At 36.9% G+C, this 72,089-nt stretch overlaps 2 protein-coding genes and 1 long non-coding RNA gene across 7 annotated transcripts; 2 read left to right on the top strand and 1 right to left on the bottom strand.

The window, feature by feature from the left end:
• Positions 1-21,817: 21,817 nt before the first annotated feature.
• On the top strand, positions 21,818-23,679 carry LOC130940555 (uncharacterized). The gene is made up of 2 exons (XR_009070334.1): positions 21,818-22,042; positions 23,375-23,679. It is a non-coding gene; the product is annotated as an uncharacterized LOC130940555 (long non-coding RNA).
• A 1,105-nt stretch (positions 23,680-24,784) lies between these two features.
• LOC130940774 (pentatricopeptide repeat-containing protein At1g79080, chloroplastic) lies at positions 24,785-28,256 on the bottom strand. Of its 2 annotated transcripts, XM_057869012.1 has the most exons (3): positions 28,215-28,255; positions 27,414-27,607; positions 24,786-27,126 (listed from the first exon to the last, which is right to left on the bottom strand). In XM_057869012.1, exon 3 carries the CDS (start codon positions 26,912-26,914, stop codon positions 25,451-25,453), a length of 1,464 nt encoding a protein of 487 aa, XP_057724995.1. In that variant the 5' UTR covers positions 26,915-27,126; positions 27,414-27,607; positions 28,215-28,255; the 3' UTR covers positions 24,786-25,450. The 2 variants fall into 2 exon arrangements, with proteins under 2 accessions (XP_057724994.1, XP_057724995.1); XM_057869011.1 differs by having other exon boundaries at positions 24,785-27,607; positions 28,215-28,256.
• A 1-nt stretch (position 28,257) lies between these two features.
• On the top strand, positions 28,258-35,305 carry LOC130940773 (BTB/POZ domain-containing protein At1g04390). 4 transcript variants are annotated; one of them, XM_057869007.1, is made up of 9 exons: positions 28,258-28,536; positions 28,806-28,944; positions 29,180-29,687; positions 29,786-29,916; positions 30,002-30,444; positions 30,569-31,699; positions 32,046-32,198; positions 33,204-34,041; positions 34,871-35,305. In XM_057869007.1, the coding sequence occupies exons 1-8, from the start codon at positions 28,430-28,432 to the stop codon at positions 33,646-33,648; spliced, it is 3,057 nt and encodes a 1,018-aa protein (XP_057724990.1). In that variant the 5' UTR covers positions 28,258-28,429; the 3' UTR covers positions 33,649-34,041; positions 34,871-35,305. The 4 variants fall into 4 exon arrangements, with proteins under 4 accessions (XP_057724990.1, XP_057724991.1, XP_057724992.1 ...); XM_057869008.1 differs by lacking the exon at positions 34,871-35,305 and having other exon boundaries at positions 30,569-31,704; positions 33,204-33,488; XM_057869009.1 differs by lacking the exons at positions 33,204-34,041; positions 34,871-35,305 and adding an exon at positions 32,602-33,183 and having other exon boundaries at positions 30,569-31,704.
• Positions 35,306-72,089: the final 36,784 nt, after the last annotated feature.

The following is a 72,089-nucleotide window of genomic DNA, read 5'->3' as shown; positions in this document are numbered from 1 at the left end:
TTTCCCTTGAGGCTCCATGCTCTCCTCTTCACTACAAGCTTTAGTTGATCCTTCACAATCCTCAAGAGGAATGTCTTGATCGGATGAGCGAAGTAGAATCAAGCGGTTCATCGCTTCGGCTATGGTAGCCATGAAGTGCCCTTGTGTCCTTTGGAATCCTTCTTGCTCTTGTAGAAAATCTTGAAGGACTTGATGGTCTTGGGCTAATGGTGGGAAAGCTTTACATTGGGGTGAAGAAAGAGGAGGTTCATAGTTTGGGAGGAAGGTTGTATATGTGGGAGGTAGTTCATGTTGATGAGTATCTTGAGGTGGTATATACGGATGTGGTTGTTGGTAGTAGTGGTGTGGTGTTTGAAAATGTGGTGGTTGAGGATTATGTTGGAGGTATGGGTCATAGGCATATGGTGGTGAAGGTGCATGATCAAAGTGAAATCCACCATATCCTTGGGTTGGGTATGTATATTGGGAAGGGTTTTGTTCATTATAGTATAGAGGAGGTTGCTCCTTCCAAAATAGATGCTCCAATCGCATGATGCAATACAAAATTGAGGTTATCAAGCCCTACAAAATGATCACAACCAAATTCCAAACCAAGAGGGTGATAACTCATAGAGAAAATTGAAAATAAAAGCTAAAGACATCAATTAACAAAAGAAGCAAAAATCCTAATTAATAGAAAAAAAACAAGCAAACAACCGAAAAAGTATCTATTCACACTATAAACATATTTACAACAACCAAAATATAGGACTCATGACGCTAGCTCCCCGGCAACGGCACCAAAATTTGACAGAATGGCCTAGAGCGGGTTAGAAATTTTCACAAAATAGATTCTCGTTGCTAGTATAGTTCCAAACCCAACAATTGACCATCAATCAAATTTAAATTCAAAGATGTCACAATCAATGCAAAATTAACCGAGAGTATTTAGACTATCGAGTCGTTCTCCCTAGGAACTAGTGACAACAAGTGCATACAATTTTGAACATAGCGCACCAAGAGGAAGGCTCAGCGAGGATCAGCGTTCAAAGAAGTGAACCGGTACGTTCACAATATCCACCTTTTTTGTGGATTGTCAAGCCAAGAAAGGAAGGCTCGCAGCAAGCAAACCAAGGTGGCGTTCAAAAGTTCCAACGCCACGTTCACTCTTGGCAACGTTTTCGTGCCTCTCAACCAAAGGTAGCTGGGCTCAAAGCAAACCAAGGAGGTAGCGTTCAAAGAAGTGAACGCTATGTTCACTATCCTTACCTTTTCGTGCCTCTCAATCAAGGAAACCAAGGGTGCGCATCAAAGCTCAAGGGTAGCGTTCAAACAAGTGAACGCTAAGTTCACTTTTGTGAACTTTATCGTGCCCTTAGCCAAGGAAGAAAGGGCGTGCATCAAAGAGAAAGAGGTAGCGTTGATAGAGTGAACGCTACGTTCACTAATGTAACGCTAGTGGATGCCCACATACGCACCAAAATTTGGCTCACACCAAGGTTCGAAGAGGGAACCAAGGTAGCGCGCAACAAAAGAAGCAGCGCTCACAAAAGCCAATGCCAAGGTTCAAAGGGGCAGCGCCCAAGGGAGCACTAGACACGCATCAAGACATCAAGGTGCATGCCATGACACGGGCGAGGCGCCAAGGCTAGTGAACGCAACGTTCACTCATGCAACGGAGCGCTCCACTGGAGCATGCCCCAACCCATTTTTCAAACAAGTGCCTCCTGACCCATGCAATCAAATGCCATCTTGGATCCACTTCTTCACCAATTTGAAAAGCCCATTCCAAGCTTTGAAGACCAAAATAGAAAGTGTATAAATAGGAGTTAATTTGATTTGTAAAGGACCTTTTAGCTCATTTTTAGTTTTTTTTAATTTTTCATTCTGAATTTGGGAATTGAGATTTAGATCTAGTTTTCTTTTTGTTTGTTCTTGCTTCTACAACTTCTACTTTCTGTTTTGGGTTTCTGAATTCAAATTGAAGAACTCTATTGAATTTCTTGATCTAAGAATCATCTTTGCTTTCCTTTCATTTAGTTCTGAGAATTGGAGAATTGGATCAAGATCTTCTCTGCTGTTTCCATTTTCATTTCTTCTGCAATTTCTTTCTTGTTTGGTCAAGGGAGTGATTGAGAGCTAGATCTGCTTTCTAATCACATTGCTCTTCTTCGATCTTCAATTTCTCTTTTAGAATTTCATAATTGAGCTAAGTTTTCTTGCTGTTTATTTCTTCAAACAATTTTCCATTTCTGTTTGGCTACTGAGCTGAATCTCTTCATCTCATAGCTCTCTGATTTACTTTAACTTGCATTTCCTTGTTCAATTCTGAATTCCAACACCCAAACCCTTTTATTCTTCAAGCAATTTACATTTCTCAGCAATTCAGATTCAGCACTTTATATTTTTTGCACTTTAAGTTTCTGCAATTTACTTTTCTTGCAATTTAAGTTTCAATTCTTTTACTTTCTTGCACTTCAAGTTTCTACAATTTTACTTCTTCTGCACTTTAGTTTTCATCCAATTTACATTCTGCACTTTAGTTTACTTGCAATTTCACTTCTGTTGATCAAAATCACTCAAATCATCAACTATTTGCTTAACTAAATTCATCACCTAACTAAAATTGCTCAATCCATCAATCTCTGTAAGATCGACCTCACTCTTGTGAGTTATTACTACTTGATGCAACCCGGTACACTTACCGGCGAGTTTGTGTGGAATCGTTTTTCCCTCATCAACACTTGCCAGTTAGTTTGTGGGTTATAAATTCCGCACCAATACTATGGCCGCTCCTAGAAGAATTACTCTCAAAGAGGCGGGAGCTCCGGATTTTACTCTTCAACCATTTCAAGCGAATCATCCAAACTTGAATGCTGATTTTGAGCTAAAGACCTCACTGATTAATCTACTTCCTAACTTCTATGGTCTACCCACTCAAGATCCTATCAAGCACCTTAGAGACTTTCAAACGACTTGTTCAACTGCTAGGCGGTATAGTGCGGATGAGGTTGCTATCTGGTTATATGCCTTCCCATTTTCTCTTGAGAGAAGGGCAAAGAAGTGGATCTACACTCAATTCGAGAATGTTATCACTAATTGGAATTTGCTGAGAAGGGAATTTTTGGACAAGTTATTTCCACCGGAGGTCACGGATAGATTATGGAAGGAAATCTCTTGCGTCATTGAAGGTGAATCAGAAACTCTCTATGAGTATTGGGAATAGTTTAGGAAGCTCCTTGATTCGTATCCCCATCACATGATTGACAAGTTGGTGTTAATTAGTTACTTTTCCCAAGGCATGAAGCCTCAAGATAAGATCCTTTTGGATGCTTCGAGTAGTGGCTCTTTGACAAAGTACAAGACGGCAGCGGAAGCCTGGCAACTTATCACCGATTTAACCGAGTCTACTCAACATGCGAGGCATAGGAATAATCATCCCAAGGCTATTGCAGAAGTTTCCTCCAGTACTGAGTTCTCCCTCACCAAGACTTTGAGAGAGATGACCAATATCCTCAAGCAACTCCAACTCAATCAACATCAACCTCCACCTCCTCCACAACAACAATGTCAACGGTTAGTCCCTCAGAGAGTATGTGGGATTTGTGCTTGCTATTCTCACTATACCGATGAATGTCCACAACTCCAAGAGGACAACACTTTGGTAGCTACCAATGCTTATTACAACCGTCCAAATCAAGGGTACTATCAACAAGGCGGTAACTATAATAAAGGTGGTAACTACAACCAAGTTTGGCAAGATAATCCTAATCAAGGATTGAGAGACAACTACAACCAAGGAGGAAGAAACAATGGTGGAAACCAAAGGTGGAACCATAACTACCAACCAAACCGGTATCAACAAAACCCACCTTACCAACAACAAAACAAAGGTCAAAGATATCAACCACCTCACCAAAGGCAAGCTCAAGCACCTCAACTCAACCAACCACAAGTCCTCCAAATTACCTACCTTCCATATTCTTCCAACCAAGATGAAACCCTTTGCACTATTCTTCAAGGGCAAAAAGAATTTCAAAATATATTTACCTCTAGCCTCACTGGTCTCACCTCTACTCTCTAAGCTCTTATATCCCGTATGGACCCATCTTCTACCTCCAATAGTCAACCTTCAAGCTCTAGTGCACTTTCCTCTCAACCCTTACTTAACCCCAAAGGTAGAATCAATGCTATCACCTTGAAGTCCAACACTGCATTGCAAAAGAGGAGTCCCGAGGAGCCAAGCTCAAGAGAAGCCACTCAAGATGACGATGTTATTGAGGTAAAAGATGTTGAAGATGAGGATGAGGTACAAGAGGCGGTTGAAGAAGAAGTGACTCAACCGAAGGATGGAGTTTCTAAGGAAGAAAGTGTTTTGAAAGATGCTATTCCATTTCCTTTTCCATACCTAGCTAGGAGGACTAAAAAGCAAGTGGAGCTAGACCCCAAGATGTAGATATCTTCAAAAAGGTCGAGGTAACTATTCCTTTTTTTATGCTATTCGCCAAGTACTTAAGTATGCTAAGTTTCTAAAGGATTTGTGCTTGAATAAGAAAAAGATTCATGATATAGAAACTACTCCTTTGAGTAGCTCAATTTTTGCTTTGATGGGTACTATACCGGAGAAATGTGGTGATCCTGGTCCTTGTCTAGTTACTTGCACTATAGGTGGTATACAATTTGTTGATTTCATGTGTGACCTAGGTGCCTGTGTTAGCATTATGTCGTTATCTGTTTATGATGTATTGAAGCTTCCACCATTGAAAAGGTCGGCATTCCATTTTGTTTTGGCAGATAAAAGCATAATCTCGGTGGTTAGCATTACGGAAGACGTCTTAGTGAGCATTAGGTGGTTGACTTTTCCAATTGATTTCTACATTCTTGAGATGCCCCCTAATGACTCTGGAAGACCATCATCTATCTTGCTTGGGAGGCCATTCTTGAAAACCTCTCAGTTTAAGTTGGATGCTTTTTTCGGGCACCTACTCCTTTGAAATTGATGGAAGAGCAGTGAGTTTCAACCTTGATGAGGCTATGAAGCACCCACCGAAAGAACATTCTATATTCTGGTGTATATGATTGATGATATTGTGGCCGAAGTCCACAGGGATACAGTTGATGAGAAAAACATGGTTCAAGGTGCAAGTGTGGGGAAATCCCCTGAATATGATGAAGACACCTTGCCACCTCCAATACTACCGGATAATCAAGTGTCAAGCCATGAGCTACATATGGAGTTGAAGCCCCTTCCACCTCACCTTAAGTATGCTTATCTTGAAGACAATCAAAAGCTCCCAGTGATCATTGCAAAGGAGCTTACTTCCCAATAAGAGGAGCGATTACTTAATGTATTGCGAAGAAACAAAAAAGATATTGGGTGGAGTTTGGCGGACATAGTTGGTATAAGCCCTCAAGTTTGTGAGCATTGCATTTTTTTAGAGGAGGGAGCCAAGCCTATCCGTCAACCTCAAAGGCGTTCAAACCCCACAATCCTAGAAGTTGTGAAGAAAGAGGTGACCCGACTATTAGAAGCCGATATTATCTATCCAATCTCGGATAGTGAGTGGGTTAGCCTGGTACAAGTGGTTCCAAAGAAGTCCGGTGTCAAGTAGTCAAGAATGAGAATGGGGAACTCATGGCTGATGAGCGGATAATTTATACGCTTTTTGGCATTGTTTTTAGGTAGTTTTTAGTAGGATCTAGCTACTTTTAGGGATGTTTTCATTAGTTTTTATGTAAAATTCACATTTTTGGACTTTACTATGAGTTTGTGTGTTTTTCTGTGATTTCAGGTATTTTCTGGCTGAAATTGAGGGACTTGAGCAAAACTCTGATAAAAGGCTGACAAAGGACTGTTGATGCTGTTGGAATCTGACCTCCCTGCACTCGAAATAGAATTTCTAGAGCTATAGAACTCCAAATGGCGCTCTCTCAACGGCGTTGGAAAGTAGACATCCAGAGCTTTTCAGAAATATATAATAGTCTATACTTTATTTGAGATTAGATGACATAAACTGGCACTCAACGCCAGTTCTATGCTGCATTCTGGAGTCAAACGCCAGAAACACGTCACGAACCAGAGTTGAACGTCCAAAACACGTTACAACTTGGCATTCAACTCCAAGAGAAGCCTCAGCTCGTGAATAGATCAAGCTCAGCCCAAGCACACACCAAGTGGGCCCCGAAAGTGGATTTATGCATCAATTACTTACTTCTGTAAACCCTAGTAGCTAGTCTAGTATAAATATGGTTTTTTACTAGTGTATTAGTCGTCTTTTGACTGTTTAGTCTTTTGACCACATTTTTTGGTCCTTTTCCTATTATTCGAAGTTCATATCATCTTTTGGGGGCTGGCCATTCGGCCATGCCTGGACCTTCATCACTTATATATTTTCAACGGTGGAGTTTCTACACACCATAGATTAAGGGTGTGGAGCTCTACTGTACCTCAAGTTTTAATGCAATACTACTATTCTCTATTCAATTCGATTTATTCCTATACTAAGATACCATTTGTACTTCAACCTGATGGATGTGATGATCCGTGACACTCATCATCTTTCATCCCTATGAACACGTGCCTGACAACCACTTCCGTTCTACAAGCGAGAGCTAGGATGCGTATCTCTTGGATTCCTGATACACGACGCATGGTTGCCCCTCGCCTGACAACCGAGCCTTCCATTCCGTGAGATCAGAGTCTTCGTGGTATAAGCTAGAATTGATGGCGGCATTCATGAGAATCCGGAAAGTCTAAACCTTGTCTGTGGTATTCCGAGTAGGATTCTGGGATTGAATGACTGTGACGAGCTTCAAACTCGCGATTGTTGGGCGTGATGACAAATGCAAAAGAATCAATGGATTCTATTCCGACATGATCGAGAACCGACAGATGATTAGCCGTGCCGTGACAGAGCATTTGGACCTTTTTCACTGAGAGAATGGGATGTAGCCATTGACAACAGTGATGCCCTACATACAGCTTGCCATAGAAAGGAGTAAGAAGGATTGGATGAAAGCAGTAGGAAAGCAGAGATTCAGAAAGGACACAGCATCTCCATACACTTATCTGAAATTCCCACCATTGAATTACATGAGTAACTCTATCTTTACTTTCTGTTTATTTATTATTTTTATTCGAAAACCCATAACCATTTATTATCCGCCTGACTGAGATTTACAAGATGACCATAGCTTGCTTCATACCAACAATCTCTGTGGGATCGACCCTTACTCACGTAAGGTATTACTTGGACGACCCAGTACACTTGCTGGTTAGTTGTGTGGAGTTGTGACAAAGTGTGATTCATGTTTGAGAGTACCAAGTCTTTGGAGCCATTGTTGATGATCACAATTTCGTCCACCAAAGAGCCAGGGCTCAACCCAAGGGCATCTCAGCACAGGAGCTTATTATGAAAGCTCAAGTGTGGGCACAGATCATGTCCCACTATATCTTGCCGAGCACTCATGGGCCCACTATCACTGCAGACATGGCTATTCTTGTTTGGTGCATCCTCACAGAGAAACCTCTCAATTTTTCATGACTCATCCGACAAGCCAAGGGCCGACTGTAAATAGTTGGCAACCTACCTTTTCCTGCATTGGTAACGGACTTGGTGTCTGCGGCGGGAGTTTCCTATCAGGCTGGGCATGTGAAGATCATGATTCCTAGGGACGACGAATTTATCCCAAATGAAAAATATATTAGGCCTCTAGCGTCAGCCGTGAGCTAGAATGAAGACCCGTCTTTCGAAACTCCATCATCCTCCACTCCACCATCATCGACACCACATGCCCCACCACAATCCGCACACCAGTTGTTACTTGAGCTCCTTGAGAAGGTAGACCAGCAAGGCCAGAGGATTGAGCAGATTGAGCGCCGCTATAACTACTTAAAGGAACTCATTCGTTGTATTCACCCACCTCCGGAGGAGCCCGACACTCCGGACTCCACTTCAGATCACAGCATGAAAAGCAATCACGAGCCGGATAGTGAAAGTGATGATTCTAACCCCATGCTGCTCATCATTGATGGCATAGAGGACCGTGCCAAGCTTTAAGTGTGGGGAGTGATGAGTGGAAATTTTATACGCTTTTTGGCATCATTTTCAAATAGTTTTAATGTGTTTTGTTTAGTTTTTATAGGTTTAGTGTTAAATTCATATTTTTAAATTCTGCTATAAGTTTTTGTGTTTTTTGGCAATTTCAGGTAAATTCTGGCTGAAATTGAGGAGCTGGAGCAGAAGCCTGATTCAGAGACAGAGAAAGCACTGCAGATGCTGTCCAAATCTGACCTGCCTGCATTCGGAAGAGCTTTTTTGGAGCTACACAAGTCCAAATAGAGATCTCTCAACGGATATAGAAAGCTGACTTCTAGATCTTTCCAGAAATATATAATAGTCTATACTTTGCTTCGGATTAGAAGTTCCAAAACTGGCGTCCAACGCCAGCCTCTTGCCCCATTCCAGGCATCCAGCGCCCAAAGAGTAGAGATCAATGTAGAAACGCCCAAAGAGGACTCTCTGGCTGGCGTTCCATGCCCAAGGAGCCTCATAGCATGTGGATCTCATCAAAGATCAGCCCAAACACTCACTAAATGGGCCCCAGAAGTGGATTTTAGCACTAAATAGACTATTTTACCCTTACTAGTCATCTGTTTAGTATTTAAAGTGTATTTTTACATAATTAGGAGACAACAGAGACCTCTTTATGCTATTTTCATTTTTCATTGTATTTTTACTTTCAGTATGAGTTTTTAAACCTCCTAGGTTGAGGGGAGAAGCCCTGTTGAGTCCTATGAATTAATAAATGTATCACTGTTTCTTCTTCGATCAGTGTTTGACTTACTTCTATGATGTATATCTGATCTTCATCGTGGTGAATAGGATGATCTGACAAATTAACAACCCTCTTTTCTCTCAACACCAATATTTTAATTTTCTTTTGTTAGATAGGATAATTTGCATGTGTAGTTAGTTACTTGCATTTAGGTACTACTTGGTAGAAGTGGTGAATTCTTTGTCTAAAAAACTGTTTTAGGGTATTTCACTAATTTAAATTAAAATTTTTGATGAACTTGCCTGAAGAAATTTAATTTGGAACATGGTATTAGAGCTCGAACACACAAACCTAATGAGCTTTTGAACCTATTTGATTGGTTGCATCTTATCAACCAATGGTTTGTTTTGGTGTGTGTTGTTCTCTCTAAAATTGTGATCTTTATCTTGCTTGATTCTATATTTCCATTGTTTGATGTATGCATGCACTTATGTGATTGAGGTCTTTGTTTCACTATAGCTCACATACCCATATGGCCTCACCCTTTCATCACCCTTTGCAACCCAATGTTGAGCCTATTTTATCCCATCCGTTTTTTATTTTAGCACGTCACTAACTCTAAGCAAAAAATAATAAATGTCCCTAATTTGAATCCTTAGTTAGCTTAGACTAGTAAAAGTGTACATGAATTAAGTGTGGGGAATTTGGGTTTGGAAAATACTTGGTTTGGGAATTGGCTATTTTATATTCTTATATGAAAATGTGAAAATAGTTTCAGCACTTGTTCATGCACCCAACACTTTGATCATATGCATTAACTCATTTTGTGTGTGTGTGTATATATATATATATATTCTACCATATATGCATATCAATAAAAAAAGAGAAAAAAAGAAAAAAAAGAAAAAAGAAAAAAATGAGAAAAAGAAAGAAATAGAAAGGGGACAAAATGCCCCAAAGTAAATAATGATATCAATGCATATGATTTGTATTCAAAAAAATATTAAGGTGCATGAATTTGTGTAATGATAGTCAATAGGTAGATAGGTTTTGTATTGTAATTACATGGAGTACCTTAGGTTAGGTGGGAAGTTTATGTTAATCAAGGATTCAGATTTTAGTTCACTTAATCAAGGTTATTTTTCTATTTTGTTTATCATGTGTTTTGTTTTTGCTCACCAAGTGTTTGAGAAAATGTCATCCATGATCATGGAGTAGATTTCCTTGCTTAGTTTGGGGTTGAGTAATTGGAGCCACTTAAATTGTTATATTCGAGTGTGGATTGGTAATTGAATATTGCTATTCAGTTGGAAACCCACCAACTCTAGTTCTTCTCTATGAAGTGACTAGGACTTGTGAGTTAAAGTTAATTGTTTCACTTGACTTTCCTTCACTTGTTAGAGAATAACTAAGTGAGATCAATGAGCTTTTACCATCACACTTGGGAAAAACAATGAGGATAGAAATTCCGATTCTCACCCTAACCAATACTTTTTATATTGATTAATTACCAACTCTTGCTAGTTAACTGTTGCTCTAATTTTCTAGTTATTTATTTTTCTTGTTCTCAACTTCAAAAATCTCCAGAAAAATCAAAACCAATAATTTGCTTCTTGTGTTAACTCCTAGGGAAACGACTCGGGATTCTATTCCCGGTTATGGAATTTAATTGTGACACACTTTTTAACTCTGATTAGCGAAAATCTCGTCGGTTAAGACTATACTTGCGACTTTGATTTGGAAAAATATTTTTGGTAATCTTAACCGACATTTATCCGCTATTCATTCCCATCCTATGTTGAGGCTTTCAAGTATTGTAAGCCATTTGTTTCTGTCGATGGCATGCATTTGTATGGTAGATACGGTAGTGTGTTGTTTATTGCAGTGGCACAAGATGGCAAAAGCAATATCCTTCCTATTCCTTTTACAATTGTGGAGTCCTAGAGTACGGAGTCATGGTCCTTCTTTCTGACTAATCTGAGACGACATGTCACCCTACAGGACAGCCTGTTGATTATTTCTGATAAGTCCTAGGCGATCAATGCTGTAATGAAGGGACGATGATAGTGGATGGCAACCTCTTAGGACGTTTCATGCTTATTGTGTTAAACACATGACCGCAAACTTCATGTCTCGTTTCAAGTCTGTTGAGGACAAGCGATACCTCATAAATGCTGCTTATAATCCAAGCAATGATGGGTATGAGTGGTACATGGATGCCTCGAGAAGTTTGTCGCGAGGGATGGTGGACTGGGATGGTAGATTCAACAAAGAAATATGGCTACAAAACTGCGACGGTGGTCGCTGGTTTAGTCACATGACAACAAATCTCTCAAAGTGCATTAATACAGTGCCAAAGAGTACACAGTACTTGTCGATTTCTGCCATTATACGCATCATGTACGAGAGACTACAGAAGTTGTTCGTCATGAAGGGCAGGGAGGCACAGGCATAGCTAGCGGCTAGAAATCACTTCTCTCTAAGGTTGATGGTAGCTATTGAAAAGAACAGAGAGGACATCCCAAAGATGTGTGTTATCCATTGTAACAGACGGGTTTTAGTATTTGTCGTTTTGGAGTTAGAGTCGTTCGAGGGTTGGTTGCAAAGTTCATTCCGTGTTCGGCTAACGGCGGGTACGTGTGGCTATGGACTTTTCCAATCTCTCCACTACCCATGTTGACATGCGCTTACTACTTGTGCCACCACAAGCATCGAGTGGGCTCCATCTGTTCATCCGGTGTACATGTAAGAGGTTGTGTTCAAGGTATACGAGTAGGCTCCATCTGCTTCATCCTAACCCACTCATGCACAGGAAGGCAACCAGAAGACCTGTCTGTACTAGGTTCCAGAATGACATGGATAAGGTCGAGTGCCAGGAGAAGAGGTGTGGTCTATGCAGGCAAGTTGGGCATACTAGAAGAGGTTGTCCCAACCAACCCACGGATGAAACTTAGAGGGTGATTTCCGTTTACTATGCTAGTAGTAGCCGAGTTGTTTAGTGTTATTCTAGTTGTATTAAAAACTATGCGTTAAATGTTTAATGAGCGGATAATTTATACGCTTTTTGGCATTGTTTTTAGGTAGTTTTTAGTAAGCTCAAGCTACTTTTAGGGATGTTTTCATTAGTTTTTATGTTAATTTCACATTTCTGGACTTTGCTATGAGTTTGTGTGTTTTTCTGTAATTTCAGGTAATTTCTGGCTGAAATTGAGGGACTTGAGCAAAACTCTGAAAAAGGCTGACAAAAGGACTGCTGATTTTGTTGGAATCTGACCTCCCTGCACTCAAAATGGATTTTCTGGAGCTACAGAACTTCAAATGGCGCGCTCTCAACAGCGTTGGAAAGTAGACATCCAGAGCTTTCCAGCAATATATAATAGTTCATACTTCATTCGGGAATTGACGACGTAAAGTGGCGCTCAACGCCAAGTACATGCTGCTGTCTGGAGTTAAACGCCAGAAACACGTCACGACCCGGAGTTGAACGCCAGAAACACGCTATAACTCGGCGTTCAACTCCAAAGGAAGCCTCAGCTCGTGGATAGATCAAGCTCAGCCCAAGTATACACCAAGTGGGCCCCGGAAGTGGATTTATGCATCAATTACTTACTCATGTAAACCCTAGTAGCTAGTTTAGTATAAATAGAACATTTTACTATTGTATTCAGTGTCTTTTGACCACGTTTCATCTTTGGTCTCAGTTTTGTATTATTCTTCATCTTAGGAGGCCATTGATCACGTTTTGGGGGCTGGCCATTCGGCCATGCCTGAACCTTTCACTTATGTATTTTCAACGGTGGAGTTTCTACACACCATAGATTAAGGGTGTGGAGCTCTGATGTACCTCAAGTTTCAATACAATTACTATTATTTCCTATTCAATTCTCTTTTATTCTTATTCCAAGATATACGTTGCACTTCAACTTGATGAATGTGATGATCCGTAACACTCATCATCATTCTCACCTATGAACGCGCGTGACTGACAACCACTTCCGTTCTACCTTAGGCCGAGCGCATATCTCTTAGATTCCCCAACAGAATCTTCGTGGTATAAGCTAGATAGATGGCAGCATTCATGGGGATCCGGAAAGTCTAACCTTGTCTGTGGTATTCCGAGTAGGATTCTGGGAATCCGGAAAGTCTAACCTTGTCTGTGGTATTCCGAGTAAGATTCTGGTATTGAATGACTGTGACGAGCTTCAAACTCCTGAAGGCTGGGCGTTAGTGACAGACGCAAAAGAATCAAGGGATTCTATTCCAACCTGATTGAGAACCGACAGATGATTAGCCGTGCTGTGACAGAGCATAGGACCATTTTCACTGAGAGGATGGGTTGTAGCCATTGACAACGGTGATGCCCTACATACAACTTGCCATGGAAAGGAGTAAGAAGGATTGGATGAATGTAATAAGAAAGTAGAGATTCAAGAGGAGCACATCATCTCCATACGCCTATCTGAAATTCCCACTATTGATTTACATAAGTATTTCTATCCTATTTTATTTTCTGTTTATTATTAATTTTCAAACCTATCATAAATCAATTTAATCTGCTTGACTGAGATTTATAAGGTGACCATAGCTTGCTTCATACCAACAATCTTTGTGGGATCAACCCTTACTCACGCAAGGTATTACTTGGATGACCCAATACACTTGCTGGTTAAGTTGAACGGAGTTGTGATCACACGTGCCATTACCAGGGATTATTAAGATCCCAATTCATCACACCATGATCTCTTTGGGGTATTTTTGATAGAGCCATTAAATAAATCTCATGCAAATACAAAGAGAATGAATCACAATTTCGTCCACCAATGTTCTAACGTGTGTGAATGCTTTATGTAATAGTTGAAGATTGTGTTCTCTATTAGCTATTTTACAGTGTATTTTATCATTATATTCTGTGTTTACATTGCACTTTCTGGAATGTATTATCGAAATATCACTTATACAAAAAGTTCATATAAAATACTAGGTAAAATAAAGTTAAGATAAAGTACATAAGATATTCATACAAAATACAAAATACTCGTACAAAATATCAAAACATCATGAAACGTGAAGTACATAAAATACTAGGTAAGATAAAGTTAATAACATGATAATTTACATAATAAATAATAATACATCATCGGTGCTGGCAGTCCTGGTAGTGGAGCCGATGCCTAGTGCCACATCGCGGAGGCTGTGCCTAGCACTGAGGTCAGCTAGGCTGGGGGTCTGCATGAGGCTGGGCCTACGCAGAAGGATCCTGTTGCTGCTATGGAGGTGGTGGTGGAGGTAGGATATAGGAACCTCCCGAGTAAGAAACGGGGGCATATTGATGCATCTGAGGCTGAGGGAGTGGAGCATACGGTGGTGTTTGCTGTGGAAGGGATGACGTGAGCAAGAGACCGTAGTCTACTGACAGCGGAGTTGCATACTGGGCACCTGGTCGCACCCCTGATCCATATGACAAGGCAGCATCTGGTGATATGTGTGGAACCCAGGCTGAGGTATACATCAAAGCCAAGGAGTGATGAACTTGTCTGATGCTCTTCTCCCTGCCAGTGAATGCATCCTTGAATCCTATCTCTTTAACCATCTGCTCCCTATGATAGCTGCTGGATGGCCCGACATCATGCTAGCCAGGTAGTGAAGTGTCCTACACAGCCCGATGCTGCTGGGCACCTGAACCAAATGGATGATGTAATGGGGGAGGTGGAGGTGGTGGTGGGGGTAAATCGTCGCTGACAGCTGGATGTCACCGTGCTCATGTCGGTCAAACTCAGCTTCCTCATTGGACACGACATCCAACTGCTCTCGGCAAGGCCTGACCCTATCCCTCCTAGCCATTGCGGCAGCTACCCGCTCTCTAGCGCCCCTCTCCTTCCTAGCAGGCTGCCAAGTTTCCTCCCAAACCTCCCTGGCACGCCGACGCCGATCGGGGATGTCCCCGGGAAGGTGAAGAATGCCCCTCGGCTGGCTGGCAGTAAGCTGGACGTCAGCAGGTAAATCGAACAGCCTGGGATCATCAAGTACATCCTGGCCTAATAGTTGCCTAACCTGGCAAGCACCCCGGTACCAATCCTAATACTCCTGGGTCGGCCTGTAGTCGAAGCATGGCTGAATGGAGATCCTGCGGCCCTTTGCAAATCGTGCCTTCCAATCGTCATACCAATCCACAAGTCTGTTAGGCCACCAGACATCCTCGCCTCGTCCTGTGGATGTCAAGAACTTGTCAATATTGACCGGGGTCTCCGACACCGGCTGCTCTCCATTGAACTAGCACTTCACCGGGTCAACCTGATGAAACTCGACAATGTTGAATCAGACGAGGGGGACAACCGACATCCATATCCCCATCTGCCTCATCGATAAACCATGGCAGACACATAGCCTGCAGGACTAGGTCATCGTACGACGTCCACACAAACTGAAACGACAATTGTGAAATGATCATCAATGATACATGCTAAATTAAAGGATAAATAGTTCATGAAACTACCAGGGAGTAAAATCTTAGTGCTAACCTCATCCATCCATAACTGATCTTGCGATAGATACCATTGGAGGACGCTCGTCTCGTGCTGGTCCTGCTCTGCTGCATCAACCCTATCAACCTGTCGACGGTTACAAGAATAACACGAATTCAATTTACGAAATGTCATGATGAGTTACAAATTCAAAACACAAGCAAGACATAAACAATAGTTACCTCGCTGCCATAGGATACATAGAAACATGTGGGTCATGTAAACACCACTGTGAAAATCTCTGGTATATCCAAGATATTAACAGTAGAGTGCAGCTAGGTATGTCTGTCGTGCCTCGATGTGATGCAGAGCACATTGAATGGTATGTCCATGCAAGCACCGCCGAACCCAAGACAGCCCACGGCACTTCTCAAAGTCCGCAAGCAGTAGCAGCCACTAGAGATAGACTAGATTGTTCGACTTATCTGTCATCAGGTAACCCCCAATTAGTAACAAGATGTAATACCTCGCATACTGTCAGAGTGTCTTTGGATCATCTGTCTCAGGCATATAGTGGATGTAAGCTTCAACAAGAAAGACTCCTTCCTCTGCGCCCCTTGCTGCGCAACCACCGGAGGCCTGGCACCGAGCAGTCGCTCTACTAGCTCTGATGTCTCGGTGTCGTATCATCTGTAGAAATCATGAAAGCTCCCCCACTGGCTCTCTGTGTGCGTAGCCCGAGGTTGTATACAACGTTTTGCAGGGTGATAGTGGCCTCACCCCCTGGCAGGTGAAACGTGTAGGTTTTCGGACGCCAGCATTCCACGAATGCTATAATAAGTGAGTTGTCAAAGACAAAGTCCCTGAAAGGCACTATGTCGCCAAAGTTAGGCTCCCTCAAATACGGGACGATGGCGTCCGGTGGTGGAAGCGTGTGACTCACTCGCCGAGGAAGAAGTAAGCGAGACCTTTGGCAAAAAATAAATGATCACGATAAGAAAACTTTTGTATACGTGCATGGACATAACAAACTGAGTTAACTATTATATACATTTATTTATCAAAAATTTACACATATGTAGTAACTGAATTTATGTCAATAAAACTTTTTACGCTAATATTTACTAAGTTAATTAATAAATATTTTCTCAATACGTTACTTAAAATAAAAACATTCACTAAAATAATTAATAATCTAATTATCAAACTTTTACTTAATAATTTAATTTAGGTAAATACAAAATTACATAATTGTTTACTTAACTTAAAAAAAAAATTTTACTTGGATAGTTAATAACAAAATTAATAACTTAAGAAACATATAACCAATGAACTAAGATCAACGGTTGAAAAATATCTACCCAACTATTTAATATCTAAATTAATAATTATGTAGTTAAAAAACTTAATTACAAAAAATGAGAACCACATTCCTAGAATTATACCCTATCAGAGATCTATTGCTAACGATACAAATTGTATTATAGTTCTTGGCAAATATCCTAACCATGACTATACATATATGGGATAATATAAACATCAAGATAACAAAACTAACCACAAAGTTGGCTGCCTCGGCGTAGTGCCATGTTGCGTTCAGCCTATTGATATCCAGATCACGAGCATCTGTGTGCGCCATATTCGTCTTACTCAATAATATGGTTAGAAAAGGATAGAAGAGGGGAGAAAGTGGTGGAAAGATTGGAAATGGGGACCAGAACCTCGATGTAAACGATATCTATATATAGGCGTTACGGATAAAATATATTCTCTAACAATATATTTTTATAATGCATCTTACAATATATAATTTATTTACATAAACTTTATTTTAATGTTATATATGTTATCGACCTTATAATAATATTTCTGAATCCGTCTTGATAACAATAATGATAACAATATCAATAATATTTATAATAACATTATAATTAATATTATGTATATTATTATTATTATTATTATTATATTAAAATTAATTTTTGAATTGTTGTAAAATAAATAAATAAGAAAGATATAATAAATATAAAATAAAAAAGTGTAAATAGAAGACTCTAGTATTAATATTCACTAATATAATTATCTCACTATAATAATAGAAGTAACTTATCTATTCATTAGTTTATATATATTGCAACTTAAGAACTTAAAGAGAGAAATAGAGAAATGTATATGAAAGGAGGAAGAGTATTTTATTGTTGTGCGTTTGTTTCATATTGATGCTTCCTCTATTTATACACACAAATGGTCATCACTTTTCAACTTTCATTAAATTCATTCTCTTTTGAGAATGGACATCCACGTGTGTAGTGATCCTTATCACAACACTCCCCCTTGGATGTCCATTTAGGATTATGTCTCGTTAAAATCTTACTAAAGAAAAATCCAATGGGAAAAAACTTTAGTGAAGGAAAAAGAGTACAATATCCTTTGTGATGGGGACTGCTTCATTAAAAACCTTGTCAAGAAAAATCCAATAGAAAAAAAATCTGACCAAGAAAAAAAGAGTACAGCCTCCCCCTCTTGTCGACATCATTTAACATCTCGAAATTGGCGCATCCCAATCTGATGTACCAATTTTTTAAAGGAGGATTTTGAGAGTGACTTTGTAAATAAATCTGTCAGATTATCACTTGAGTGGATCTGTTGGACATCGATTGTCCCTTGATTTTGAAGATCACGAGTGAAGAATAATTTGGGAAAAATATGTTTTGTTCTATAACCTTTGATGTATCCACCCTTAAGTTGAGCAATGTATGCTGTATTATCTTCAAATAGGACAGTTGGAGCTATCTTATGATCAATCAGTCCACATGATGATAGAATATATTGGATCAAACTCTTGAGCTAAAAACACTCGCGACTAGCTTCATGTATCGCTAGTATTTCAGTATGATTAGAGGATGTTGCTGCAATCGTCTGTCTTGTGGACCTCCATGATATAGCTATATTACCATATGTGAACAAGTATCCTGTTTGAGATCTCTCTTTATGTGGATCAGACAAGTATCCAACATCTACATAGCCAACTAATTGTGACTTGGATCCATATGGATAAAATAATCCCATATCAACCGTTCCATGAAGATATCAAAACATTAGTTTGATTCCATTCTAATGTCTTCTGGTTGGAGAGGAATTATACCTTGCTAGTAAATTCACATCAAATGATATATTGGGCCGTGTATTATTAGCAAGATACGTTATCGCTCCAATGGAACTAAGATATGGTACTTCAGGACCAAGGATATCCTTCATTTTCTTCTTTAGGACAGAATTGATCCTTTTCCACATCCAAAAACCTTACGATCATTGGGGTACTTAACGGATGTGACTTATACATATAAAATCTCTTCAAAATATTTTCTGTGTATATTGTTTGATGAATAAATATCCCATTTTTTTGTATGCTCGATCTGCAGGTCGAGACAAAACTTAGTCTTTCCAAGATCTTTCATCTCAAACTCTTCTTTTAGAGTTTTATAATTGTTGGAATCTCTTCAGGGGTTCCAATGATATTTAAATCATCAACGTACACAGCAATTATAATGAATCCAGATGCAGATTTCTTTATAAAAACACATGGGCAGATATCATCATTCTTAAATCCGTTTTTAGCCAGATACTCAGTAAGACGATTATACCACATTCGTTTAAATTGCTTTAGACCATATAAAGATCTTTGCAATTTAACTGAGTATAATCCCTGCGAATATTCATTGGATGGTTTAGACATCTTTAGTCATTCAAGGACTTTCATATATATATATATATATATATATATATATATATATATATATATATATATACGATCTAATAAGCCGTATAAGTAGGCTGTTATCACATCCATTATTGCATCTACTACAGGGGAATATGCTTCTTCATAATCTATATGAGGCCTTTGTAAAAAACCTTGTGCCACAAGTCGAGCTTTGTAGCGTACAACTTCATTTTTCTCATTTCGTTTTCTCACAAATACCCATTAGTATCTAACAGGTTTTATATCTTCTGGTGTACGGACTACAGGTCCAAAAACTTCACGTTTTGCAAGTGAGTCTAGCTCAACTTTCATAGCTTCTTCCCATTTCGGCCAATCATTTCTTTGTAGACATTTTTCGACTGATCTTGCCTCAAGATTCTTACTTTCATGCATGATATTTAATGCACATTATATGTAAATATTTCATTGACAATTATCTTATTTCGGTCCTATTTTTCTCCTGTAAAGGCACAATTTATCGAGATCTCGTCATTTTTACAATCTTCTGGTTCTTTAGTGAATGTTAATGGGAGTTTTCAATAATTCTCCGCATCATGGTTTTTCCGGATGACCTAATCGATCATGCCAAGTTATGAATTCATTTGGGCTAGTAAACTTCTGGTTTACAATAGCATGTGATTCAATTGCACTAATTCTAGTATAATACAATCCAAATGAAAGTGAGGGTAACTTTTCTAATATAAACTTTTTATTTGAATAATGAGTTGTGATACATAAGTACTCATGATTTTTCTCATTCATTGTTTCAATATAATATCCATTTCGGCGAATATCTTTAAAACTCAATAAGTTCCTTAAAGATTTAGTAGATAATAGTGTATTATTTATTATGAGTTTTGTTCCTCCGGGAAACAAAATTATAGATCTTCCGGAGCCTTCTATGACATTACCTGAGCCAATAATAGTATTAGCATATTCTTCTTTTGACACAAGATGGGTAAAATATATATATCACTTTTGAGAATAGTGTGCGAACTTGCACTATCCACAAGACATACATCTTCATTATATATCCTCAATATATATCCTTGCCATTTTCTTCAAAGATAAATAATAATAAAATGAGTAGTAATACATGCACAGTCAAATTAAATTCTTGATTGGAATTATTTTTCTAAGAAACACTGTACATAAAAATAATGTCATATACTAAAATTTTATTATTATTATTATTATTATTATTATTATTATTATTATTATTATTATTATTATTATTTTTAAAACTTGACACATTTAACGATTTCAAAATTTTTAAACATAAACATTAATATTTCATTATTTATATACATCATATTTAAAACTTAAATATATAGAAAATAAAACTTAACAATAAGTTTCTTACATTATTTATTTACATGAATACTTAACAATCTTACATATTAAATTATTCCATCATTGATTAAATGACCAATATTTCCTTCTCAATATTCTCAAAGAAATCAGATATATCATAATGAGTGGTGGAATTTTCAGCATCATTTGAAACAAAATTTGTTTCTTTTCCTTTGTCATCCTTTTTCAAAGATGCTTGATAAAGATCGACTAGGTGCCTTGGGGTACGACAGGTACGCGACTAATAGCCCTTTCCACCACAACGGAAATACTTATCCTCTATTGATTTATTTTGCCCAGAGTTTCTTTCTTTATCCCACTTCTGGTGAGATCCTTTCTTATGAACATAATTCTTTTTCCTTCCATAATTTTTCTTATTACTAAAACCTTACCATTTACCTCTTTTGGGGTAATGATTTGCCGTATTTGCTTCAGGAAATGGGGCGGCACCAACTGGGCGCGCTTCATGATTTTTTAAGAGCAACTCATTGTTACATTCAGCAACAAGAAGGCAAGAAATTAGCTCAGAATATTTTTTTAAATCCTTTTTCTCGATACGGTTGCTGTCGGAGCACATTTGAGGCATGGAAGGTTGAGAAAGTTTTTTCCAACATATCATTATCAGTTATATTTTTCCCACATAATTTCATTCGTGAGATGATTTGAAACATTGCTGAATTATATTCATTTATGGATTTAGAATCTTGTGGACGCAAGTGCGTCTATTCATATTGATTTGAGGAAGTATCACCGTCTTTTGATGATTATACCTTCAAGGTTTTTCCACAGATCTGCAGGATCTTTTAATATGAGATATTCATTTTTCAATCATTCGTCAAGATGACGGCGAAGGAAAATCATGGCTTTTGCTTTATCCTTCTGGGATATATTATTTTTAGCCTTAATGGTATCTCTAAGATCTATTGAATCAAGATGGATTTTAACATCTAGTATTCATAATAAATAGTTATTTCCAGATATATTAAGAGCATTAAATTCAAGATGAGAGAGTTTCGATATAATGAAAATTTGTTACCTGAGTCTTACTAAAATTTGATTAGAGTCTCGTGTTGATAACGTGTTATAAAATAAATAAATAAAAAAGATATAATAAATATAAAATAAAAAAATATAAATAAAAGACTCTAGTATTAATATTCACTAATATAATTATCTCACTATAATAATAGAAATAACTTATTTATTCATTAATATTATATATATTGCAACTTAAGAACTTAAAAAAAATAAAAAATTACAAAAAAAATATTTTATTATTACTATACATTTATTTCAAATTGATACTTTCTTTATTTATATATACAAATGATCATTAGTTTTCAACTTTCATTAAATTCATCTTTTTTTAAGAATTAACATCCACGTACGTGATGATTCTTATCACAACATGAATAACATTTATCTGCGTAAAACTATTTATCAATCCATATTAAAATTAATTTCTGAATTTTATCCCCGAAAAAAAAAAAAAGGATAAAGTCTAAACTCTAAAGTCTCAATCCAATTTATTGTCAACCCAAATTACGGAGTGGCCCATACGAGTATTAGGGTTCCGCATTTCACGAAAGGCAGCCCTATAAATTCGACAAACGAGGGTTTTACATCATTACCATCAGGTTTCTGAACCTGTGAAATCCGCCATTGTTCCTGGAAAACGTGAGAACCTTCGTCAGCCAACATGAGAGCTAAGGTAAAACCTTTCTTTCGATTTCAGTTTTGGAGTTTTGATGGATTTTGTGTAATTTTTTTCCCGAAAAAATTGTTTGTATTTAGTGTTTTTAACTCTTTCAGTTTTAGTTTGGTTAAAGGATCGGAGGTCGATTGGGATTTTAAAATCTTGTAAAAAAGTTATTATCTTTGTTAATGGATGAGTTACAGATGAACTCGTTATGAAACCTGGAATGATAATACGATGTTTGCTTTATTTAGTTGTTTGTTTTTGATCTGGAAAAGTAAATTATATCCTTTTTTTTTCTTGTTTATGGGTATTATATTTCGATTTTTTTTCTTTATAAATCATTGCTTTTCGGAATTGATTCTTGAACACAATATTCGTGTATTATGAACTTTATTTATTCTTGAAGTGTCATTGTCATCTGATTTGTTTTAAAAGATTTATCTAGACCTGCCAGACAAATTTGAGAAAAAATTTCTTTTGAGAAAATATGTGGAAAACCAATGCGTTAATTTAGAATTTTCGTAGATGTGATTGAACGTTGTTCACTTTGAGATGCCAGTGGAGGTGTTTGATTTTTATTGGTTATGTTAGCATTAACTCCTGTTGGTTATGGTTAGGCATTTAGGCTTGATTTTTAGGTTCTGTACTGTGCTTGTAATGTGCTAGCATGCTGATTATTGTTTCAGTTTTTGACTGTCTTCAAGCTGAAAATGGATGTGATTTCTTAACATGCATTAAAAGATATATTTTTGTATCTTTAGTAAACACCCAAATTGGTCCCAACAAATTTTTATTATTCTAGAAGTCCTTGAGATGGATTGGTCCCGTTAAGAGGACTAAATTATCCTTTAATGATATTTTTCGAGACCTACTTGTCTTGTAAGAAAATTTGTTAGGAACTTATTTGTCTATCACGTATGTTAAAAATATTATTGAAAGTGATGGAAGGACCAATCTTTCGTATCTGGAATTTGTTGGGACCAATTTTGGTGTTCACTCTTTGTATCGCACTTGTGTGAAATTCGAAATTTTCATTGTAAATAATTGAGATAATTTAAGGTATATTCTTATTTGTTCTCTGATGCCAACTTGCTGGTAGTCTCTATTTGTTTTGCACTTGATTGAATTGTCATTGTGGAGCGTTTTGTTAACTGTTAAGTAAATTGAGCTGCATTAATGTTATTGTTGAGCTTAATGATTGGCATGTAACTTAAGAGTACAGAAAATTGGGCCTGTTGCCAAGGCTAAAGATGAAACCTGATAACTATTATTATCATGTGTCCTTACTCCTTAGTTTGTGTTTTTGCATTTCTTGTAGTCTAACAAAATGTTTTTATTCACCAGTGGAAGAAGAAGCGCATGAGGAGATTGAAGAGGAAGCGCCGAAAGATGAGACAGAGATCTAAGTAGAGGCTTGTATTCCGAATGAGACTAGCTTCTTCCACCTGATGTAAGACTGGCCTCTGGTCTTCTAAGGCTGTTATGCATAGGGGAAGGGGGTTCTCTCTAGACTTTTAGTTTAGCAGTATTGAAATTAAAGACTTATTATGAGTGTGTTTAGCTGTAATTCTGACAGTTTTTGGTATTAAAACATGTACTGAGAACTTGTTTTTCTATATTTATTGGTATCTGAATGACTTATATTAGTATTTCTATTTCTCTAAGTTGCATGAAGATCTATTTATTTTCTTCTTTGTGCTAGGCTTGGTATTTTTTTGCCATCATTTTCATTTTGAACATAAGGATGGAAGCTGCAACTGCCACCATGCTTATTGCAAGCCTCCTGAAGCTTCAACCTGCTGCGCCACACTGGTGCCTGCAGGCTCACCTCTATTGTCAATCATTTTTTTACCCCCTCCTTTTACATCTTCAATTCTCATGGCTGTTTCCCAATTCTACCTGTCCATTTTTTTTACATTCTCATGGTTGGTTGAATAGGGATAGTGAAAAAGAAGAAAGATGTGGATGTTATTTGTGGAGTTCTATAATTAAGCTTTTCAATATTGAAGTCAAGCTCAACGAAAATGCTAGACTTGGGAGGGGTAACGATCTGACAAGCAATAGTGGTGCCATGGTGTCACTGAAAAGAGGGATGAAAAGTGGAAGATAACACGTGCCGTGGTCTTGCACAAGTGAACATGAAAACAAACACATATGAGCAAAGATGCTTTAAGTGATGTTTTATTGAAATTTTGGCTGAAAAACCTAATGAGAACTTGCTAGCTTCTCTATTTTTAGGTTTAACAGTGTTGGTGTATATCCAATGGGATGGAAAATTTTGTTCTCATTTATCTCCTTCCTCACCAAGTGTTTCGAGCATCAAGGAATAGGATCTTTGGTTGAAAACATTTTAACGATAGACGAATCTGTTGAAATTTCATCATAAGATCTACAATTATAGATTTGTTTGTGTGCATAATGCATAAAACAACAATTTCCTTGAAGTAAACCACCGTAATTGCTGAAGACAGTTGTTAAGGATATTCATATAATACAAGAATCTAATCTCTTTTAGCTTCTCTCTCCCATTAGCGTGTATTTAGTCATGGTACTTGCAATTTGCAACCATGCATTTGCATACGCACAAGTGAGACTAAAGTATTACGAGGATAATTAGGAGGGTAATGTTATGAAGAGTAATGTTTTGGTGAAGAGAAGATTATTTTCTTTAGTAAACAAAAAATCACTAAAAAAAATTATCATGTGTATTACACGTTTGTAAAAATCTTCATTCTTTGCCCAATTCAACTCTTCACCAAAAAAATTCCCTAATTAGGAAGGTTGTAGTATCTACCTAATCATGTTTTTAGGTTTATGTTCTTGATTTGCATCCTATAATTGTATTCAAATATTAATCTTAGGGCAATTGAGCTTCTTGCCTTCTTTCAATTGGTATGTTGTTGTCATGTCAAATAGGAACTATTACCAAAACCAAAATGCTTAATTTCACTGCCTGGAATCAACAACACTCCTCTTCAGGCAATTGCTTCATGCCTTCATAACAAGTATCAGTGTCAAGAACTCAAGATCACACTATTGTTCACATAAACTGCCGAATCACTAAGTAATGATCAGCTCTCATCCTTCATGTTCTGGCAAATGGAAGGAGAATATAAAATAAAAATTACTAAAAACTATGCAGCGTTGCATTGGTCAAGTTATCATGTTAGCTGCATATACACAACAAACCAAAAATACCAATTATTCAAACAAGTAACTAAGATGCTTTAATTCACCAAACCAATGTTAGTTCTGTACTAGTGTCTTACTCTTCAACTCTGAACATCAATAAAATCAAAATTCAAGCATCATGGAACTTCCTTTAACTTAATCATAGGTAATCAAGTACCCAGGCAAAGAAAACTAGTCAAGACCCTACTTACTTTCTGTTATATACTTTGATGGTATATGTCTTTACATTCATTCCTTGAAGTCATACTGCATAGAAAGTCTTTCAAAAGTGCTTTGGCTCAGAGCTTCTTTCAAATATAATGCTTTCGAAATCTCCGCTGCCATATCCATTTCTCCATCGAAAGCGAGCCCTTCAACAATAATGGTATAGGTTGTCTCGTTAGGCACACATCCTTTATTGATCATCATCTGAACTATCTGCATTGCCGTGTCTGTTCTTCGAGATTTGCAAAATCCAAGTATAAGTGCATTGTAGTTATCAACATCAGGAGTATAGCCATTTTCCTCCAAGATCCTAAATATCTCAATGGCCCCGTCTAGCATTCCCTCCCTACACATGCCTCTTACCAAAGATGAATACGTATAGGAATCTGATACGAATCCATACTTTGTCATTTCATATAACATTTGAAAAGCTGGATATGTGTTCCCTTTCCTACACAGGCTTGAAATCACAGTTTTGTAAAACTCATGCATAGTGTAGTTTTGTTTATTACCCAAGCTTTGAATTATAAAGAATGCCTCCTGCACCTTCCCCTCCTCACAGAGTGTCGCAATAGCATTGTATGTACCTTCATTAGGTTGACAACGTCGATAAATCATTTGGTCTAGACACTGAACTACAAGATCCACTTTTCCTTCCTTGCATAGACGGGAAATAATCGGATTATAGCTTGTAGCCGTCATCTTGAATCCACTCCGTATCATTTCATCTAAAACTTCGAAAGCTTGTTCTGTTTTCCCCCGGAGCGAAAGAGAAGTGATTAATATGTTATAAGTAACTACCGAGGGAGACTGGCCTTCTTTAACCATCTCTGCCAAAAGCTCATTCGCCTCCTGCCATCGCCCATCATAGCACAAACTCCTTAGCAAAATGTTATAACTCACAACACTCGGACTTAATCCTTTTGCAGGAAACTCCCGAAAGAACCGAATAGCTTCTTCAATTCTACCTTCCTTGCACAATCCAGTTAACAAAACATTGTAACTAACCAAATTAAGCTCTCCACCCTTGGCAATTATCTCATCTAGGAGATTCATGGCTTTGTCTACTCCCCGTTCCTTATAAGCAGCTTCGAGCAAGGAACAATACGTGAATGCATTTGGCACCAGCCCCTTCTTGATTAGCCGATCCAAAAGCTGCAAGCTTTGGTTCAAATTCCCATGCATACAAAGCCCTTTAACCAGCGTGTTATAAGTAACAGTATTAGTTGGAAAACCATGTGCCTCCATTTTCTCAACCAACTGCATTGCATAGCCAACATTCCCTCTCTTGCACAAATAATTCACCAAGAATGTGTACGAAGACGCATCAGGTATAACGCCGGAACCTACTGTCATCTCCATCACCCTAACAGCTTTCCTAGACTTATTTGCCTTGCAAAGATCATACAAAAGCTGCGTTACTTGAATTACATCAGGCTTGTGTCCCTTCTCCACCATATATTCCAACTGAAGAAATGCATCGTTCATCCTAAGCTCCTTACTCTTCTGGTCACTCTTCCCAACCCTCCAATTGGGAAGTGTGAAAACAGCATCTTTTGGGGAAACTGTGACTTGGGTTGATGCCAAAACTCTGGAAAAACCCTTGTTAAGCGACAAAGAATGGAAATTTGGGGCATGGGAATGGAAGAAACCAGGAGCATTTCTTTTTGCTTTTGCATGAAAATTCGCAGCAGGGGACACTGTGTTCAGCAGTGAAGCCATGATTGAAGTAGCAGCAATGATGGTAAAAACTAGTTAAACTTTGCATATGGAAACCAAACAAATAATAATAAAAATAAAATCAACAATTCAACATTTGGGGTTGGTTTTTCTAGGCAAGAAATCACAGCTACTACGAATGGTTTTGCTGTCAGAATACACAAAGTATCAATCCTTCACAAGAACGAAGAAAAAGAGATATCACTGAGAAAAATGCAAAAAGAAAACTTCAAAAAGGGACTTGGTTTTTGTGATTGAGCAGCATCACCTTTGTCCCGACCATAGCCACGCTTTTTCCGTGTTATCCGAAGTTGTTCTGTTTCCACGTATTGTGCCTGTGAAAACCTAAAACGCAAGTTCTCCAACAAGCCCTTGAGTAAAAGTGTAAAACAAAACCCGTTTCACTTTTCGCTACCTCACCAAGTAACGGATAAATTTGAGATTTGACTCATTTGAGAACAACTGAAAATTAGTCAATAATAACATAAGATGTTAGAGGCTAATTTTTTCTTTGGATATTATAAAATGAGTAGTGCGTAATACGGTGATATTACATTAATTTGGTGTAATGCATACGGGACTTGTCACAAAAAATTGTGATAATAATTTGGGAAGAGGACAAAAAATATATCAAAATGTCACTAACAATTTGAAGTAGGACAAAATTTTTTCTTCTATAAAAACGACAGTCTCACAATTTTTTTATTGGTAATGTCGGTTTCTTTTTTTTTAATTAGATTTTTTTTTAATTTGTAAACGTGAGTAACGATTTCTAAAATCTCTTCTTTATATAAAAAGAGTTCGTGAATATAATTTCTTGAGATTGTATATCTCTTGAAATTGCATATCTCTTCTCTTTTTAATTCTATTTTTTTTGCTTTTCTTTTTTTTTTTATATGTTGGTATTTTTTTATTCATTTTAGTTATATAGTTATTTATTTTTATGACTATAGTATTTAGTTAATTCGTTTTATTTATTAAAAAAATGATTTTTATAATAAAAAATACAAATTATTTACTTTAATAACTAAAATAATTAAATTATTTATTTTAAAATAAAATCCCATACCTCTCTAGGGTTCTATATAATTTTTCGAAGTTTGCAATTTGACTCATTTGAATGATTTCCACGGTTTATCTGAAATCCTGAATGGCATGGCGGTGTTTCAACTTCCACTAAGACCTCACGCGGAACGCACGCTGAGCTTCTCGAAAAGGCCCAAATAGAGTATTCTTCCCTTCTTTGTTCTTCACACAAACTCGAAGAACAGTGTGTATAGTTTAATGAACGATTGCAGTTCCACAATGAAACCAATCAACAGTCGTTCCATCAGTGTGCAAATTCAAACCCTCCATCAACGTCTCCTTCATGCCTTGAACCTCGGAACCAGGTTCCAACTCAAACCGCAGCTCCTCTGTTAATCTCTGGCTCTCTTCATGCTATTGTGTTTTCAATACCTAATTGGTGTTATGAAATCTTCGTAAAGAATTATTTTGATGCCCCACGTTCCTTCTGAAGACCAATTTGGACGTTTGCTCTTCATTTAAATTCTGCCTGAAGGGATTAAGAATAGTGGTTGTTGTTTAGAATATTGTTATTTGTTCCTGAATTTTTATTTAGTTATTTATTTTTCGCTCTGTGAAATGTGAATTGTGGCAGATATTTTGATGAGAAGACAAATACTTGGAAGTGGCAATGCGCTAACATTGAAGTGCAGAAGAATGTTCTTCGGTCAATTAATGCATTTCTTGATTCTATCTCAGGAGATGCACGTGCCACGCGTCATACTATTGTAAAGGTTTGGGACTTGCAAATTTTATTTTCTTTTGCTATAATCATGCATTGTATGAACATATAAACTTGGATTTTCTGCCAATTTACTGAACTTCTTAAATATACGTGATATCTTTTATTTTTGTTTTTGTTTTCATAGATGGATTTATACTTTATACAGTGTTGACCTTGGCCTGATGTTTGAGATTCAATCACATTGAAACAGTAATTTCTTGTGTTATGAACTTATGATTTTTCAGGAATCTGTATCTGATGTTTTGGGAGCATTATTATGTATTCTTGAAGGCAAAAGTGGTCCCTTATTAAGCATGGCATCAAATGTTGCAGTGAAGTTAGTTAGTATTTTGCCGAATTCACTATTGCAATCTCGTATAGTGGAACTTGTCTGTTGCCTATCATCCTTAATCTCTTCGCACCAAGTAGAGGTTGCAATAGATTGTGCTAATGCCTTGAATTTGGTGGTCTCTAATTTGAGTGCTACAAGTGAGAGGACAGTTATGGAAGCCCTCAAAGACACAGGGATTGCCAGTCATATTGTTGGAAATATAAAAGACTTTGCTGGTGGTGCAAAAAAAATTGAGTATTTTGAACAGATGGGTTCACTATTGAACACAATCCTGTGGCGGTGGCCTCAATCTAGGTTCCCTGTTTCGAGTGATGTTAAACTTATGAAAGCTTTAGCAGACATGCACATGGTGACAGATAGTTCTGTTAAACTTGTACTTTTAAAGATGTACACATCTTTAGGTATTAACATATCCCTGAACCTTCCCCCGATGTATAATGATGCTTCCTTTATTGTCTTCCATTATTTATGTAAACTAATTTACTATTTGTTTTACCAGCTTTATGCGATTTTGTAGCCAAAAAACTTATAGAAGATGGAGTATTTGTAGAGATGGTTGTGCAGGCCATGGAAAAATCAAACCCTCAGGTTGTTCGAATAGAGGGGTTTAAGCTCGCTCGATGTCTATTGGTAATAAACTAATAATTCATATTCTCTCTAATAAACATTCCAGTATATATAGTATTGTCACTAACAAAGTAGTTTTGATGCTTAGAGATGCCAAGAGAATTTCATACGTATGAGGAATTTGTGTGGTGATGCACTTGTCAAAGCCATAATTTGTGGGATGAGGGAAACAGGATTGAGTTCCAAAAAGGGAGGGATCAACCATGGTTCCTTATTATTGGAAGCATGTCAATTGGGTCTAATTACCCGTTGGGATGGTGATCATCATATCAGGTTTTGGGAACATGGTATTGATAGAGTCCTCCTTAATCTTGTACTAGAAAATATTCAAGATAAGTCATCTGAGCATGTCTTGTCTTTGGAAGAACAGATATCCACAGCAAACAAGAGTTTAAAATCTAATTATCATCTTGGTCTGAGGAGTTATCTGTGGGACATTCTTGGGTGCCTTATGATACATTGTGGAGAAAATTTCAACCCTTATACCTATGGAAGTGAGCTCCACATCAACACACTAATTACGTGTGCATGGTAAATTATATTCCTTCTATAATCATTTCTTGAGACTTTAATATGATTGTTAGCATTGATACTATGCCTTGATTTTTTTTTTGTGCTTTCTAAATTTGCTAATTCGAGTCTCCTTTTCCTGTAGTCTGACTTTTGTTGACACAATTCAAAAATGGTGCCGAATATGTCAAAATGATGTTGATGATAATTTCCAAAGTGAACCAGTATCAAGGGCTGTATTAATGATGATTTATTCTCCATGTAATCACATTTCTTCACATGCAAGGCTTGTATTATCTGATAGAATGAAAGTAATAGGTATTCCGAGCTTGAAAAGCTTAGTACATACTCTAGATTACACATCGTCCCTGGCAAGCTATGGGTCATCCGATAAAGTTCAACTTGTTATTAACTTGATTGGGTTAAATTCTCTTTCAAGTTTACCTGAATATCAAAAATGTATCATTGAAAGCAAAGCAATGAAAGCAGTTGTTCTTATTGTCAAACGATGTTTAAGTAATGACATTCATATGGAAAGGCCTAGCATGGCTCCTCATTTGCTTACATCATTTCATGAAAGGTCATGTTGCTGCATTGATAAAGAAGATTGGGAAGGTTCCAATGTGCTCCTTTTTTATGGTTTGTGGGCCTTGTCTTCATTTGTTCATCAGTGTAGCCTTTTACAAGATCATACTCAGAAATTCACCACAGCAGTGACATACATTAAAGCTCAATTACTCAACAAGCTTCATGAGACTTGTAGTAGCACCTGTTTAAGTCCTGGAGTGAGATGGTATGCTTCATATATTCTAAGCTATTTTGGATGTTATGGTTTCCCTAATGAATTAGCAAAATGGATTGGGAAATCCCTTAATCAGGAAGAATATGCGGATTTGCGACTCATTGTGGCAAATGGGGCTTCTGTCAATGTTAATGGTGTTATTCTTGCTGTCAGATGTCCATCGCTTCTGCCTCGTGAAATCTTGACTAGTAGCAAGAATTGTGAAGAGGGAACAGATAAATATGGAGAGACTATGAGAGAGGTTCGTTTATCTGCTCATGTTGATTATGAAGCATTGGTGCTGTTGTTGGAATATGTTTACTTGGGATGCTTGCAGGCAGAGGAAGACATGGTAAAAAAGTTGAAAATTCTTGCTAAACGCTGCAATCTGCAGCCCTTTCTGCAACTACTCTATAGACAATGTCCTGAGTGGGGCACACCTTTCCCCTGCTTGAATCTTACTTCAGCTCTCAATTCTGTTGGAAGTTGTTTTTCGTATGGTTTGCTTCTTGATCAGCTTCTTATATACATTTAGAATAGCATGTGATTGGTGTAATCTTGTGTTTTCTTTTTCTTATGTCTATTTCAATCTTTATTTATCTCAAATTTTCATTTTTTTTAGTTGATATAGATATTTTGTTGTTCATTCTATATATTACAACTTCTAATGGATATTCTGTTACTGAAAGGGCAATAATCCTTTAAATAGTTTCTGACATAGGATAATATTTAGTCATTAATTTGAACTTGCTAACTAGTCATTCCTAACTTAGATGTTGCTAATATTTGTTTCAAATGAGTTTTGAAGAGGAATTCTAATTATATCGATTTCTCTTTTCAGGGATGTCATATTGGAAGCTGAAACAAATGAACTTGTTGGGTGGACATGCAATTTTTGTTCTAACTCGGTGCCACATTCGCATGTTCACAAAGTTATATTGCAGTCTGGCTGTGAATATTTACAAGGTTTATTCCGATCAGGAATGCAAGAGAGGTGATTATCAAATTGCTCTCCTATATAATCTGGAATTTGAGAGTTTATATTTCTTTTACTTTAAAGCTTTTCTAATATGCAAATGGTAAAAATTACATCCCGATATTTAAATTAAGTTCTGTGTTTGCTCCTTTGCCTTATTGAGGCTAGAACTCATGAACATTGAAATACATGATCATATAATAGAATTGGTAAATGGAAATAATCATTAAGCTAACAACCAAAAAATGTATATGAATGCATGTTTAAAAAAGATGACCAATCGAGGGAAAAAGTCAAAAACAGAAGTTAATGGTGAAAGATAGAACGAGAGCATAGTGTATGCTCAGGTCTAACTCAATTTTTTCCTGGAAAAGAACAGTGAATTTTTCCCCTGATATTCCCTGCTTCCCAAATATGACAGTGCAGCGGTTACATACTGAGTGAGGAAGCTGTGGTCCGCATTCGATGCTGCTGCAGATCCTTCTCTATCTTCGCAGCATATTGTCTCCTCTTCGAAGACTTTAATAAAATCCCTTAGTACCCCTTGGGTTTCTATCATAAGGGAAGATGTGATTGTATGCTTTTATGTCATTCTAAGTGGGCAAAGGTTGATGACTTGATGTGAACTGTTCGGTGTTTATATACTGGTTAAGGCCCTGCCTCTGTGCAACTATTCTCCACACAAATATTTTCTAATATAATAGTGTTTGATACAAGAAGATGCATGTTCTTGCTTGTAAAGTTATAAATAATTTTATACCAGAATTGGTTGGAAGTGACTTATTTGGGAATCATGTCCAGTGTTGTCACTTTTTGCATTATGTACATATATTCTAAGTGCATTTGAACTCTCAAGTTTTCATGTTTAGGGCTTCATGGCCGATTATGCAAGGATTTTTTTCGGTTTCTGATAAGAATCTGTATGAGCCTTCTCTGGTTGCTATAATTTTTGTTGCCTTTATCATTTTCATTTATTCTATGTTTCCCTTGCGGTTTGTCTTCAATCTCGAATTATTTTTGCAGTCATTCACAAGTCATCAAGGTTGCTATTAGCTGGGAAGCATTGATCAAACTAGTACAGTGGTTTTATTCCAATAATCTGCCAAATCCTCCCGCTGGATGTTTGTGGGATAATATGGATGATGAACAAAAGCTATTCAATCTGCAACCATATGTGGAACTTAATTGGCTTGCTGAGTTTTGGATGTTGGAAAGTATTCAGGAAGCTAGTTGGAATGTGATTGTGTCTTGCCTTGATTCTGCCAGGCACTTGTCTGCTAGGATAATCAAAATGGCATACAATCTCTCTTTGTGGAAGTTGGTTGACATTGCAGCGAATTTCATGGCTCCTTCATATCGTCAATTACGAGATTCTAGTGATCTTGAAGAATTTGATGAAGCTTTAGTTCACTTAATTTATTCTGCTTCTATTCGGTTCGCACAAGAAGGTGGAAATTGCTCTAGGTGATTTGTAGATATGGGAGATTCAAGAGATGTGTTGGGAGACACTATATCAGCTGAAAATTGTATTTCCTGTTTAGGTCTGCTGACTAACTTTTTTAGACGGTTATTTTAAGTGTATTAGTTGAGTGAGAAGATAAAGAGCAATAAAAAAAAGAGCAGCCCGGTGCACAAGCATCTTGCGTTAGCACAGGATCCAGGGAAGGACTATGCAAGATGCGTTATCATGTGGGATGGGATTTTATTCATGCATCTATCTCAATCTGTTTTGGCAACTAGAGGAGTAATGGACCTTAGTTGAATCTTGTCTTTCAATCAATTCTTTGTGGTGTTACAGGTCAAGGCTCGGAGTCAAAATCATTCAAATAGATGATCACTTATACCTTCCTCAACTTTATTGGTATGTATTTTGTATAATCAATGCATTCTAGCTAGTTATGATTGTTATGTCAAATTGTCAATAGCTTTACCGAATGCAAGTTATGTGCTTCAAGAAACTTTTTATCCTGTTTTAGCTACACGGTATGTCATATGCTAACAAATTCATACCTCCCTAAGATTTTATATGATAAAAAGTTCATAATTGTAGATAGATAAAGGTGGACACGCTTTCCTCATTAAAATTAGGCTGTGATGTATTCATTCTAAGTAGGATACAAAAATTAAACTTTGCCCATGTTGTGCAAGGAATTGGTTTGTGTTTTCTATTTGTTCCAAAACAAAGTGTATTGATTGCTTTTGCTTTTCCATGCCAAAAAGTGCAACAAGGGACTGGAAAAACTTCAAGTGGTTTCTCAAAATTAACGTGATTTATGAGGCCGAGAATTGGAATATGTTTATGCATTAAAATAGATTAGTAAAATCATTTCCTTGAACTTAATTGTTTGAATAGCATTCTTGCTTATTGTAATTATTTTTGTTTATTTGGTTTTGATTGGATAACATGCTGCATAGGTTATTTACTTAGAAAGGGAACTATATTAAAATTATTAAAATGAAACTAACTAAAATGAAACTAATTCTGTTGATGTGTTTGAATACGTGGAGCTACACCAATGATATCTGTAAGTGTTGAGGGAAAAAAGAAACACACTAAAGAAAAAAACAAACAAACAAACAAACAAACAAAAGACATGACTCGCATTATCACACTAGTTCAGGTTGAATATTTATCGATTCTTGTGAGATTCTCATTTCCCTGTAGTTTTTAACTCTGTTGGCTGTTTCAGGTATCTGGTAATTAATTCAAACTTGGAAGCCTGCCAGTGTATCAAGATTGGAACAAAAGTTGATTTTGTTGCATGCTATTTTATTGCCAAACATATTTTAGACCATGCTGAAGACTGAAGTAGTGTACCATCAGAAAGTTTCGTGAATGATGAGGTTCTTGTAGTGTAGAGGAAGAATGTGGTTTATTAAGTGTTTCTTGGAGATATACTCCTTCAATGTATATAAATCTAAATAACAGCAGTAGTGGTTCACACAAACTACATATAATTACAGTGTAATTAATATCTTGTCAAATGTTGAGACACTTCCTTCATGATGTAACTCATTAACACTTCACAAGTGTGCTTAGTCCTACAACTTTGACCTTTGACCTTGATAGAAAACAATAATGTACTATGAATGACGGAGATTTTGTTAAATTGTCGTTAGATATATTCTAGATACGATATTTATTCAATAATCATTTAATATGTATGTGTTTTGTATTTAATTGGGTTCTAATATACAATAAAAAATTAATAATGTTCTGTATTCAAGTGGTTTTATTAATTAAATTCAATCAAGTGATTTAGAGTCATCTGTCACACCATTTATAACATACTTAACGTAAATCTTTCTTTTTTCGTTCCTCTTCAAAGTAAACATTTTCTTTTTCTCTGATTTTTCTGTGTTTTCGTCTGATTATTGTCTTTTTCTCTTTAGATTTTTGTTTTCTTCTTCAATTTTGTTGTGTTCTCCTCTAATTTTATTCTCTTTCTCTTCTGACTTTGATCTACATTAGTTTTTTTTTTAAATCGACTGGTGTTCCAAAACAATGAATGATTCAAATTCAAATCAGTTGAATGAGAGCGATTTGGATTATTCTCCAGAATCGAATCAAGTGGACGAGGGTTGGATCGTTCTTAATTTTATCTAATTTCATTCTTCAACAATTTTGAATTAAATGGAATGGAATGGTATCTAATGCAATTGAAAAAACTGATAATGAATAATCTTATTCTTCTTTGCTAAAATCAGTGTTGTTTTATGAACACAATTTTCGATTCATTTGTTATTATACGATGGTGGTGTTATGATAATATTTCGGTTCATTCTTCAACAATTTTGAATTGAATGGAATGGAATGGAATGGAATGCAATTGAATAAAGTGATTATGAATAATTTCATCATTCTTTGCTAAAATCAGTGTTGTTTATGAATTTGAATTTGGATAGAATGCAAGAATTTCTAAATTTATAGAATGCACAATTTTTGCTTCATTTATTATTACACAATGGTATTTTAACAATAATATTTCGGTTCATTTTGCAGTCCAGGTGTGTTGTTGATGAACAATTTGTCCCAAAGATTGGGATGACTTTCAAGACACTTGAAGAAGCTGAAAGTTCTACAAAGATTATTCCAAACTTGCTGGTTTTTCTATGAAAATAAGGAACGCTACTCGGAAGGGATATGAAATTAAGAATCAATATTACATGTAGTAGAGAGGGGAAATGAAAATTCAAGATATCTCTAACTCTGAAAACAAACCCCTCAGCAGGAATAAACTGTCCAGCCAAGATTTATGTACATATATTGAAGGACGTTGGTCTTTGGATTATTTCTAAAGTTGTTCTGAATCATGCATATCCTTGCTGTCCAAATCAAACAGAGATGTTTAAACAACACAGGGAGCTAAGTATGTTTGTGCATCGTACCATTGAAAATAATGAGGAAGCCAGAATTAGACCGAGTAAAATATATCAGTCATTTGTAGCAACAGTGGGTGGTCATCATGCACTAAATTTTATTGAAAAAGATGTGAGAAATTATATTACAAGGGAAGTACAGAATGTTTCTAAACAAGATGATGCCAATGAATTTAGGAAATACTTATTAAAAAAAAGAGAAGATTCAAAAAATTTTTAGCTTAATTTTAAAGTTTATCACTCTATCGAAAATGCATTTTAGGTTGATGTAATAAGCAGAGTTGCGGATGAGTATTTTTGAGATATTTCATTTGATACAACTTACAACATAAACAGGTAATTTTTGCCATTCTAGTTTCGGTTCATTGTGATATAGTATTCGGTTCATATGCATAACTAGTTTCGGTTAATAACGGATTTCCCTTTTTGATGTCCATTGCAGGTACAATTCGGTTTTTGGTTATTTTGTGGGTGTGAATCACCATGGTCAGTCGACACTTCTTGGATGTGCTTTGATAAAAAATAAGGATATTCAGTCATTCAAATGGTTATTTGAATATTGGCTTCATTGCATGGGAGAAAATGACCAAAAGGGATTCTTATCGATCAATGTGCATCGATGCGAAAGGACTATTGAGACTTGTAGGCCAACGACAATTCACAGGTGGTGTATTTGGAATATTATGAAGATTCCACATAAATTAAATGGCTACAAGAGATACATAGAAATTGAACAAGAGACGAGTATAACTTATTTACAAAAAATGCATTTGACAGAAATTGGAATAATTTTCTCATGAAATATGGTGTTGGAGGTAATAACTGGCTTTCAGGTAACTGTGTTTTCATTCGAATTAATTGATGTTATTTTTCTGGTGAAAACGGGTATAACTTTCAGTTCATTTTATGTCTGATTTCGGTTCATTTGCAGAGTTATTTGAAGATCGTCATTTAAGGATTTCAATTTATCTTGATCACCACGTTTGGACTAGGATGAAAAGCACACAAAGCAGTGAGAGTATGCATTTTTTTAACAAGTTTATTACACGCAATAGCTCCTTAACTCAATTTGTGAAGCAATATGATAATTGTCTAGGAAGCAGAAAGCAAAAAGAGAAAGAATTTCATGTTGCAGATTTTCATACTATCATACCGTGTGCAACAAAATCATCAATAGAGGCTCAATTTCAGCATGTGTATATTCATGAGAAGTTCAGGGAAGTTCAAGAACAATTTAGAGAAAACGTGAATGGCATCACAAGATCAACGTAGTCTACTCTAGGTTTACGGCATATGAAGTTGTAGAACAGGTTTCTAACTCAACGTTCAACAAGTTTGTTGTTACATACGATGCAATATCATGCAAAGTAAAATGCCAGTGCTTATTGTTTGAGTCAAGGGATATATTGTGCCGTCATTCTTTGAGTGCCTTAAGCTTTGAGCGAGTAGATAAAGTGGCACCAAAATATATACTGTAACGCTGGAGTAAGAACGTAAAGAGGAGGCACACACATATCAAGAGCAGCCAAGATGAGCCTTTATTGGAGCCAAGAAGCAAGAGATTTGATGATTTGGTATTTTGTTTGCACAATATTTGTGAATTTGCATCAAAATATGAGGAGTTGACTGGAATTTTGCACCACACTTTTGATAATGTCATGGATGAGATGCAAGAATATTAATCGAAAAGTAAAGGTAAATATTCGTTATCTCATGAAGATGCTACGTTGAATGATGTTAACAATCTTCAAAGTCTCTCACGTGTTACGACAAGAGGTCGTCCCAAGAATAGACTAGGATCGCAAATGCATTAAAGAAAAAGAAAAAGCAGCTCTAAGTGAGGTAACATTGATTTGCTTTTGATTAGGAAAAAATGTGTTTGTGCATGTTGGTACATTTGCTAATGTATGATTTCCTTCTTTTGCAGTTGAACATTTTAGATGGTGGATCAATAATTCAGCCAAGCTTTAGCCCTTACGATGCATAGGATATGAATTATCCTGGAGAGGACATGACGCACTATGATAGAATTTTCGGTGTTTAGTAAAACAAATTTTGGTTCATTTATGTTTAACTCTCTCCTTTGATGAAAATGAGGGTTAATTTTCTGATTTGTGTTATGTTTTATTGAATAGTCACTTTTTGGTTTTTCAAATCAACTTCTGCAAGTCACCAAAAAAAAAATCAACTTCTGCAATTGTGTTGTGGTAAACAGTTTATGTGTTTATTAGAATACATTTTGGTTTATTTGTGACTAAATTTCAGTTTATTTGTGTTTTTGCCATTGTTGAGGTTTGATAAATACATTCAATCTATTCAATGTGATCCTCTTAAGTCCTTTTTGGAGGTTCTCATCTGGGGATATAAAAAGTAAATAGGTTTTTATTGACATTCTTGAACACTATTTTGTAAGGAAATGTAAATGTTAATATATATATATATATATATATATATATATATATATATATATATGTGTGTGTGTGTGTGTGTGTGTGTGTGTGTGTGTGTGTGTGTGTGTGTGTGTGTGTGTGTGTGTGTGTGTGTGTGTGTGTGTGAAAATATTTTCTTAAATTTCTTTTGATTTATTTGTTTGAAATGGTTGGGCTGCATTGGCAGTAGATGGCTTTGAGATTCTTATGCCTTCAGATCCCTCGATGACTTTGTCTCTCAATTTATATATCTTGTCCAAGAGAATGGTTGGACCATATTCATCCTTGAAAGCATCAACTTGTTCCTACAATTGAAAGAAATATATTCATATGAACCGAAATAAACTAAGAAATGAACCCAAGTTAACTTGTTTTCGAATATGGATGGTATATTGCAATCGTTTAAAAATTTTGGTTCGTTTCATTTTGAATTAAGGTTCATCCTGATTTTAAATCAAAACTTTTTTTTTATGAATTTTCAGAAGCAAAATGAACTAAGATATGAATCGAAATTAGTTCAGATTTGAACAAGCAGTCAAAAGATCCAATCATCAACAAAAACCAAGGTTGCAAGAACAGGACTGGTAAAATAAACGGATAAGGTCACTGGTTTACTAGTTCACTAGTTCGATAAGGGTTCTACCAGGGTTCAACCGATTTAATTAAATATTAAATAAAATTATTAAAAAAACTATATATAATTTCAAATATATAAATTTAATAATTTCTAACTTAATAAAATTCAATATTTCACAATTTCACATAATAAATTATCTATAATTTAATATTAGAAGTTCACAAACAACTTTAAACATAAAGGTTCATAACTAAAAACAACCAAAATGCACATAGTGACTATAATGTTCTACTATAACAAACTTTAATTTGTCCAATCTGGCTCACCATCACTCTGGTAGTGTGCCTCCATCTTCATATGAAATTCCTCTTCACCGGATGTTGCATCCACACACTCATTACCTACAGATCTAAGTACTCTATCAACATTCTGTTCTTCGTCTTTATCTTTAATGACGCTATAGAAGACATTATCATTTAGAAAATTCCTAAAGAAAGTCATCATGTGATGTATAACTAACTTAAATTTTCTTAACTTCAATCTTCGTCGCAGTGAAAGTGATTAATCATAGTAAATAAATTAGTATAGCAATTAAGTATAGCAAAATGCATACAAATTTAGCAGAATCCAATTATTAACAAAATCATGAACAGACATAAGTCAATAACCTCAGCAAAAAAATTTAGCAGAATCTAATTATTAACAAAATCAGAATCCAGCAAATCAATTACTAACAATAACAAGTAAACAAACAGACGACGAGGAGATGGCTGGGAAGTGCGAACTTAGTATTATCAACATCTAAGAATTATCAAAATCCAAGTCACAGTTCTTACCGGTGGCGAGGAGGAAGGCGAGTGACAGCGACGATAGAGGAGGTGACACCGGCAAACACAGAAAGATCGAGCTCGGCGATGACAACAACGCGGTGCTGCGGGGCTGTGAGGCTGCAGTGGTTAAAACCGTTGATGCGATGGCTACACAATTGCGGGCTATATGGCTTCTCTCAATTTCAAAATTTTGGTTCAGTTTCAGAGAGGAGAGGAGAGGAGTGTGTGTGACTGTGACTGGGTTACGGGTGATGAAAGGGATTGAGATTTTTCCTCTTTTTTTTTTCCTAAAGACAAAATGGCACAGTTTTGGAGGGTTTATTTTCGAACTAGAAACCCTTCAAAAAATTGGCCGATTCTGCCGCTTCGACTGGTTTTGTAACCGATTTTTTGCCAGGCGGTTTATAGGCCTAATCGGACCGGCTTGGCGACAGGTTCCTGGTTAAACCGATTGAACTGATCAATCCGGTTTGGTATTTAGTACTATGACAAAAACACATTGAATGTATACAGCTGACAAATATTAGAGCTATAACTAACTAAAAAGTTCAGCAAAGTCAAGCAAAACGAAAACAAATGAACCTCAATTAAACTAAAAAATGAACCAAAATTTATTAATATGTATTAATTTAGAAGCAGAGGATCAACTATGTTTAATGATACTTACCTGTTTCCACCTTTTACATTTGTATTTTTCTTTTTTGATCTTTTTGGGATCAAATATTTCTAGCCATTTTATGATGTATATTCTGCAATTCCAACTAATAAAGAAATAAGAAAGTAAAATATGATTAATAGGATAGACACAGAAAAACACAGTAAAACATATTAAATAACACTACTATACCAAAGAATAATAGGAAGATTGATATGATGTTTGTTGACTGCTGATCAAAATATATGGTGTTTCAATGCCCTCTTCGTTGTCCACCAAAGGTTTTGCCCCAACATAGACCCTCATTTAGGATACTATCAAGCTCTGAAAAGGATAGGATAGAAACAATGCTCAATCAGGCACAAAAAGTGGTTGATATGGTTTAATTAAAGCAGAAAGACTAGAAATAAGAGATAACTTATACAAAAATATGTATTATATAAATAACTTATAACAAATTTATTCAAAACTATTCTTTCTACAGGCACATGTATTTTTTTGATGGGGTTCAGCACAAGAAAGACCTTCTGAACATCAGCAATCCACAACCACTAGTGGCCTCCATAGCAAATTGGTGAAAACAGCTGAAGTTTTTAAAAAATGATAGAATATTTCAGTCTAAATGATACTAAATGATGGAATTATTTAAGAAATTTTAGAAATTACAACTTACAAATGGATGGGTGGTGCGGATTTCGAGTGCCACAACTAAACCGGCAAGTGCATCGGGTCATACCAAGTAATACCTTAGGTGAGTCAAGGTCGATCCCACGAGGATTGATGGACCAAACAACAACAATTGAATGATTCACTTAGTCAGACTAGCGAAAAAGAGTGTTTTGGGTTCAAAAACATTAAACAATAATTCAGGAATTTAGAAAGCAAGCAGTAAATTTGATGTGAAAATTATGTGAGAGAACAAATAAGGTTTCAGAGGTATTTATTTTTCTGGATTAATATTTCTTACCAACTATTTTAATCATCCAAGATCCAATTCATGGCAACGCTAATTGACTAAATCCTAATTCCTTAGTAATTTAGTCTCCTCTAACCTAATCAACTGCTAATTCCTTAGTCACTTAATGTAGATAAAAAGGTTAAGTTCAACTCTAATTCATTAGCCACAAAAACCCTAATTACCTAAATATAAGAAGATTATATGTAACGTATCCCATTAAGTCTAGGTAATTAGTGAATTAGGAGGAATTACTTTCAAGCTATTATTCAAGTGAGTTAATTTTTCCAATAATCCATAAGAATTCATGTAGAACAAGAGCTATTTTTCAATGCACTCAAATTAATAAGATGAAGAATGAAAGTAATCCTTGAATTTAAATCAATATAATAATTAAAATAGAGTGACATTAGTATTAATCCATAGAATAAACAGAGCTCCTAACCTTAACAATGGAGGTTTAGTTGCTCATGGCTCAGAGAAAAACTAGAGTTCAAAAGTGTGTAAAGTGTAGAATGAGATAGAAAAGAGAAGAGAGTCCGAAGTGCTAAATCTTTTCCCTTTTATATCTAACCTAATTTTGATTTGAAAATAAAACAGAGTAATAAATTCTAAACCTAAAAGATTGTGTTCTGAAATAATAATAACTGAATGAAAATAAAATAAAATTAATTATTACTAAAATCTAAACTAAAGAAGCCCTTCTGTACATTCCAAATACACGCTACTGGCGCTAAACGCCAGGCTCGGCGTTTAGCGCCTCTTGGAAAGTGAGCTTCTCCATCACTTCGGGAGGCCTGGCGCTAAACGCCCAGGTCCGCGTTTAGTGCCACTCAAACAGAACCAATTGTCGACATTTCGGGTGCCAGGTAGCAGCGTTTAGCACCGCCTTCACAGCTTGATTGCACACGTTACGAGGCACCTGACGTTAAACGCCTAGGTCCACGTTTAGCGCCGGCTTACAGAATGGCTGCACGCTTTACAAAGTGCCTGGCACTAAACACCAGATGCAGCGTTTAGCGCCAGCTCAACAAATTCAGAATTCTTATCTTTTCTCATACACGAACTCTGTCAAACTAATCCAAACTTCACTTGAAATAATTAAAATAATAAAGTGACTCAAGGTAGCATCCAATACTATATAAAACACTAAAATCTCAATAAAACTCAATAAATTAATATCTAAAATAGTAACAAAACAAAGAAAAGATGCTCACGCATCACAACACCAAACTTGAATTGTTGCTTGTCCTCAAGTAACCAAAAATAACCTGAATCTGAGATGTAGGTCTGTCTAAAAATTGAGTTTTCAATTAAGCTCATGTCTCTTCTCTATGTGGTTAACGACACTGTGATCTTGGATAGTTTTTACATCTCATTATCCTTTGAAGTTCAGAAATGTCAATGTCTTTCAGAACTAGAACTTGGATAATATTATGAATTCTCTTCCTTTTTAACCTCTGATTAATCCTTGAACGCAGCATTTTCTTTTATTCTTTTCTTTGGTGCTTTTGCACCTTGAGTCTAGCTGTGACTCTAAATGTTTTGTCTCAAGCTTTACTTGACACTGAAATACCACAAGCACTTAATTGGGGAACTCTTTGAATTCTGATTTTTTCTTTCCATTTTTTCCAGTCAGTGGTGCTCAGAGCATTTGGCATACTCTTTTACTTGCACTTGGTCTCGACTCTTAGTGCTCTGTCTCAAGAATTCCTTGACATATTTATACCACAAGCATATGGCTAGGAAAACAACTCTTTGAGCTTTTAATCACATTTGACCTTCCTAGCCATTGATGCTCAGAGCCTTGGACCTTACTTTTTATTTTCTTTTTCTTTTTGCTGTCCATTTTGCTTCAAGAATTAATTTCTTGTTTAATTTAGAAAATCCATAATACTTCTCTAAATTCCTATACCTCAAGAATCAACACTCTTAATTGCAACATCAATTATGCACTATTATTTTCATACATTCAGAGCCACAGATAATACTACCACATCAAGATAAATAAGACAATTCAAAATATATAGACTAAATTTCGCATGCAATTACACCACTTTTCTTTTCTTTTTCTTCTTCAAGCTCAGTGAGCATACATGATCTTCAAAAGCAGAATTTAAAGACAATTAAAACTACTGAATATAACTAGAACTACTGACTCTAAACAGGATCATGCAAAAGACACTATAAAGCATTAGAAAACAGGAGAGAAATAATATAGAACTGAAATAGGAAAATAATATAAAAGGAACTAGACCGCCGTTGCAACACCCTACCACATTGAACCTTACGCTTAAGTCATAAAGTAGAGGTGGCCAAGTATTACCACCTCTAAAAATAAAATATACCTATATAATATACTAAAAAGGATGTAATAATCGAGGAGTCTTGAAAGATGGTTAAATCAAAATTGCAAAAATTAAAAGCGCAACGCTCAAAAGTAACGTTTACTAGCGTAAGAAGAGCGAAGAGATACATATACATACATATAAGAGTAGAGGGTCAATAAATACAAAATATTCGAGCCCCGGGCTCAACCTACAAGGCTAAGATTGGCTAGAGAATAAATACATACATACATACATATAATCCCAAAAATATCAAAGTACTCAAAAGAAACCTAGTTTCCCATAAAAAAACCTCTATAAGCTACAACAGCAAAATATAACATGGGAGAAGTCTATACATAAGTACATATATATCAAAACACCCAAAGTATGACAGCCCAACTCCGCTGCGACAGGAAGTCCAGACGCCTAGCGAAGTACCTCTTAACCTGTATCTGAAAAACACAAATATCCGTAAGGAATGAGAACCGGAGGTTCTCAGCATGGTAACGGTGCCATCATACATAATATATAAGGTCCCAGAAAAGCCAAAGACAATCCTAGAACTATGACACTTAGATTATAAAACTTAAAGATTTGAAAATGAAAGCCATAAGTAGGATGGTTCTCTAACTTTTCTAAACTTAACCAAAACTCTATCCAAAACCCTCCATCATCTGTCTTCCTCCAAATCCTCCAACTCCGGTGGAAATACACAGATAGAACAACAGACAATGGCAAACACAATTAAAGTACACGTCATGCAGGTAGCAAGTATAGCAATTAGGTACACTAAATCACAAAGACACTCCCAATTAATACACAAGCAAGCAAATCAAGCATATGCATATAATGTATGCCTGTCCTATAGCTGATGAGTCTCATCTGTCGATTATAAAGCCAACTCGACGTGTTCGATAGCTAACCCTGGATAGAACACCACAACATGGAACATGTATTACTCATCTCCCCATGCCGGTGTTTCACCCAACCCAGAATAGGTATTACTCGTCTACTCAGGTAGGTGCCTCAAACCATAACCCAGGTAGGAAGTACTCGTCTATCCACAGACCATGACTAGGATAGGAATTACTTGTCTATCCTCAGATAGGAATTACTCATATATCCTCAAAATTATATCTCGAATAGGAATTACTCGTCTATCCTCAAAATTTGCATCATACGTAGTAATTACTCATCTATTCTCAAAGCCTTTACCCAATAACTCCCATCCTCATAACCAATATTCTAAGCTTTCTTGTCTCACATCTCATTTAAGTTCAATTAATATTCTTCACATTAACTATCATTCATCAATTGTCTCATTCATTACTTTCATCATCTCATCAAATCGAATATCCCCTTCTTCAACTCCTCTGATGCTAATTCTATTTTCTTCCACCCGCTAACCCTTACTTCGTGACTCAAAACCTTACTAATCAAATTTAATCAAAGTTTTCAGAGGTTTGAGAAATTTGAGAAATGTTCAATAGTTCAAAAATAGTGAATTTTTATCAAAACAATAGTTTTGGAGGTTTACAGACTTGCCGAGAAGGCCAAACGCTGAAAAAATGGAGTTTTTGTGCAAAACAGGGTAGTGTGCGTACTCACACAACAAAATGACCTTCCCAACATGTGTGTACGCATCCTTGTGTGCATACGCACACCCCAAATCACACTTCCTGGTATGTGCTTACGCACACCCACCAAAAATTCTGGTTTTCTGCACTTAGGAAAATTTCATTTTTTTGCACCTAATTTCTAACGTTCATAACTTCCTCTACAAAATTTTGATTTCCACAAACTTTATACCAAGATCTTGAAATTATCTTTATTTTAAAATAGATTTCATTCAAATCCAAAGTCTGAGGCTCAAGTTATGGACCGCTGAAGTTCATTAAAAATATGTTTTTACCAAAACTTCAAAACTCAAAATTTTCAAACCAAAACCAACCAAATCCTATTCAAAAGCATCTCATGCCATATCCTAACTCACCAAACATCAACCCATCATTTGTCAATCATTTAATTACATAAAAATACCAACATTTCCACATTCATACATACACATGTTAATTCACCTTCCTTCCATAACACATCATCAATCATCATTATTTATACTCATCAACATCATAATTTTACAAACAAACCCTTTTCGTTATTCACTAATCTCATGCATAATTTTTCACCAAACTCAACATTTATATCAACAATTCACAATCATCATCAACTCATTATATTAGCAATTAAATATTCACCATACTATCCCAATGTCATACATACATATACAAATACTCATTTACTAACCACATTACTCAATCAACTCATACCGTTCAACTTATCCTACAGTCACCTAGCCTAAGATTTTACGAGACATTACATATTATCTACGAGAAAGCAAAATCATACCTTGGCCAATTTTTTCGTATAACCCAAAGGCAACTCAATTAGACAAGGTGGCCACAAACGGTGCGGCGATTGGAGCTTAGAGTGAAAAATTATGGCAACTTGAATTTGGAACAAGGGTTTGGACCTTCTCCTTCTTCTTCCTTGTGTTTATGAACGTGTGTGGTGAATGGAGGATAAAGGAATGCTGAAATGCTTAAGTGCGGGCTGGATTGGGTTAGGCCTTGGGCTCAATACGGGTCCGGTTCACTCGGTTCGACCCGTTCATCCCAATCTTGGGCCAAATTCTTTAAAATTACTGGCAAAATTCATGTTTTAATTAATTCTACCTCATTAAACTATAAAATTAAATTTCATAATTTTCTTAAATAAAAATTAATTTCTTGGATAATTATTTATTAATTTAGCAGGTTTTACAAGCTCAGTCGTCATGGTGGCTGCCTCCTCCTGGGAATCCTCTATGAGCTCCATAATCGCGTCTCAGCTGTTTCATCTCCCGCTACTGGCTCTGCTGTTCCTCCACTAGCTGTTAAAGGAGAGTAGAGTGGCCCTCATGGTCCATCCTCAGCTAGTTAACAGACGAGGCCAGATTCCTAATGAATGATGTCAATTGATCCCAATAATCCCATGGAGGGAAATAATATCCCTGAGGTATCTCAGACTGCTGTGGTTGAGGTGGGGGAGCCGTCTCCTCTCTCGGGGCTCTGACATACTCTCTAGCATACTCCATACCCTTCCTAGTGAATAGTGATCAGCCTCTCGATGTCAATGGGGGTATCATGATCAATGCATACTCGAGTGGCGTCACATAGGCGGGAAATGAGGTAGGGAAAGGCCAGCTTGGTAGAGATGGATGCCTTCCCGGTAATGCTATACAACTCCTGAGGAATCACGCAATGCACATCCACCTCATTACTGAGCATGATTCAATGAATCATCACTGCTCGGTCAATGGTAACCTTAGACCACTTACTCGTAGGAATGATGGAGCGCTGAATGGACTCCAACCATCCCCTAGCGACCGGCCTCAAATCGTGCCTCCCCAACTGGTATGGTTGTCCCTCAAAATTATGCCCCCACTATTCTCCTGGAAGGCATATGCCAGCGAGGATCTGGTCCAGTCTCTGATCACTGTTGACCCTCTCAGTGTAAGAGTGAGGGTCCTCTCTACTCGGTGGTAACTGAAGCACCTCCCTCACTCTCTCTGGACCAAACTCCAAAATCCTCCCTCGGACCATGATGCGTTAATTCTTCGGATTGGACTTAATACCGTTGACATTCTTGTAAGTGATCCAAGCATTGGAATAGAACTCCTGGACCATCAGGTGACCCACTATAGTCATGCGGTTGCATAGAATCTCCCAACCTCTCCTCTGAATCTGCTTCCATATCTCTAGATACACATTCGGTTGTAAATCAAATCTCACTTCCGGGATCGCTTTCTTTTTGCTTGTGATCTCGTGAAAGTAATTCTCATGGACCTTGGAGCTGAACCGGTTGTTGTCAAAAGGACCGGTTGCTGGGGCTTTATCCTTTCTCATCCTAGAGGAGGACTCTCTAGTCTTGGGTGCCATATGAATGAATCACAAAAAAAATGGTGGTGGGCCTAACCAAACTTAGAAATTTGCTCGTCCCTGAGTAAAGAAAAAGAAATAAAGAACAGAAAATAGAGGGTGGAAAATATGGGTGGAGGGTGATTTAAAAAGGGGGGATAGAAAAGGAAAATTGAGAATAAAGGTTGGAAAAAAGAAGGGAATTGGGTATATGACGTTGGAGTGGTTAAAGAAAGAGTCGTGAAATGAATGTTGTTTTGTGTAAGAGAAGAAGGGAAAGGGTAGGTGAAAGGGGGTGAATGTGAGTTGTTGTAGTGAAAAGGTGAAAAAGGATGGTTATTTATAAATAGGGAGAGGGAGGGGTTCGGTTGGTTTATGGGAGGGGAGGGGTAACTGAATTGAATTAGAGTTATGGTGCGTAGGTGGAAAGGAGAATGGGAAATTGAAAATAATTAATTGGTGAAGGAATAGGGAGAAATGGTTATAAAGGAGGAATGGAGAGAGAGATTTTGGGGGTGGGGTGAAAGGCAAAATTGAGTGGGGAGGGTAGGGGGTCATTGGGCCCACTGAGATTCCTCTTCAAATTTTAAAATTCCTTCTCAAAGAACCCCTTAAGGCGCTACTGGCCGTAGCGTAAATTTTCTTTTTGAAGGGATGAGGGGTTGGCGCTAAACGCCCAGGTCCGCATTTAGCGCCAGCCAGACAGAGGCCAATTTCAATTTTGTAACATGCCGTGCGAGAAACGTCGCTCCTGGCGTTTAGCACCACGAAGACAATGGCTTATTCCGGAATGGTGGACATCCTGGCGCTAAACACCCAGGTCTCTATTTAGCGCCAGTGTCGACGTAAATGCTCCTCGAAATGTGTGCTCGTTGGCGCAAAACACATAGGTCCACGTTTAGCGCCACCCAAACAGAGGCCTTCCCTTGAAATCCGTGCTCTTCGATGCTAAATGCCCAGGTCTGCATCTAGCGCCACTCGAACAAGGACTTTGATAAACCACTATTTTATGGTTTATCTTGTGCTCAATTGAGTGGTTTTTATCAACTCTTTACCCACTTATTCATATGATTTGCATATTTTATATTTTCCTTCCTGATTCTGTTCTATGATTGAAAACATGCTTCTTTGGCTTTTATTTCCTTTTATTTAATCTTCTCTTATTACCCTCAGATGTCTTGATATGTGTGTTAAGTGATTTCAGGAATTACAGGGCAGGAATGGCTTAGAGGATGGAAAGGAAGCATGCAAAAGTGGAAGAAATACAAGAAGTTGAAGGAACTGCAAAGCTGTCAGCTTGACCCTCTCGCACTAGACTTCCTTCAAAATTTGTGCTCCTCGGCGCTAAACATCCAGCCTAGCGCTTAGCGCCAAAGCACTTGAATCAATTCCTCTCCAGGGTGTTCGGTTTTTCCCCCTCAGATTCATCCTGATCCTATTTTAAACCTTTTTCTTGACCAAAATACATGTAAAACAAAGGAACACTGTGAAGAACTATAACAAATAAATTAAAACTAAAATAAATATGAAATCTAAGGATACGGACGGTTGGGTTACCTCCCATCAAGCGCTTATTTAATGTCGTTAGCTTGACATTCGTCTCTGCTAAGTTAGCAGATGAGCGGACTTCTGGCGATCAACCTCGCCTCCAAGATAGTGCTTCAGCCTCTGGCCATTGACCGTGAACCTTCTATCCAAATTTTCTTCCTGAAGTTCCACATGACTATACGATGACACTCTAGTTATCACAAAAGGTCTTGACCACCAAGACATCAGCTTTTCAGGAAAGAGCTTAAGCCTTGAATTGAATAGTAAGACTTTCTGGTTTGGTTCAAATGCTCTTGTGGCTATTTTCTTGTCATGCCACAACTTGGTCATCTCCTTATAGAGCTTGACATTCTCATAAGCAAAATTTTTAAATTCATCAAGCTTATCTAGTTGAAGGAGCCTCTTTTCTCCCGCATCCTTGACATCAGAGTTCAGGAATTTTGTTTCCCAATATGCTTTGTGATTCAACTCAACTGGCAAGTGATAAGTTTTACCATAGACCAATTAATAAGGGGACATGCCAATTGGAGTCTTGAATGCCTTTTGATATGCCTAGAGAGCATCATCAAGCTTCCTAGCCTAGTCCTTCCGTGAAGAGCTAACAGTCTTCTCCAGAATCCTCTTGAGTTTTCTGTTGGAGACCTCCACCTGTCCACTTATCTGTGGGTGATAAGGGGTTGCCACCTTATGACGGACTCCATATCTCTGAAGAAGTGAGTCCAACTGTCGGTTGCAGAAGTGGCTTCTTCCATCACAATAAGTGTCCTTGGGACACCAAACCAGCTGAGAATATACCTCTGAAGAAAGCTCAAGACCACTTTGGCATCATTAGCAGGTAAAGCCACTGCTTTCATCCACTTGGACACATAATAAACTGCCACTAAGATGTAAGTGTTTGAGTATGCCGGTGGAAAAAGTTCTATGAAATCAATACTCCATACATCAAACAACTCAATCTCCAAAATTTCTTATTGCGGCATCTCAAGGTTATTGGGGAGATTCCTGGCTCTCTGACACTTGTCACAGTTCCACATAACTTTCCGAGAATCTCTAAAGAGATTCGGCCAATAAAAACCGCTCTGAAGGACCTTAGTAGCCGTCCTTTCACCACCAAAGTGGCCTCCGTACACGGAACTATGACAATGCCAGAGAATCTGCTGTGATTCCTTATCTGAGACACAACATCAGATTATACCTTCTAAGCACATTTTAAAAAGATAAGGTTCTTCCAATAAGTAGTACTTAGCATCATTTAAAAGCATTTTAACTCGTTGTTTAGTGTACTTGGTGCACGAAATTGTGATCACTACTTTTCACAACTCAAATAATCCCTAGTAATGGCACCAAAGACTTAGTGCTCAATACCATGGCATAAACACAACTTCGCACAACTAACCAGCAAGTGCACTGGGTCGTCCAAGTAATAAACCTTACGCGAGTAAGGGTCGATCCCACGGAGATTGTTGGTATGAAGCAAGCTATGGTCACCTTGTAAATCTCAGTCAGGCAGACTCAAATGGTTACGGATGATATATGAATAAAACATAAAGATAAAGATAGAGATACTTATGTAATTCATTGGTGAGAATTTCAGATAAGCGTATGGAGATGCTTTGTCCCTTCCGTCTCTCTGCTTTCCTACTGTCTTCATCCAATCCTTCTTACTCCTTTCCATGGCAAGCTGTATGTTGGGCATCACCGTTGTCAATGGCTACAGTCCCCTCCTCTCAGTGAAAATGTTCAACGCACCCTGTCACGGCACGGCTATTCAGCTGTCGGTTCTCGATCATGTCGGAATAGAATCCAGTGATTCTTTTGCGTCTGTCACTAACGCCCCACAATCGCGAGTTTGAAGCTCGTCACAGTCATTCAATCATTGAATCCTACTCAGAATACCACAGACAAGGTTTAGACCTTCCGGATTCTCTTGAATGCCGCCATCAATTCTAGCTTATACCACGAAGATTCCGATTAAAGAATCCAAGAGATATCCACCCAATCTAAGATAGAACGGAGGTGATTGACAGTCACACGTTCATAGGTGAGAATGATGATAAGTGTCACGGATCATCACATTCATCAAGTTGAAGAACAAGTGATATCTTGGAACAAGAACAAGCTGAATTGAATAGAAGAACAATAGTAATTGCATTAATACTCGAGGTACAGCAGAGCTCCACACCTTAATCTATGGTGTGTAGAAACTCCACCGTTGAAAATACATAAGAACAAGGTCTAGGGATGGCCGTGAGGCCAGCCCCATGGTCTAAGATAGCATAAGACTAAAGATAGCTACCCCGATAAAAATACAATAGTAAAAGGTCCTACTTATAGGGAACTAGTAGCTTAAGAATTACAAAGATGAGTAAAAGACATAAAAATCCACTTCCGGGCCCACTTGGTGTGTGCTTGGGCTGAGCATTGAAGCATTTTCGTGTAGAGACTCTTCTTGGAGTTAAACGCCAGCTTTTGTGCCAGTTTGGGCGTTTAACTCCCATTCTTGTGCCAGCTCCAGCGTTAAACGCTGGGCAGTTTTGAGCTGATTTGGAACGCCGGTTTGGGCCATCAAATCTAGGGCAAAGTATGGACTATTATATATTGCTGGAAAGCCCAGGATGTCTACTTTCCAACGCCGTTGAGAGCGCGCCAATTGGGCTTCTGTAGCTCCAGAAAATCCACTTTGAGTGCAGGAAGGTCAGAATCCAACAGCATCTGCAGTCCTTTTAGTCTCTGAATCAGATTTTTGCTCAGATCCCTCAATTTCAGCCAGAAAATACCTGAAATCACAGAAAAACACACAAACTCATAGTAAAGTCCAGAAAAGTTATTTTTAACTAAAAATAATAAAAAATATACTAAAAACTAACTAAATCTACTAAAAACATACTAAAAACAATGCCAAAAAGCGTACAAATTATCCGCTCATCACAACACCAAACTTAAATTGTTGCTTGTCCCCAAGCAACTAAAAATCAAATAAGATAAAAAGAAGAGAATATGCAATGAACTCCAAAAACATCTATGAAGATCAGTATTAATTAGATGAGCGGGGCTTTAACTTTTTGCCTCTGAACAGTTTTGGCATCTCACTTTATCCTTTAAAATTCAGAATGATTGGCTTCTTTAGGAACTCAGAATCCAGATAGTGTTATTGATTCTCCTAGTTAAGTATGATGATTCTTGAACACAGCTACCTTATGAGTCTTGGTCGTGGCCCAAAGCACTCTGTCTTTCAGTATTACCACCGGATACATACATGCCACAGACACATAATTGGGTGAACCTTTTCAGATTGTGACTTAGCTTTGCTATAGTCCCCAATTAGAGGTGTCCAGGGTTCTTAAGCACACTCTTTTTGCCTTGGATCACAACTTTATTACTTTTCTTTTCCTTTCTTTTTCTCTTTCTCCCTTTTTTTCGTTTTTTTTTTCTCTTCTCTTTTTTTTTTTCGCATATACCCCCTTTTTTTGTATTCACTGCTTTTTCTTGCTTCAAGAATCATTTTTATGATTTTTCAGATCCTCAGTAACATGTCTCCTTTTTCATCATTCTTTCAAGAGCCAACATTCATGAACCACAAATTCAAAAGACATATGCATTGTTTAAGCATACATTCAGAAAACAAAAGTATTGCCACCACATCAAAATAATTAATCTGTTATAAAATCTGAAATTCATGCAATTCTTCTCTTTTTCAATTAAGAACATTTTTTATTTAAGAAAGGTGATGGATTCATAGGACATTCATAACTTTAAGGCATAGACACTAAGACACTAATGATCATGAGACATAAACATGGATAAACATAAGCATGAAAATTCAAAAAACAGGAAAATAAAGAACAAGGAGATTAAAGAACGGGTCCACCTTAGTGATGGCGGCTTGTTCTTCCTCTTGAAGATCTTATGGAGTGCTTGAGCTCCTCAATGTCTCTTCCTTGTCTTTGTTGCTCCTCTCTCATGATTCTTTGATCTTCTCTAATTTCATGGAGGAGGATGGAATGTTCTTGGTGCTCCACCCTTAGTTGTCCCATGTTGGACTCAATTCTCCTAGGGAGGTGTTGATTTGCTCCCAATAGTTTTGTGGAGGAAAGTGCATTCCCTGAGGCATCTCAGGGATTTCATGATGAGTGGGGTCTCTTGTTTGCTCCATCCTTTTCTTAGTGATGGGCTTGTCCTCATCAATGGGGATGTCTCCTTCTATGTCAACTCTAACTGAATAACAGAGGTGACAAATGAGATGAGGAAAGGCTAACCTTGCCAAGGTAGAGGACTTGTCTGCCACCTTATAAAGTTCTTGGGCTATAACCTCATGAACTTCTACTTCTTCTCCAATAATGATACTATGGATCATGATGGCCCGGTCTATAGTAACTTCAGACCGGTTGCTAGTGGGAATGATTGAGCGTTGGATAAACTCCAACCATCCCCTTGCCACGGGCTTGAGGTCATGCCTTCTCAGTTGAACCGGCTTCCCTCTTGAATCTCTCTTCCATTGGGCGCCCTCTTCACAAATGTCTGTGAGGACTTGGTCCAACCTTTGATCAAAGTTGACCCTTCTAGTGTAAGGGTGTTCATCTCCTTGCATCATGGGCAAGTTGAATGCCAACCTTACATTTTCCGGACTAAAATCTAAGTATTTCCCCCGAACCATTGTAAGCCAATTCTTTGGGTCCGGGTTTACACTTTGATCATGGTTCTTGGTGATCCATGCATTGGCATAGAACTCTTGAACCATTAAGATTCCGACTTGTTGAATGGGGTTGGTAAGAACTTCCCAACCTCTTCTTCTAATCTCATGTCGGATCTCCGGATATTCACTCTTTTTGAGTTTGAAAGGGACCTCGGGGATCACTTTCTTCAAGGCCACAACTTCATAGAAGTGGTCTTGATGCACTCTTGAGATGAATCTCTCCATCTCCCATGACTCGGAGGTGGAAGCTTTTGCCTTCCCTTTCCTCTTTCTAGAGGTTTCTCCGGCCTTAGGTGCCATAAATGGTTATGAAAAAGCAAAAAGCAATGCTTTTACCACACAAAACTTAAAAGGTTTGCTCGTCCTCGAGCAAAAGAAGAAAGAAGAGAGTAGAAGAAGAAGAAATAGAGGAGATGGAGATGGCTTTGTGGTTCGGCCAAAGGGTAGAAGTAGTGTCTAGGTTGTGTGAAAATGAAGGAGTGAAGATGGGTTTATATAGGGGTGGAGAGAGGGGTAGGGTTCGGTCATGTAAGGGTGGGTTTGGGAGGGAAAGTGGTTTGAATTTTGAATGGTAAGGTAGGTAGGGTTTTATGAAGGATGGATGTGAGTGGTGAAGAGAAAGATGGGATTTGATAGGTGAAGGGTTTTTTGGGAAAGAGGTGTTGAGGTGATTGGTGAATGGGTGAAGAAGAAGAGAGAGGGTGGTGGGGTAGGTGGGGATCCTGTGGGGTCTACAGATCCTGAGGTGTCAAGGAAAAGTCATCCCTGCACCAAGTGGCGAGCAAAATTGCTCTATGTGCCAATTCTGGCGTTAAACGCCGGGCTGATACCCATTTCTGGCGTTTAACGCCAGCTTCTTGCCCTTTTCTGGCGTTAAACGCCCAGAATGGTGCCAGACTGGGCGTTAAACGCCCATTTGCTGCCCTTACTGGCGTTTAAACGCTAGCAATGCCTTCCTCCAAGGTGTGCTATTTTTCTTTCTGTTTTTCATTCTGTTTCTACTTTTTCAATTGATTTTGTGACTTCCCATGATCATCAACCTATAAAAATCATAAAATAACAAAAGAAATAGATAAAATATAGCATTGGATTGCCTCCCAACAAGCGCTTCTTTAATGTCAGTAGCTTGACAGTGGGCTCTCAATGAGCCTCACAGATACTCAAAGCAATGTTGGAACCTCCCAACACCAAACTTAGAGTTTGAATGTGGGGGTTCAACACCAAACTTAGAATTTGGTTGTGGCCTCCCAACACCAAACTTAGAGTTTGACTGTGGGGGCTCTGTTTGACTTTGTTTTGAGAGAAGCTCTTCATGCTTCCTCTCCATGGTGACAGAGGGATATCCTTGAGCCTTAAACACAAGGGATTCTTCATTCACTTGAATGATCAATTCTCCTCTGTTAACATCAATCACAGCCTTTGCTGTGGCTAGGAAGGGTCTGCCAAGGATGATGGATTCATCCATGCACTTCCCAGTCTCTAGGACTATGAAATCAGCAGGGATGTAATGGTCTTCAATCTTTACCAGAACATCCTCTACAAGTCCATAAGCTTGTTTTCTTGAATTGTCTGCCATCTCTAGTGAGATTCTTGCAGCTTACACTTCAAAGATCCCTAGTTTCTCCATTACAGAGAGAGGCATGAGGTTTACACTTGACCCTAAGTCACACAGAGCTTTTTTAAAGGTCATGGTGCCTATGGTACAAGGTATTGAAAACTTCCCAGGATCTTATCTCTTTTGAGGTAATCTCTGCCTAGACAAGTCGTCCAGTTCTTTGGTGAGCAAAGGAGGTTCGTTCTCCCAAGTCTCATTACCAAATAACTTGTCATTTAGCTTCATGATTGCTCCAAGGTATTTAGCAACTTGCTCTTCAGTGACATACTCATCCTCTTCAGAGGAAGAATACTCATCAGAGCTCATGAATGGCAGAAGTAAATCCAATGGAACCTCTATGGTCTCAGTGTGAGCCTCAGATTCCCATGGTTCCTCATTAGGGAACTCATTGGAGGCCAGTGGACGTCCATTGAGGTCTTCCTCAGTGGCGTTCACTGCCTCTTCATCCTCTCCAAGTTCGGCCATGTTGATGGCCTTGCACTCTCCTTTTGCATTTTCTTCTGTATTGCTTGGAAGAGTACTAGGAGGGAGTTCAGTAATTTTCTTGCTCAGCTGTCCCACTTGTGCCTCCAAATTTCTAATGGAGGACCTTGTTTCAGTCATGAAACTTTGAGTGGTTTTGATTAGATTAGAGACCATGGTTGCTAAGTCAAAGTGGTTCTGCTTAGAATTCTCTGTCTGTTGCTGAGAAGATGATGGAAAAGGCTTGCCATTGCTAAACCTATTTCTTCCACCATTATTGAAACCTTGTTGAGGTCTCTGTTGATCCTTCCATGAGAGATTTGGATGATTTCTCCATGAAGAATTATAGGTGTTTCCATAGGGTTCTCCCATGTAATTCACCTCTTCCATTGAAGGGTTCTCAGGATCATAAACTTCTTCTTCAGATGAAGCATCCTTAGTACTGCCTGGTTGGTGGGCGAAATCGTGATCACTACAACTTCGCACAACTAACCAGCAAGTGCACTGGGTCGTCCAAGTAATAAACCTTACGCGACTAAGGGTCGATCCCACGGAGATTGTTGGTATGAAGCAAGCTATGGTCACCTTGTAAATCTTAGTCAAGCAGACTCAAATGGGTATAGATGATGAATAAAACATAAAGATAAAGATAGAGATACTTATGTATTCCATTGGTAAGAATTTCAGATAAGCGAATGGAGATGCTCTGTCCCTTCCGTCTCTCTGCTTCCCTACTGTCTTCATCCAATCCTACTTACTCCTTTCCATGGCAAGCTTATGCAAGGGTTTCACCGTTGTCAGTGGCTACCTCCCATCCTCTCAGTGGAAATGTTCAACGTACCCTGTCACGGCACGGCTATCCATCTGTCGGTTCTCAATCAGGCCGGAATAAAATCCAGTGATTCTTTTGCGTCTGTCACTAACGCCCCGCCCTCAGGAGTTTGAAGCACGTCACAGTCATTCAATCATTGAATCCTACTCAGAATACCACAGACAAGGTTAGACCTTCCAGATTCTCTTGAATGCCGCCATCAGTTCTAGCCTATACCACAAAGACTCTGATCTCACGAAATGGCTGGCTCGATTGTCAGGCGAGCGCTCGGTTGTCAGGCGATCAACCATGCATTGTGTATCAGGAATCCAAGAGATATTCACCCAATCTAAGGTAGAACGGAGGTGGTTGTCAGTCACACGTTCATAGGTGAGAATGATGATGAGTGTCACGGATCATCACATTCATCAAGTTGAAGAACAAGTGATATCTTGGAACAAGAACAAGCGGAATTGAATAGAAGAACAATAGTAATTGCATTAATACTCGAGGTACAGCAGAGCTCCACACCTTAATCTATGGTGTGTAGAAACTCCACCGTTGAAAATACATAAGAACAAGGTCTAGGCATGGCCGTGAGGCCAGCCCCCAGTGATCAAAGAACTAGATGTCCAAAGATCATCTCAGATCCAAAGATGAAAATACAATAGTAAAAGGTCCTATTTATAGGAAACTAGTAGCTTAAGAATTACAAAGATGAGTAAATGACATAAAAATCCACTTCCGGGCCCATTTGGTGTGTGCTTGGGCTGAGCATTGAAGCATTTTCGTGTAGAGACTTCTCTTGGAGTTAAACGCCAGCTTTTGTGCCAGTTTGGGCGTTTAACTCCCACTTAGGTGCCAGTTCCGGCGTTTAACGCTGGGAATTCTGAAGGTGACTTTGAACGCCGGTTTGGGCCATCAAATCTTGGGCAAAGTATGGACTATCATATATTGCTGGAAAGCCCAGGATGTCGACTTTCCAACGCCGTTGAGAGCGCGCCAATTGGGCTTCTGTAGCTCCAGAAAATTCACTTCGAGTGCAGGGAGGTCAGAATCCAACAGCATCTGCAGTCCTTTTCAGTCTCTGAATCAGATTTTTGCTCAGGTCCCTCAATTTCAGCCAGAAAATACCTGAAATCATAGAAAAACACACAAACTCATAGTAAAGTCCAGAAAATTGAATTTTAACTAAAAACTAATAAAAATATACTAAAAACTAACTAGATCATACTAAAAACATACTAAAAACAATGCCAAAAAGCGTATAAATTATCCGCTCATCACTGGTGCAGCTTGCATTCCAGACAGACTTTGAGAAATTAAATTGACTTGCTGAGTCAGTATTTTGTTCTGAGCCAATATGGCATTCAGAGTATCAATCTCAAGAACTCCTTTCTTCTGATTTGTCCCATTGTTCACAGGATTCCTTTCTGAAGTGTACATGAATTGGTTATTTGCAACCATTTCAATTAGTTCTTGAGCTTCTGTAGGCGTCTTCTTCAGATGAAGAGATCCTCCAGCAGAGCTATCCAATGACATCTTGGACAGTTCAGAGAGACCATCATAGAAAATACCTATGATGCTCCATTCAGAAAGCATGTCAGAGGGACACTTTTTGATTAATTGTTTGTATCTTTCCCAAGCTTCATAGAGGGATTCTCCTTTCTTCTGTCTGAAGGTTTGGACTTCCACTCTAAGCTTACTCAATTTTCGAGGTGGAAAGAACTTTGCCAAGAAGGCATTGACTAGCTTTTCCCAAGAGTTCAGGCTTTCTTTAGGTTGTGAGTCCAACCATATCCTAGCTCTGTCTCTTACAGCAAAAGGGAATAGCATAAGTCTGTAGACCTCAGGGTCAACCCCATTAGTCTTGACAGTGTCACAGATTTGCAAGAATTCAGCTAAAAACTGATGAGGATCTTCCAATGGAAGTCCATGGAACTTGCAATTCTGTTGCATTAGAGAAACTAATTGAGGCTTAAGCTCAAAGTTGTTTGCTCCAACGGCAGGGATAGAGATGCTTCTTCCATAGAAGTCGGGAGTAGGTGCAGTAAAGTCACCCAGCACCTTCCTTGCATTGTTGGCATTGTTGTTGTTTTTGGCTGCCATGGGTTCTTCTTCTTTGAAGATTTCTGTTAGATCCTCTACAGAGAGTTGTGCCTTAGCTTCTCTTAGCTTTCGCTTCAAGGTCCTTTCAGGTTCAGGGTCAGCCTCAACAAGAATGCTTTTGTCTTTGCTCCTACTCATATGAAAGAGAAGAGAACAAGAAAGTATGGAATCCTCTATGTCACAGTATAGAGATTCCTTGAGGTGTCAGAGGAACAGAAAAATAGAAGGAATAGGGAGAAGAATTCGAACTTAGTGAGATAGAGTTCGAATTGTGCATTGAGGAGGAGTGTTACTCCATAAATAGAAGGATGTGAGAAGAGGGGAAGAAATTTTCGAAAATTAAGAAAAAGATTTTAAAAACATAAAAAATAGTAATTGATTTTCGAAAACTAAGAGTGAAAAGAAATCAAGTGATTTTTGAAAAAGATTTTGAAATTAGAAATCAAAAAGATATGATTGAAAACTATTTTGAAAAAGATATGATTAAGAAGATATGATTGAAAAGTTATGGTTTTAAAAAAGATATGATTGAAAAGATATGATTTGAAAAATAATTCAAAAAGATTTGATTTTAAAAATTAATGACTTGGCTAACAAGAAAAGATATGATTCAAACATTAAACCTTTCTCAACAGAAAAGGCAACATACTTGAAATGTTGAATCAAATCATTAATTGATAGCAAGTATTTTTGAAAATGGAAAGAAATTGATTTTGAAAAAGATTTGATTGAAAAGATATGATTTGAAAAAGATTTGATTTTGAAAAAAATTTTGAAAACTTGAAAAAAATTTGAGTTAAAAACAAAATCTTCCCTCTTGTGCCATCCTGGCGTTAAACGCCCAGAATGGTGCACATTCTGGCGTTTAACGCCCAAAGAACTACCCTTTTGGGCATTAAACGCCCAGCCAGGTACCCTGGCTGGCGTTTAAACGCCAGTTTTCCTTCTTCACTGGGCGTTTTGAACGCCCAGCTTTTTCTGTATAATTCCTCTGCTGCATGTACTGAATCTTCAGTTCTCTGTATTATTGACTTGAAAATAGAACCAAGATCAAATAAACAGTGCATGCAAGACACCAAACTTAAAATGAGACACTAGACTCAACAAGAAACATAAAATATTTTTGGTTTTTATGATTTTGTAATTTTTTTGGATTTTTCGAAAATTAATTGGAAAAGAAAATAAAGGTATCAAAATTCTTAATGAGAATTCCAGGAATCATGCAATGTTAGTCTAAAGCTTTAGTCTAAAGAAATTAGACATGGCTGGCCAAGCTTCAGCAGGACATTGCATTCAAGAGCTAAATTGATGAGAATCAATCAGCTTTGGTGATGATAAGAACATCACCTTGAAACACTAGAATTCATTCTTAAGAACTCTGAAGAAAAATACCTAATCTAAGCAACAAGATGAACCGTTAGTTGTCCAAACTCAACAATCCTCGGCAACGGCGCCAAAAACTTGGTGCACGAAATTGTGATCACTATTTTTCACAACTCAAATAATCCCTAGTAATGGCCCCAAAGACTTAGTGCTCAATATCATCGCATAAACACAACTTCGCACAACTAACAAGCAAGTGCACTGGGTCGTCCAAGTAATAAACCTTACGCGAGTAAGGGTCGATCCCACGGAAATTGTTGGTATGAAGCAAGCTATGGTCACCTTGTAAATCTCAGTCAGGCAGACTCAAATGGTTATGGATGATATATGAATAAAACATAAAGATAAAGATAGAGATACTTATGTAATTCATTGGTGAGAATTTCAGATAAGCGTATGGAGATGCTTTGTCCCTTCCGTCTCTCTGCTTTCCTACTGTCTTCATCTAATCCTTCTTACTCCTTTCCATGGCAAGCTGTATGTTGGGCATCACCGTTGTCAATGGCTACAGTCCCGTCCTCTCAGTGAAAATGTTCAACGCACCCTGTCACGGTACGGCTATTCAGCTGTCGGTTCTCGATCATGTCGGAATAGAATCCAGTGATTCTTTTGCGTCTGTCACTAACGCCCCACAATCACGAGTTTGAAGCTCGTCACAGTCATTCAATCATTGAATCCTACTCAGAATACCACAGACAAGGTTTAGACCTTCTGGATTCTCTTGAATGCCGCCATCAATTCTAGCTTATACCACGAAGATTCCGATTAAAGAATCCAAGAGATATCCACCCAATCTAAGATAGAACGGAGGTGATTGACAGTCACACATTCATAGGTGAGAATGATGATGAGTGTCACGGATCATCACATTCATCAAGTTGAAGAACAAGTGATATCTTGGAACAAGAACAAGCTGAATTGAATAGAAGAACAATAGTAATTGCATTAATACTCGAGGTACAGCAGAGCTCCACACCTTAATCTATGGTGTGTAGAAACTCCACCATTGAAAATACATAAGAACAAGGTCTAGGAATGGCCGTGAGGCCAGCCCCATGGTCTAAGGTAGCATAAGACTAAAGATAGCTACCCCGATGAAAATACAATAGTAAAAGGTCCTACTTATAGGGAACTAGTAGCTTAAGAATTACAAAGATGAATAAAAGACATAAAAATCCACTTCCGGGCCCACTTGGTGTGTGCTTGGTCTGAGCATTGAAGCATTTTCGTGTAGAGACTCTTCTTGGAGTTAAACGCCAGCTTTTGTGCCAGTTTGGGCGTTTAACTCCCATTCTTGTGCTAGTTCCGGCGTTAAACGCTGGGCAGTTTTGAACTGATTTGGAACGCCGGTTTGGGCCATCAAATCTCGGGCAAAGTATGGACTATTATACATTACTGGAAAGCCCAGGATGTCTACTTTCCAACGCCGTTAAGAGCGCGCCAATTGGGCCTCTATAGCTCCAGAAAATCTACTTCGAGTGCAGGAAGGTCAGAATCCAACAGCATCTGCAGTCCTTTTAGTCTCTGAATCAGATTTTTGCTCAGATCCCTCAATTTCAGCCAGAAAATACCTGAAATCACAGAAAAACACACAAACTCATAGTAAAGTCCAGAAAAGTGATTTTTAACTAAAAACTAACTAAATCTACTAAAAACATACTAAAAACAATGCCAAAAAGCGTACAAATTATCCGCTCATCAGTACTCCTTGGGGATGAGCCTCATGGCTTTGTAGTTTGCAATATCCGCAAACCACGGAGACCTCTGAATCAAAAAGAGTTTCTCATCCGGAAATGTCTCAGTCACAGGAGTAGGTTGTTGCATCCCCTCTTCAGGCTCAATCCTGAAAAGATGGCCAGCCACTTGATTCTCTGACCCTTTTTTGTCTCTAATCTCAATATCAAACTCTTGAAGAAGGAGCACCCACCTGATCAATCTTAGTTTAGAATCCTGCTTGGTTAGAAGGTACTTAAGAGCAGCATGGTCAATGATGTGAGCGTTACCGTCGGGTTAGAATTTCTTCTCGATAAAAGAGATCACTTTGTTGCAAGTATAGTTCCAAACTGACAGATAACACTCAATCAGAGTTTAGTTTTAGTTCTCACAAGTTTAACCCAATAAAAATAACCGAGAGTATTAGTCCCGGGTCGTTCTCCCTAGGAAGTACGAGTGCTCAATTATTGGTTATGAGTTTCACGGGGTGTGTTGATAAAAAGGCAAGAAATTAAATGGCAAGAAATGTAAATCAAACAACTAAATATAACACCTAATAAAAAGAGGCATTCATGGCAATGATTGAGAATCAAGGCTTTCTATCCTAGTCATTAATCATAACACAATAATTAACAAGAATTAATCCTATTTTGCTACCTCCAACATCGGGAGAAAATCAAATAAAACTAGTTAATCTCAATCCATAAGTCATAATCAACTTACTAATTGAATTAGTAAGAGATTAGAGTCAATGAAAATAATATTAACTAACAACTCTAGATCACCAACATAAGTTGGATATTAATGCTTCAAGATTGCCTAATTTCTCTTTCCAAGCCAAGAATGCTCAAAATCTACTCTAAAATCCAACCAAGCATTTTGTCAAACACCTGGAAGGCATAAAAGGAAAGCAAGGTAAAATTGCAAGAAATATAAAATCTACAACTACCCAAAGCAAGAAAATAACAATGACAACTCAATTAAGCAACAATAAACAAAGAAACATTAAATTGTATTAAATAAAATTGAAATTAACAAGAGTGCATGAACATAAAAGTGGCATAAAAGAAAAATTAACAAGTAAAACTAAGAGAATTAAGGTAATAGAACAAGGAAAGGTAAAAGAAACTAGATGAAAACAAGAATAATTAAAGCTTGAATCTAAGAGAGTTTAGCCTAAATCTACCCTAATTGTAGAGAGAATAGGGAACTTCTCTCTCTAAAAAACTACCCTAAGACATGTTGCTAAGCTAAAGTAATTGCTCCCCCCTTTCTCCTTCCTGAATTCTGCATCAAATAGCTTCAGAAATGAGTTGGAGTTGGGTCTGGATGGATCAGAAATCGCCCCAGTGTTTTCACTTTAATGAGGTCATGTGACCAACGTCACGTGTGCGCGTCGCTTGGCAAATTTCCTCCTCACGCGTACACGTGGGTGACGCGTGCGCGTGGCCTTGAGTTCAGCGAATCCTCATTTCTTCATGAATTCTCCAATTTGCATGCTTTTCTCTTCACTTCTACCATCCAATCATTGCCTTATAAGCCTGAAATCACTCAACAAACATATCAAAGCATCAAATGGAATCGAAGTGAAAATTAGCAAATAAAAAGCCCAAAAAGCATGTTTTCACTCTTAAGCACAAATTAGGGATAATTACAAAATCATGCTATTTCATTGAATAAATATGAGATAAATTGATAAAATTCCCTAAATTCAACACAAGATAAACCACAAAATTGGAGTTTATCAATCAGTAAAAAGTAAAAACAATAACCTTAGAGCCAATTAAATAGGACATGAACTTATCAAAATCATGAACTATAACTAGTAATTCTTTTTCTGTAGTTATGTAATTCTTTTGTGTGTCATTTAATACACGGATATCATAATAAATGACGTGCATAAGCTTGTCTTGTCTTTATCCCAAGATGGCTCATATAGCATAATCACTGGCATCACACATCAATTCAAATGGCAAATTCCAGTTAGGAGGAGCTATGATAGAACGGAGACAAGTCTAGCTTTCAGAGTTTCAAAGGCATGCAAACAATCATTTTCAAAAATAAAAGAACTGTCTGCAACCAAGAGGTTGCTCAAAGGCTTAACAATCTTGGAAAAATCCTTTATAAATCTCTTATAAAATCCTGCATGTCCCAAGAAACTCCGAATCGCCTTAACATTAGTGGGTGGTGGTAATTTTTCAATTGCTTTCACCTTAGCTTTATCAACCTCAATTCCCTTACTTAAAATTCAGTGTCCAAAAATAATACCTTCAGTAACCATATAATGATATTTTTCCAATTTAAAAAAAGGTTTATTTCTTGGCACCATTTCAAGATTAAGGAAAGATGCTTAGGGCAATAATCTAAAGAATTACCAAATACAGAATATCATTCATAAATACCCCAATGAACTTTTCAACCATGTCAAAAAATATAGAAAGCATACATCTCTGAAAAGTAGTTGGGGCATTACACAGTGATAAACCACTATTTTATGGATTATATTGTATTTAATTGAGTGGTTTTATCAAGCTTTTCACCCACTTATTCATATGATTTGCATGATTTTACAATTGCTTCCTAGTTTAGTTCTATGATTGAAAACATGCTTCTTTGGTCTTAATTTAGCTAATCTTAATCCTCTCCTATTACCATTCAATGCCTTGATCTGTGTGTTAAGTGTTTCAGGCTTCATAGGGCAGGAATGGCTTAGAGAATAAAGAGGAAGCGTGCAAAAATGGAAGGAACACAAGGAATTGAGAAGATGACCAGCGAGAAGTCATTAAACAATAATTTAGGAATTTAGAAAGCAAGCAGTAAATTTGATGTGAAAATTATGTGAGAGAATAGTTAAGGTTTCAGAGGTATTTATTTTTCCGGATTAATATTTCTTACCAACTATTTTAATCATGCAAGATCCAACTCATGGCAACCCTAATTGACTAAATCCTAATTCCTTAGCAATTTAGTCTCCTCTAACCTAATCAACTGCCAATTCCTTGTTCACTTAATGTAGATTAAAGGGTTAAGTCCAATTCTAGTTTAGTAGCCACAAAATTCCTAATTACCCAAATATAAGAGAATTATATCTCACGTATCCCATTAAGTCTAGGTAATTAGTGAATTCGGAGGAATTACTTTCAATCTATTATTTAAGTGAGTTAACTTTTCAAGAATGAACAAGAATTCAAATAGAACAAGGGCTATTTTCTAATAGACTCAAATTCATAAGATGAAGAACAAAAATAATCCTTGAATTTAAATCAATACAATAATTAAAATAGAGTGACAATAGTATTAATCTGTAGAATAAACAAAGCTCCTAACCTTAACAACAGAGGTTTAGTTGCTCATTGCTCAGAGAAAAATTATGGTTCAAAAGTGTGTAAAGTGTAGACTAAGCAGAAAAGAGAAGAGAGCCCGAAGGGCTAAATCTTTTCCCTTTTATATCTAAACCTAATTTTGATTTGAAAATAAAATAGAGTAATAGATTCTAAACCTGAAAGATTGTGTTTTGAAAAAATAATAATAACCAAAAGAAAAGAAAATAAAATTAATTATTACTAAAATCTAAACTAAAGCCCTTCCATACATTCCAAATGCGCGCTACTAGCGCTAAACGCCAGGCTCGGCATTTAGCGCTGCTTGGACAATGAGCTTCTCTATCGCTTCGGGAGGCCTGGCACTAAACGCCCAACTCCGCATTTAGCGTCGCTCAAACAGAACCAATCGGTGACGTTTTGGGTCTACTGGTGCTAAACACCAGCTAGTGGTGTTTAGCGCTGCCTTCACAGCTTGCTCGCACACGTTACAAGGTACCTAGCGCTAAACGCACAAGTCCACATTTAGCACCGGCTTCACAGAATGGTTGCACGTGTTACAAAGTGTCTAGGGGCTAAACGTAAGATGCGGCATTTAGCGCCAACTAAACAGATTTAGAATTCTTCTCTTTTCTCATACATGAACTCTGTCAAACTAATCCAAACTTCACCTGAAATAATTAAAACAATAAAACGACTCAAAGTAGCATCCAATACTATATAAAACACTAAAATCTCAATAAAATTCAATAAATTCATATCTAAAATAGTAAGAGAATAAAGAAAAGATGCTCACACATCAATGGGATGCTAATTTTTTTTTATTGTTAAGAAAAGGGAGGTAATCCTTAAATTCATTGATCTGGAAGGCCTTCTTAATGTCTGGATCAATATACTCGTGGTTATGCTTCGCCAACATTTAATTTTGCAAAATGAACCGAAATAAAATTCTTGTATCATACCATACATAAACAAAATGAACCAAAATTAATGATAAACTTTAATGATATCTTACCACAATATCTAGCAAGACATAGTATATTTCTTCATCAAATCTGTGACATTTTTTGTTGTTAAGAAGCATACACAATGCAGAGACCGCCTATAGGACCAAAATCAGATACATGAGAATATAACTTTTTAGAAAAATCATTAATATTAATGTAATAGCAGAAGAATTTACCATATTTTCTATGTCTTCTCCGGGTCTTAGAGACAAGAATTGGCATCCACTCCCCTCTAAATGAGCTTTGTGGTCTGAGAGAAATATGGTATTGAACTCATTGCTTGACCCTTTTTTGTCAGTCTTGATATGCGTCATCCACTGATAATATTTTTTTCTCAGCTCTTCTGTTATTTCCTTTTCTTTTACTGGAGTCTTATACTTTTCAAGGGTGCTCAAACTCCGTTCCGAACTTATTTTTTTCGCATATTGCAATGCTGCTGCCACTCAGCATCCATCAACACCTCTACCAAACTTTCAATTTGCTTTATTGTTGGTGCAGAGTTCGATAAACTTATGCCAAGGATGAATGAAGGTGCACCAAAGTCATCTTCCCAATGTTGAGGATGGAGAGGACTGCAAGATAAAAGAGGAAAGCTTTGAAAATAATCAAAAGGCATTATGATATAATATCAAAACTAATAAAAAAGATTTTCAATAGAACTTACTCATTAACAGGAGCTTCTTGCTCTGATTCCCTTGCCGAAGTTTCTGCGGGGGCTTGCTGTTAAGGTTGTGGAGGGCAGTTGGATTACATAGTAAAGTGTTTCAAAATAAACCAAAATTATTATGATATAGCATCAAAACTAATAAAAAGGATTTTAAGTAGAACTTACTCATTAACAGGAGCTTCTTGCTCTGATTCTCTTGCCGAAGTTTATGCGGGGGATTGCTATTATGGAGGGTAGCTGGATTACACAGTCTAGTAAACCTCAGTTAATTAACAAGTAAACCGAAATTATTTCATATTTGAACAAGCAATCAAAAAGACTCAATCATCACCAAAAACAAATTGAATGTATACAGTTGACAAATATCATAGCTATAACTAACTAAACAAGCACACATAAACAATTTGAGCAAATTCAAGCGAAACTAAACGAAATAAACCTCAATTATACAAAGAAATGAACTAAAATTAGTTCATATTTGGTTAACAATATATGCACCAAAATTAAAGAGAAACTAAACCAAATGAACTTCAATTAAACTAAGAAATGAACCGAAATTACTTAAGGAATAAAAAATTTGCTCAATAATTAAATATTATTTTGACATAGCATCAAAACTAATAAAAAAGATTTTAAGTAGAACTTACTCATTAACAGAAGCTTCTTGCTCTAATTCCCTTGCCGAATTTTCTGTGGGGGACTTGCTATTGTGGAGGGCAACTGGATTACACAATAAAGTGTTTCAAAATGAACCAAAATTATTATGATATAGCATCAGCTCTAATAAAATGTATTTTAAGTAGAACTTACTCATTAACAAAAGCTTCTTCTATTTGAGTTTATGAAAAAATAGAGGTAAATTTTTTTGCTTGTTTTAGCTCTTCCACAAGAGAACTTGGAAGAGCAATTGCAATAGGAACTCTAATGAAGGTAAACAAGAAAGAAATTAACATACAGTAAAGTAAATTGAAAATCCGCACCAAATAAAATCTACACATTGATTAGAATAGGAAAGTAAATTTGAAAACTCACATATCCAAAGGTTCAGACTGACTTTGTTGTCAAACTACAAGGATTTGTTCTTCACGATCAACTGTTGGACTACTAATAGTAAATAAAATTTTGTGTCAATAATTAAAAAAAAAACTTATTATTACCTAAATTTAACAAAGCAATATAAGTATGACAACTTACATAGTTGCAGGTTGTAAATTCTGTTTTTCCTTTTTCATGCCATTTTTTTCTTGTAAAAAGTCTAATTGTGGATTCAGGGGTATTTTTCTAATAAAAACAATATGAAATTAAAATCATCAACCAAGATATTATAAATAAAAGCAAAAGAAGTAAATAAATGTTAAGAGAAATCACATTGTATTGCTCAGTGCATTTACAGACCGTTCCAAGCTTGTCTGTGTTTGAAACACAAGTTCATTTTCACTGTCCAAATTTATAGTTGGCAGTCTAAGTAAAAAAATAAATATTATTCAATAAAACTAAAAAAATTACATTAGGTTTTAGGAAAACTTAGCAGAGAAAAAAAAAGAACTTTATATAAGAAACTGAATCTTACGTCTGTGATGAATCATAGCGCGTGTCTATCGAGTCACAGTCATTTCGTTGTGTTTCAGCCTGAGCAACTTTTCTTTTTACAAGACTGTCATTTTTTTCTTCATTCTTTTTTTGTTTCTTTTCTTTTTTTTTTCTTATCTCCTCTATTTCTTCACTTCTGAAAATTCATACAAAAAGTTTTGATTTAAAATCAGGATGAACCTTAATTCAAAATAAAATAAACCAAAATTTTTAAACGATTGCAACATACAATCCATGTTCGAAAACAACCAGAGAAACAAGCAGTCAAGTGAACTCAATTAATTCACAAATGAATCGAAATTATTTCAGATTCTAATAAGTTGTCAAAAAGATTCAATTATCACCAAAAACACATTGAATGTATACAGCTGACAAATATCAAAGCTACAACTAACTAAACAAGCACACGTGAACTAATTTTGGTTCACAAATGAACTGAAATTAGTTCAGATTTGGTCAACAACACAAGCTCCAAAATTAAAGAGAAACTAAACCAAATGAACCTCAATTAAATTAAGAAATAAACCGAAATTACTTAAGGAATAAAAAATTTGGTCAATACTTATCAGCAGCATCAAGTGAACCTAAATTAACACACAAATAAACCAAAATTAGTTCAAATTTGAACAAGCAGTCAAAAAAACTCAATCAATAAAAATAGAATATATATTTATAATAATAAAATAATCATTTCTGAATCTTACTCATCTTCAGATTCAGTTTCAGTTTTCGAAGATGAATCCGGTTGAACAATCTTCCTTTTTTTGCTTTGTTTCTTCGCTACTCTTTGTGGTTATTTTCGTTTCTTTGGTGGTGTTTTCTGTATTTATTCTTCTTCTCTGCAATACATACAAAAAATTTTGTTAAAATAACAATATATAACTTTAAATAAATAGATAGCTCCTGATAAGTCATTGTGAGAAGTATACTCAATATCATATAAACCTCAATTAAACTAAGAAATGAATCGAAATTATTTAAGGAATAAAAAATTTGGTGAGAAGTATACTCTTATTCATAATCAGTTTCTTCTTCTAAATAGGAATGTAGGATGACAGGTTTTTTTTTCTTCTTCTTCTTTTTTTCCTTCATTTTTTCCTTCTTTTCTTCTTTCTCTCCCCCTAGCTCTACTCGTTTTATGAGACCCTAAAACAGAAACCTATTTAGTTAACACAATAATTGAGAAGCAACTGAACCAAAATTTCAAGAGAAATGATATTTTTTAATTACCATTTCATTCTTTGCCTCAAAGGCAATCCTGTCGACCAGTCTCCTCCGTGTCCAGTATGCCACCCATGGCTCGGGAGTATCATCTGCAGCACCATCAGCGAACATTGATTTATGGAAATAGATTATCATTAATACAAAAATGCAGCCATCAACTGAAAGCTTTTCTCTTGCTTTCTGGGCTTTGATCCCTTTGAGCAGAAAGTTGAACACATGAGACATCCAATTCCATTCTCGAACTATCTCCACATGAAGGACATGTGACTTATGGATTGGGAAGACTGTGCTTATTGTTGTCTGCAACAGAAAGCATTTCTGGATGAAGAAGAAGAACATCGTCTTGAATTTCAGCAGGTTTTTCTCCCCTTCAACACTCATCTCCATCATAGATTTTGTCAAAGACGCCAAAGTAGCACCTTTGAAGCTGTCAATAATTTCCTTCTGTTGCTCATTCAGTTTGTTGTACATAACTTTTTCAGGAAAATTAGCCCCTACAATAATACCAGCACCGAAATACTTTAATATAAACAAATTAATATAAAAATAACAAAAAATCAAAAAGAAAAAATACAAATTTAAAAACTGAAAAGTATAATACTGCTTGAATTTAGTCCCAGTGCATCTCTTATCTTGACAGGAGTTATGTAGATTTTTCCATAGCGCGTATCCAAGAAAGCGTTATAGAGATCAAAAGAAAGTATCAATTCCCTCAAAAGCTTGTGCGAGACATTCAATTACGGGATATGGCTCAATGCACCAAATCTCATTTCCTCGACGATAGCTTTCTTTCGAACACCCATGTTGGCGAATACCTTAGCTATCATTCTCGTTGAGCATCTCAAATCGTGAGTTTTCTACAAGGAGTTGAAATATTTTGTTATATGATATATTTAGAATACAAAAATAGAGTTAATTTAATGTGTATATGCTTACATCATAAAGCGGCTTTTCCTTTTCTGAGATGGTCTTCTTTCTCATTTTGGCTGTAAGGAATAAAAAATTTAGTCAATACTTATCAGCAGCATAAAGTGAACCTCAGTTAACGATACAAATAAATTGAAATTATTTCATATTTAAACAAGCAATCAAAAAGACTCAATTTTCAACAAAAACACATCGAATTCATTCCTGGATCCAAATGAACCTCAATTAAACTAAGAAATGAACCAAAATTACTTAAGAAATAACATATTTGGTCAATACTTATCAACAGTATTAAGTGAACCTCAATTAACACACAAATGAACTAAAATTAGTTCAGATTTGAACAAGCAATCAAAAAGACTCAATTATCAACAAAAACATATCAAATTCATTCCTGAATCCAAATGAACCTCAATTAAACTAAGAAATGAACCAAAATTATTTATCAGAACTAATAAACTAACAACACAGTTTCATTATATGCCCTATTTACAAAGAAAAATGAAAACATTGAATCAGAGAAACTCGATCTACTAAATGAAGGAACTCGATCCACTGAACCCTTAATCGAACTAGTAGAAATACGAGAAATGCGAAGGAGAAAACTGAACATAATGAACAAGTAGTTTTGTCAGTAACTTGAGGAATCTTTGTTGTTTTTTCTGTGTTTTTTTTTTTTGTATGATCTCAAACGCACTACCGGATTGTAATAGTTTTCGCAGAAAATT

Source organism: Arachis stenosperma, chromosome 7 (genome assembly GCF_014773155.1).
Source record: "Arachis stenosperma cultivar V10309 chromosome 7, arast.V10309.gnm1.PFL2, whole genome shotgun sequence".
NCBI classification, from domain to species: Eukaryota; Viridiplantae; Streptophyta; class Magnoliopsida; order Fabales; family Fabaceae; genus Arachis; species Arachis stenosperma.
The sequence above is the reverse complement of the archived record's forward strand: the minus strand, read 5'-3'. Positions and strand labels throughout refer to the sequence as shown.

Excerpts from the sequence above, each read along its gene's own strand:
- LOC130940774 (XM_057869011.1), bottom strand. The coding sequence starts at position 27,148 with ATGGCTTCACTGCTGAACACAGTGTCCCCTGCTGCGAATTTTCATGCA.
- LOC130940773 (XM_057869007.1), top strand. The coding sequence starts at position 28,430 with ATGAACGATTGCAGTTCCACAATGAAACCAATCAACAGTCGTTCCATC. Across the intron at positions 28,537-28,805 it reads GCCTTGAACCTCGGAACCAG|ATATTTTGATGAGAAGACAA; the intron begins GTTCCAACTCAA and ends GAATTGTGGCAG. Across the intron at positions 31,700-32,045 it reads TCTGTTGGAAGTTGTTTTTC|GGATGTCATATTGGAAGCTG; the intron begins GTATGGTTTGCT and ends TTCTCTTTTCAG.